This window comes from Hibiscus syriacus, unplaced genomic scaffold (genome assembly GCF_006381635.1).
Source record: "Hibiscus syriacus cultivar Baekdansim isolate YM2019G1 unplaced genomic scaffold, ASM638163v2 tig00009861_pilon, whole genome shotgun sequence".
NCBI lineage: Eukaryota > Viridiplantae > Streptophyta > Magnoliopsida > Malvales > Malvaceae > Hibiscus > Hibiscus syriacus.
In genome coordinates, this window is record NW_024062204.1 from 819 (window position 1) to 72,907 (window position 72,089).

At 34.6% G+C, this 72,089-nt stretch overlaps 2 protein-coding genes and 3 pseudogenes across 2 annotated transcripts; 2 read left to right on the plus strand and 3 right to left on the minus strand.

Annotated features, from left to right (window-relative positions):
- The first annotated feature begins 5,170 nt into the window (after nt 1-5,170).
- On the plus strand, nt 5,171-7,867 carry LOC120203371 (annotated as a pseudogene).
- A 20,936-nt stretch (nt 7,868-28,803) lies between these two features.
- On the plus strand, nt 28,804-34,371 carry LOC120203372 (protein S-acyltransferase 24-like). The gene is made up of 12 exons (XM_039203677.1): nt 28,804-29,135; nt 29,423-29,563; nt 29,853-29,965; nt 30,383-30,462; nt 30,605-30,711; nt 31,402-31,598; nt 31,968-32,196; nt 32,358-32,435; nt 32,524-32,622; nt 32,895-32,973; nt 33,077-33,214; nt 33,793-34,371. The coding sequence occupies exons 1-12, from the start codon at nt 28,839-28,841 to the stop codon at nt 34,137-34,139; spliced, it is 1,905 nt and encodes a 634-aa protein (XP_039059608.1). The 5' UTR covers nt 28,804-28,838; the 3' UTR covers nt 34,140-34,371.
- A 280-nt stretch (nt 34,372-34,651) lies between these two features.
- LOC120203370 lies at nt 34,652-37,917 on the minus strand (annotated as a pseudogene).
- Nucleotides 37,918-42,334: 4,417 nt separating this feature from the next.
- LOC120203373 (germin-like protein subfamily 1 member 17) lies at nt 42,335-43,425 on the minus strand. The gene is made up of 3 exons (XM_039203679.1): nt 43,299-43,425; nt 42,936-43,066; nt 42,335-42,520 (listed from the first exon to the last, which is right to left on the minus strand). The coding sequence occupies exons 1-3, from the start codon at nt 43,423-43,425 to the stop codon at nt 42,335-42,337; spliced, it is 444 nt and encodes a 147-aa protein (XP_039059610.1).
- Nucleotides 43,426-44,071: 646 nt separating this feature from the next.
- LOC120203368 lies at nt 44,072-46,280 on the minus strand (annotated as a pseudogene).
- Nucleotides 46,281-72,089: the final 25,809 nt, after the last annotated feature.

Consider the following 72,089-nt stretch of genomic DNA (forward strand, 5'->3'; position numbering starts at 1 on the left):
CAGATTTCAGGATGTTACAATTTCCCTAGTGCGCTGTTCATACAACTAAGATTTCGAACTCCCTAACCTCCCTCATTATTTGATTTACACAATTCGGCCCAATTAACCCAGTGTACCTTTTTTATACCATTGCCCCCTCCCATAAAAATTAGACATAATTGAATTGAGAGTCTTGAGGATTGAAGTTGGAATCTTGAACATTGACAAAAGTACGTAGGTAGTGAGCACAGAACCGATTTGATCATTATCAATCTCCCTGCTAATGAAGAGTATTGCCTTCCAACCTGCTAATTTTGAGTGAAAATTCTGCACCACCGGTTCCCAATAACTGGGGATTCTTGTTAGCACCTAGTGTAAGGCTAGATAGTTAGAGGGGAAACTTCCAACTACACAACCAATGAATCTACCCAAATTTAACCTCCTCTTGAGAAATGTTGGTTTCGAATAGTTTGTTTTTCTTGAGGTTTAGTTGAGCCCTGACATAACCTTAAATACTCTAAAACCCTCTTCCGTTCATCTGCATCTCGAAGCTCCATAAAAAAATTAGATTAACCGCAAATTACAAGTGTTAGATTAAAAGACCCTTCCTCTTTGCCATTGTCATTCCAGAAAATAATCCCTCAGAAACACCCCTTAGGATTAATAAATTCAGCAGGTCCCCTACTAGATTAAATAATAAATGAGAGTGAACAACCCTGTCGAAGACCCTTAGCCATTGCAAACTCCTCCGATGGAACCCCGTTGACTAACACCAAACCGAAGTTGTAGTAACCATCTCCTGATCCAAGTAGAACCAAAACCCATCTTTTCCATCACCTTCAATAGAATAGGCCAATCTACAGTATCATATGCTTTTTGGAAATCAACTTTAAAACACAACCCTTTAGCTCCTTCTTCCTCCTATAATCAATTCCCTCGTTAGCAATGAGGGAACAATCCAAAATTTGTCGGCCGAGTATAAAAAAATTGAGTCGAACGGATTATATCATTTATACAACTTCTAAGCCTCCTTGAAAGACACTTGGATAAATCTTGTAAACTCCTCCTACTAAGCTTATTTCTATAATCATCAAGGCTCCCAAGTTAGACCCTTAAGAATTAGGGTGATAAATGTACCATCTTTCCCCAAAGAGATTTATGAAAAAAATCCAGAATGTTTCCCTTAAGAACAGACCAAAACCTTTTAAAAATCCCAAGTTCAAACCATCGGGCCCCAGAGCTTTATTACTATCACATGACTTTAAAGTTTCCCAAACTTCCTCCTCAAAAAATTCATTCTCTAAAAGAATACTTTGTTCCAAGGAAATTCTAGTAAAAATCAACCCTATATCTTCAATATCCAAAGTAGACCGATCATGAATATTTAAAAAAATGATCTTTAATAGTGGCCTTGATAACAATTGGATCATGAGTAAATATTTCCATCAACTTTTGAAGCATTCAACACATTTGCTTTCTCTTAACTGAAGCACAAGTGTGAAAGAATTTGTGCTCTCCCCATCATTAACCCACTTCTTTCTAGAATTGTGATGCCAATCGCTCCTTAATTCTATGAAGGCTCCATAATTCTGATCGACAAACACTTAACTCATCTACTATCCCCTGATTTGAACTGTCTTGTAACTGCTGAGCATCCTCCTCTAGCTTTTGAATTCTCTTTTCTAAATCTAAAATTGCAGCTCCTGAAACTGGTTTTTCTTCCCTGCCCATTTTTTTATGGCTAATTTAGAATTCTTTAAATAATCAGGATTCCAGTTTTTTTCCTAATCTTCTTACAATATGTTATTGAATGACAAACTATTTCCTCAAAACCTTCTCCTCCAATAATTGAAACTATGAAAGGCTTTTTGCCCTAATTAATTCCCCATTTTGTAATAGAATCATGTGGTCTGAAATAGATTTCGGAATTAGTGACTGTATAATATCAGGAAAAGTAGCCAAGAATTGTCTATCCACCAAGAACCTGTCCAATCTAACAAATGTGGGAACATCTTGGTTATTACACCAAGTGAACCTGCCCCATTCAAAGGCATATTAAAACCTGAAGACTGAATAAACTGAGTGAAAATCCTCATTGAGAATCTGTTCTAAGCTCTACCTACCTTCACTCAAATAGACATTAAAATCCCTTCTCACACAAACAGGCAGATTCTGGCCAGAAATGAACACACTAAGTTCTTCAAAGAAGCTTTCTTTCTCATCCTCCACTGAATGCCCATAAACATTTATGAGAACACTTCTGAACTAATTAAATCTGAATTTTCCCATAAAAAATGAATCTTCTATTGATGCAGTGATTTTTCATCTCAAACACATTGTCATCCCAGCAACATAATAACCCCCTGAAGAACCAAGAGTTTGGTGATTCAATAACACCTTGAAAAATATTCAACCCGTTCCTTCTTATAAAAGACCTTTGTATCTTCTCGGGTTTAGTTTCTTGTAGCCAAAGAAATAAAGGATATGTGTTTGAGACTAATCTATGAACCGCTCTCTGTTTTTCTTTCTTTCCCAAACCCCTTACATTCCATGAAATTATGGCTAATTTTTCCTTCATGAATGATAATTGAAAAATCTGAATTCCCCATTATGGCTCCTCAATTGGCCATATTCAAGCCTTTCTATAAATTAATGATTTTTTCCAGAAAAGCTTCTTTCCCCTGCTTAAAAAACCCCAAAACTTGACTAACTTGCCAATAGCTACTGCTTCCTCCAAAAGGTCCGAAAAGACTGAAGATGATGTTTTGAAATATTAACTTGTTCTAAAGTTTCCCTTGTAATCTTTTTGCTCTTCTATTGTAAGGCCATAATATTAGAACAATGTCTTTCTACAACACAACCTTTAGACTCTCCATCCAAACTTCTAGCACCAGCTTTTTTGACTGAATTTGGATCCTCAATGCCTTGTAAATTAGACTCTGCTGTTATCAAAAACTATTGAACAGATGTGCAAAACTGATCTTTAACCTTTTTTTGGATCTAAAACATCCTCTCTAGTAGGAATTCCATTCTGATCATTCCCATGCCAATAATTCCTCTCATAGATCTTCTATAAACTCTTCTATAGCTGGTCATTCTCCTCCTCTCTAAAGGCTCACTTTTTAGATAGCGAGCTTCTATGCATAATCAACGATCGACCTCTTGAGGGACTCTTTGATAATTCTGAATTAGGAACTATCAGCATTAAGTTGGAATTTAGCTCAATATCTTCACTGCCAGACGAAATTGAATTATAGATGGACCCCTTATACTGCTTTTTAACACTGCCAACCTCTACTATTCACCTATTCTGAACCATTTACCAAACTTATTAATTGTATAAGCTGGCCCAGAAGGAATTATCTTAGAAACCTCCAACCCAGTCAGCTCATTTAGGTCATTATCTTCTGGTTGGGCCTGTGGCCCATCAGCCGGATTATTTGAAATTCTAATACCCAAACCTGCAAAATCACCTTCTATGATATTCCCAACGTTCTGTGAATCTGACAATCCTCTTTTAATGCTCTTCCCATGTTTAGTAAATCTTGGAAAGTGTATTTCCCCATCAGTTTCTACTGGGCCGAAAGAAACTCCCTCATCAATCCACAAGTCAACCCTCTGTCTGAATTTCTCTGCTGATTTGACTGAACTTTCCTCATATTATGACATCTCCATATCTTCACTTTCCTCAGACTTCAACTTACCAAAGTGTTCCCCAACTGCTCCGATCACCGGAGAAATTTTGAAAAAAAGGTTTTGAAGCTTCACAGACCGATCCAATTTTGATACTGACCCTGTACGATCTACCATACGATCCAATAGTAATGAATTCTGGAACATCGAAAGGGCTAGCTACTCTCATAAGAATTCTCGTAGATGTGAGATCATCCATGTTCTTAGTGGAATCATGGATTTCTACCATTTTTCCCCATCTCCCTGTAACTCGTTCCAAGAAGGATTCGTTCCAGCATAAAAGAGGAACCCCAAATAAATCAACATGGCAAAAAGCCATTGAACTCCATCTTCATTCAGTAAAGGGGCCAATCTATCAAACTAGAAGCCTATTTCATCTTTTTTCTTTGTCCATGCCTCCATCATCTCTTCATGAGATTTGAAAATGATAGCACATGAATTCCGGACATAACCCTAGCTAGCAATCTGTACTTCGTAACCTTCATTAATAAAAATCTTTTGAACTGGCTCTAAATCAAAGGAAAGCTTAATAATCCCCGTTAATGATCTTTTAACTCAACTCGAACTCTCAGAAGGAATATGCATTTCCAGAACATTCTTCCTTGCTTTCTCCCTGTGATTCTCTTAGAGTATCTCCCTATACCCCAGAGCATTATTCCTCGTGCTCTTAGTCAGTAAAGCATCTTTATACGTTCTGTCGTCCCTTAAACTCCTGTTGGAAAAATCTATCTCTTTCAACTTTAAAGTTCCATCTGTAGTCGAATATGGAGCCGTCTTTACTGGACTAATCTTTTCCGCTTTCCTTGGACGAACATCATTATATTTTGCAACTCCAACTGTAATCCTTCTCCCATCTATCAGTGAACCATCTAACATTTCAATTGCCCTTTTCAAACCATTTTCACTCTCAAACTGAACAAATGCAAAAGTGGAAAATTTATATTTTGGATTTCTACTTTCTTTTGGGATGAAAACTCTCTCCACAGATCCCTGAGACGAAAAAATTTCCCTTAACACACGTCGTGATACTCTCCTGCTGAGATTGTCTACAAAAGCCTTCCAGACCTCACCGGAATCTACCTTCCCTTTCAACTTTTCTCTCACTACTTTTCTCTCTACCATCTCTCTACTCCTCTTCTGAAAAATCTTATTTTGTAATGTTTGTTTGCAGCAAGGACTCAAAGAAAAAAATTATTAGTTTTGCGTTCTTAAAATTCAGATCTTTCGTTTCTCATTGTTTGTTTTTTAAAATGTTTGGTTGGTGAAGTTTTTTGTTTGTTGGCATAAATTTGGTTGTTTCGTGAATTGTTACGGGAGAGGAAAAAAAAAGTCTCGGAGCACTCCGTTTCTTCATGTTTTCTTATGTTGAAGTGTTACGATTTTTTAAAATAAATTGTTGGTTATTTATCTTTAAAAAAAAGCCGTGAAAATTTGCAGCACGTGCAAGCTCTCTTGATTATATGCATATGCACACGTGCATGTACATGTGTGTATGTAAATGTATGTACGTATGTATATATGTGTATCTGTATGCGTATTTGTATGCGTATGTGTATGAGTTGCCTCATTTCTTTTCACCGAGTACCAGTATGTTGGCCTTTTCATGGTTGCTTTTGCAATCTTGATTTTCCTTTTCCTTGGCTCAGTTGAGGGTTTCAGTTCAAAGAGCAGCCTTGCACGTACGACAAATCCAATATCTGCAAGGCTGCTCTTGCCACTGCTGCATTCAGCACCATATCATTCTTGCTTTCAGTTGTTTATGGATTTCTTGGGATGAAAATTGCTACCTATGCAAATGCTAGAACCACCCTTGAGGCAAGAAAGGGAGTTGGATAGGCATTTATAACCGTGTTTAAGTCTGGTGCTGTCATGGGCTTTCTTCTTGCTGCAAAGTTTTGGTGCTTTACATTACCATCAACTTGTTCATGCTCTATTACGATGATGGCTGGAGTGGTCTTTTTGAGGCAATCACCGGTTATGGGCTTGGAGGTTCATCCATGGCTCTCTTTGGCAGAGTTGGTGGAGGAATCTACACCAAAGCTGCTGATGTGGGTGCTAATCTTGTGGGCAAGGTGGAACGGAACATTCCTGAGGATGACCCTAGAAACCCGGCTGTAAGTAATATCTATGCAAATATTCTAGCATCCTGAAGTTGGAAAAGTGTGTTGTGGTGTTTCCTTTCGGATTGTGACCGAATTGTTTCCATGTTTTCAGCTGATCGCTGATAATGTTGGGGATAATGTTGGCGATATAGCTGGAATGGGATCTGATCTTTTTGGATGCTGAATCATCTTGTGCTGCACTTGTTGCTTCAACCTCTTCTTTTGGCATCAATCATGAATTGACTCCAATGTTATATCCTCTCATCATCAGTTCTGTAGGTATTGTTGGTTGTTTGATCACAACATTATTCGCAACTGATTTCTTTGAGATCAAGACTGTTAAGGAAATTGAGCCAGCATTGAAGAGGCAACTCATCATCTCCACTATTCTCATGACCATTGCAATTGGGATTGTTAGTTGGATAGCTCTTCCATTTTCCTTTACCATTTTCAATTTTGGAGACCAGAAAGCTGTCAAGAACTGGTAAGCCCTTTCTTTCTTTGAAAAGTTTCAGAAGTTTTGCCTGACTTGAATGAGTGTGTAACAATGAGTTTCTTCTGCAGGCAACTATTTTTGTGCGTTGCTGTTGGTCTTTGGGCTGGCCTAATTATTGGTTTGTAACCGAGTACTATACTAGCAATGCATACAGGTAAAAGTCTTGATAGCATTATTTTTTTTCTCCTTGATTTGTCCTTTCCCTCGTCTTTGATTTTAAACACTTTCTTTGTTTTCTTCCGCAGCCCTGTACAAGATGTGCTGATTCCTGCAGGATTGGAGCTGCAACTAATGTTATTTTTGGCCTTGCATTGGGTTACAAGTCTTGCATTATTCCCATTTTTGCTATCGCTGTCAGTATTTTCGTTAGTTTTAGCTTTGCTGCTATGTATGGCATTGCTGTTGCTGCCCTGGGAATGCTAAGCACCGTAGCTACTGGGTTGGCTATCGATGCTTATGGTCCCATCGGCGATAATGCTGGAGGCATTGCTCAGATGGCTGGCATGAGCCACAGAATTCGTGAGAGAACCGATGCCCTTGATGCTGCAGGCAACACCACTGCTGCTATAGGGAAGGTAAGCAGGACACTTGTTTCTTCTTTTACGTTGGTTTGGCATAACAAGTTCGAACACAGGTTTCGGTTGGCACTGATGTTGTCTTGGTCTAGTGAAGCAGGTCGGCCATTTTTTCCAAATTACTTTCATTTGAGCATGCTGCATTTCTTTTCAGGGTTTTGCCATTGGTTCAGCAGCCCTGGTTTCCCTTGCTCTCTTTGGTGCATTTGTGAGCTGCGCTTCCATCTCAACGGTTTATGTACGGACCCCTAAAGTTTTTATTGGTTTGTTTGTTGGGGCAATGCTTCCTTATTGGTTCTCTTCTATGACCATGAAGAGTGTGGGAGGTGCAGCTTTGAAGATGGTCGAGGAAGTGCACAGACAGTTCAACTCAATCCCTGGTCTCTGGAAGGCACTGCTAAGCCTGACTATGCTACCTGTGTAAAGATCTCAACCGACGCTTCCATCAAAGAAATGATTCCCCCAGGTGCTCTTGTTATGCTCACACCCCTTGTCGTTGGGAACTTTTTCAGCGTCGAAACTCTCTCTGGTGTCCTTTTAGGTCCTTTGTCTCTGGTGTCCAGGTAATTTTAAACTGATTATAAGACATAGCCTGAGATGTTTCCTACCGACTGTCATAACTGCCGTTCCGTCTCGGTAATGTGTGCAGATTACTATATCTGCATCCAACACCGGGGGTGCTTGGGATAACGCCAAGAAGTACATCGAGGTGTCTCCTGTTTCTTTTATTTGATTTCCTATGATCCAGTCTTATGAAAAGTAACGTTTGTATATCGATGCTCATGATTTTATGATGAAATGTAGGCTGGTGCTTCATCATATGCAAAATCCCTCGGCCCCAAAGGTTCAGATCCACACAAGGCAGCCGTTATCGGTGACACCATCGGGGATCCACTGAAGGATACCTCCGGGCCATCTCTGAACATCCTCATCAAGCTAATGGCGGTCGAATCACTCGTCTTCGCTTCCTTCTTCGCAACACACGGTGGACTGCTTTTTAAGACATTTTAAGAGGACAAACACCGGTTAATGGTCCACCTATTGCCGGTTCTTCTCTTTCAAGTTATCCTTTGGAAGTATATTTAGTTGGTACAACATTTTGCTCTTGACATGGTCTAATCGGCATTCAAATGAGTTATAAACGCCATTGTTACTATTTTTACTTTTTGTTCTATCAAATGTGTTTCTTGTCCTTTCATAAGCATAATTTCGGAATAATAATCATTAGTTAACTACATAGTAGGTCCCTAAACTATGTCTTCATTCCAAATTAGTCTTTCATCTTTAAAACATTCTATTTTGATCCTCAAGCTATTAATACCATCCAAATCGAATCATTTCATTTTTTTGGTTGAATATTGTTGATGATACATGTCTCGATCAACTGATGACACGTGCTTCAATATTTTTTTACAAAGTAATTTAAAACAAACTTAATTGCACATATTTTAAGTTGTTTCAACATGATTTTAGTTCATCAGCATCAACTTTTTTAGAACTTTTTCCTTCAGCAAAATACGAGTCTAATTAAATGATAACACATGTCTGACTGAAACAATTATCATCAACAACGTTTAATGAAAAAAATTAAAAATTAGGGATTAATTTAAAATATAGGTCATACTTTCGGGACCTATGAAATGAAGCCAACAATAGTAGATGATTAAACCTCGCAAATTGAATTGAATTAGGAGTCAAAATATTTTAAATTAGGGTAAATTACATTATTCCTTATTGAATTTTACTCTTTTTTTTACTTACTAAACTTTGAATCGCTTCTGTTTTGATTGTTCTGAATTATTTTTATTATTTTTGTATGACATAATATTTTTTTATTTTTTAATATAAAAATAATTTAAAATAAATAACAAAATAATATTTTTTAAAGTAGTCTTTTAATAGGAGAAAAGGAATAAACATTGCATCGTTAAAAAACTTCTCTAAACCTAGACGATACTCCAAAACAATACGCATAACTATAACCGAAGCCAGCCTAGGAACCAAAGAATCAAAACACCTATAAAACACCAACAACATCAGTAAACAGAAACCACGCAAAACACACATGACACTTCCATTGCCAAAGAACAAGCTCCACAAACAGTAACCCAAAAAACTCGTATGCACACCAGGCTACCTAATCGTCCAAACTATAACTATCAGCTGTGTTGAGACCAAAACCACCAACTCCAGTCGCCTCTCATTCGATTAAAGCAGAAGTTAAGTCAAGGGTCAGCTTAGTCCTCTGATCCTCGGTCAAATTACACTTACTTGATGCCGGAACCGTCTTTCGGGTAGGTCCGAAATTGGGCTTCGACTTGAATGAATGTGTTGAAGCCGTCGCCGATCATTTATTTTAAAGATAAATAGGTTGATCGGATACCTTTATTTCTTACCTGATCTGCGTCTTACCAAAGATATTTCGGATTCGGGAGTCGGTTACAGTTAAGGAAGGGTTAACACCCTTGAACTGCCCTTTCGGTACTACGTAATTTTCAGTTGCCTTTAATTAAGAAAGTTGCAAGTTAAAAAAAGGTAAAAATGATCTGAATTACTTACCTCTGATTGATTGAAAACGTACTCTTAAAAAAGTCAAAAAATAGCTAAAGTAAAATGCAGAATCAAAAAGACAATAACTATAAAAATATCACGAAATAAAAGAAAATAAATAAATAAATAATAATAAAAACTAAATAAGTTAACTAAATTACGGAAATAAATCAAATAAAATAAAGAAAAGAAAAGAAATAAACAATTAAAAAAAATAATGAAAAAAAAAAAATATATAATTATTAGGTAAAAAGAAAATAATAATAATAAGTAGGAGAGAGAAAACAATAATAAAAAAAGAAAACAATCACTTCACCGAAAAAAAAAAGTAAGTAAAAGTTTGGTGAGTAAGATGATAGGAAGAAAAAAGAGGGGGCTAGCAAATAAATGTAAGATTATATATATATATATATAATATTTAATAAATAAAGTAAATAATCAAAAAAGAAGAAAAAATTATGATACAAATATATAAGTAAAAATATTAGGTAAAAATCATAAATAATAATAAATATATATATATATATATAAAGAAACAAAAATAATATATAAGTGTATAATAAGATATAGTATTAAATAAGTAAAAATAAATAATAAAATAAATACATATAAAATAATAGGTAAAAACAAAAAAAATAAAGTAAAATATATACATATATAAACGTATAAATAAAAATTAGAAATAAATAAATAAAATAAAAAGAAATAACAAATAAATAATGAAAACCAAACAAATAAAAAATAGTACTTAAATAAAATAAAAAGAAGAAAAAATATTTTTACATATAAATAAAAATAAAATAAAAATATACATGTATATAAATAACGTTATGTAAAAATATAAAAAAGAAATAAAAAAACAATATATAAAATAATAAAAACAAACCAAGAAAAAAATTAAATATAAAAAAAGAAAAAAATAATATATATATATAATAGGGGTTAATTTGAAAGAAAAATCAAAGTTAGTGGCAAAATTAGAAGCAATTCGAGATTGAAATTGATTCAAAGGGACCAAAACATATCTTTAAAGCGTGCAAGGGACTAAATATCTGATTTACTCCATTTCTGCTCAAAAATGCGCGAATCCTAGGGTCGGATCGGGTTGCTCACGGGTCACCCACCGGGTCGACTATAAATGTCAAACACCACTAACACATTTCATTTTCAAAACCTTCCCCCAAACCAATTAAAAGGTTCCCCAAAATTTCTCTGAAAATTCTGCAAAGTGTTCTTTCTCACAAAGAACATGACCACCGTAAAAACCCAGAAATCGGTGCCACTGTCTTGCCAACCACCGTTGATCTACGCCAGCCGCCGGTTATCGACGGAAAAACATAAAAAATTTATTTTTTCCGAAAGCTTTTCCCTTCCCCATCTTGAAAAACTGAACTTTTTTTAAAAAAAATAGCTTCGGGGATGGTTAGATCTGAGTTTGAAACTCTAGAGCCTTCTTCTCCGATCATCGGCTAAAGCTTCCCCTTTTCGATTTTTAGGGCAAAAAATAACTAAAGCACGAATAATAACAACATGCAAGAGAAGGCCACTCGAGGTAAAAAAAATTACCTTTTATTCATTTCGAAATTTTTACAAAAAATGCTTTGATAATCTGCGTAATCTATGGTATTTTTCTCGGTATTTCCTGTGTAATCTATTGTGTGTCCTTGTGTTGGGTTTACATGCCTTATTTATAGTCTAAACAAAGCCTATTTTTAGTGAATTTGATTCCGAGTAAAATACTCGGTTTGTTGTTGTTGTTGTGACTTGGTTGTTTGTTGTTACCGAGGGAATCGTTGAAAAAACGAGGGAGAGGCGTGCGGCTGTGGATCTCACTTGCGGCGCAGAAGGAGAGAATAGGTGAAGCTAGGGTTTCCAAACCCTAGCTGGATCGATTCAGGTTGAGGCCGGTTCGCGGGTCTGGAAATGGGTCGCCCACTGTTTGGGTTTCTGTGGCTTGGGCTTTTGGGTTTGTAAATACTAGGTTGGGTCTGAAAAAAATAAAAGGAAATGATAAGTGTGTGTATGTGTAGTAAAACAATATGTAATTTGTATAATAATATAACATATATATGCTACGTAATATATATAACGGCATAATATATATTATATAATTATAGTACCCCACATACTATTACACGTATGATACACTTATAACATAAGGATGAAAATGTGTCTACAGTTGCCCCTCTTTGTCCTTTTTCGTGGAACGAAAAATAGGACAAAGATAAAAGGACATAAATTTTCGTTCGGTGGAGTTGAAAATTGACTCTGATATTTCAATTAAAAATAACTCTCTATCGAATTAAGTTATCAATGACTCATCCGTCACGAAGTCGAGTCCATCTTGAAATGATATGGAATTGAAGCCGTAATTCAGAATCTGAATCAGAATATAGCTTCTCTCGTTGCCAAATTGTACTCAACTTCTGTATTTTTCTCGATTTAAAGACATCGATTAGAAAAATGGTTCATTGACTCCACCATGTGGCTGATATGCCTCAAGCTGAACGAACTCAAACTCGAAAGTTTTCTTTGACAGATAACCCTTCTCGCCTTGAGTTATGTTGTGCTAAGCTAAAAGAATGCCCCAGATCTCCATCTTAACTTGGCTTCAACCATAAAGTAGTTTCTCGATGCTACCGTGTGGTTGATGTGTCATCGAGCTGAATGGAACCAAACTCGACAGTTTTTGTTGACAGATAGTTTTTCTCGACTTAAGCTATGATGTAAATTGGATATGTATTTGAGCTGAATGTAATCGAACTCGAATGTCTTTTGTTGACGGATAACCCTTCTCACCTTGAGTTATGCTGTAAATTTGATATGCATTTGAGCTGAATGTAATCGAACTCGAAGGTCTTGGTTAACAGATAACTCTTCTCTCCTTTAGTTATGCTGTAAATTGAATATGCCTTTGAACTAAGTGTAATCGAACTCGAAGGTTTTTTGTTGACAGATAGCCCTTCTCGCCTTGAATTATGCTGTAAATTTATGTGCCTTTGAGCTGAATGTAATCAAACTCGAAGGTCTTGGTTGACAGATAACCCTTATCGCCTTGAGTTATGCTGTAAATTGGATATGTCTTTGAGCTGAGTGTAATCGAACTCGAAGGTCTTTGTTGACAGATAATCCTTCTCGCCTTGAGCTATGATGTAAATTTGATGTGCCTTTGAGCTGAGTGTAATCGAACTCGAAGGTCTTGGTTGACAGATAACCCTTCTCTCATTGAGTTATACTGTAAATTTGGTATGCCTTTGAGCTGAGTGTAATCAAACTCGAAGGTCTTGGTTGACAGATAACCCTTCTTGCCTTGAGTTATGTTGTAATTTGATATGCCTTTGAGCTGAGTGTAATTGAACTCGAAGGTCTTGGTTGACAGATAACCATTCTCGCCTTGAGTTATACTATAAATCGATATGCCTTTGAGCTGAGTGTAATCGAACTCGAAGGTCCTTGTTGACAGATAACCTTTCTCGCCTTGAGTTATGTTGTAAATTGGATATTCCATTGAGCTGAGTGTAATCGAACTCGAAGGTCTTTTGTTGACAGATAGTCCTTCTCGCCTTGAGCTATGCTGTAAATTTGATGTGCCTTTGAGCTTAGTGTAATCGAACTTGAAGGTCTTTGTCGACAGATTGCCCTTCTCTCCTTGAGCTATGTTATAAATTTGATGTGCCTTTGAGCTGAGTGTAATCGAACTCGAAGGTCTTGGTTGACAGATAACCCTTCTCACCTTGAGTTATGCTGTAAATTGATATGCCTTTGAGCTGAGTGTAATCGAACTCGAAGGTCTTTGTCGACAGATAGTCCTTCTCGCCTTGAGCTATGCTGCGAATTGGATATACCTTTGAGCTGAGTGTAATCGAACTCGAAGGTTTTTTGTTGATAGATAACCCTTCTCGCCTTGAGTTATGCTGTAAATTTATATGCCTTTGAGCTGAGTGTAATCGAACTCGAAGGTCTTTATCGACAGATAGTCCTTCTCGCCTTGAGCTATGCTACGAATCAGATATGCCTTTGAGTTGAGTATAATCGAACTCGAAGGTCTTTTGTTGACAGATAGCCCTTCTCGCCTTGAGCTATGTTGCAAATAGAAAAGAAAAAAAATTGCTTCCCTTCACAGGTCTAAGCCGATCATAATTCTCAGGTGGTTCCCCTAAGCGAATCTGAACCGAGTGAGATGATCTTTGAATGACTCCCCTTTTCGGGAAAGCCCACTGATAAATTCTGTCAGCCGGATATCTTCCGTTGTGGAATTGAAATCTGGCTTGAAAATATTAACTGGAAACCTGCTATTCATTGTTGAGTTGAGCTGAACTGGATTCGTTCTGAATTGGTTTTCGAACCAATCTGAAATATATCAAGTCGGTTGAGGTGTAGCTTCTCACTGCTGAGTTACGCAACCACCATCGATCTTTAAAGGAGCTTTTGAATCGAGTATCTTTCGTCTTGAAGTTAAAACTTGACTCTAAAGCTGCAAAAATTATGTATGCGAAAAATGATAAATGCGATGCTATCAAGTATGCCTAAAATGCATGCAACATGAATTGGTTCTGTTTTATGTTCTGGATGGAGCCTCATTCTGTCGGTCTTATACTCGGAATAGACCATGCCCCATTTTCTTCTCGGGTTGTAGTCTTTCACATTTGAGATTGTCATGTTTGAAAATGTTTTTCTCCTTTCTCTTATTTTAGAAGAAAAAAAAGATATAAGAATTTTGTAAAACATTGCTCCTTAATTTAGGCTTGCAATTGAATCAAATTATAAACATGAGTTCAAAGTATATCAAAGGAATCAATAGATCTTTCATGCTTTCAGAGTTATAGCTCTTTGAAAAATATCCAAAATTGATGAGTTGATTTCAGGTTGGCTTCCTATTTTCTAAGGTTTTGGCCACCAAAATGTTATTTCTTTCTCGGCCCTTTTGAGCATCGCAACATGCCCCTATTTCTTGGCTTGGTATTTTAATCGAATGCGGAAAAAATGACACAACTAGCATAATCAATTACTAGACATGCTATTTCGGTCCTCTGAAATCTTTATTTGTTCAAGCTTCGTAGGCTTTTATAACAAAGGCATTGCATAAATATCGGTCTAAAAATGAAATTCTTGAGTTCTCGTTTGAAATTGACTATAACAGGTGTTCCTTAACTCCCTTATTTCATCTTTTATCGAAACTCCTTATTTAATTGGCCATTGTCTGGCTAGTTGGATCCATAAGTTGGGGCGTTTAACTAATTGCTCTAGAGGGACAACTCAATATCATTGTATAGATATTATAATCACCTTTATCAGGCTAACTGAATATTATCCATAAACCCGGGGCGTTTAACCAATTGCTCTAGAGGGACAACTCAAGTTTTATTATATATTATAATCACCTTTATCAGGCTAGCTGAATCTTATCCATAAAGCCGGGGCGTTTAACCAATTGCTTTAGAGGGACAACTCAAGCTTTATTGTATATATATAATATTATAATCTAGGTATACGTATCCAATTTCTTAAGTTTGTCAAGAAGAACCTGTTATAGTCTAGGTGTTGTTGAAAGTCAAGGAATCTTATTTTTAGAGTTCAATTTCCAAGCAACTGACTTAAGCTAGATTCACCTAGTCGACTATTCCATCTGTGAAGATCATTATCATCACTGAACGTCTTTAACAAAAGTATAATAATGTCATATACAAGAGATTAGCCCCATGTTGTCCGCCCCTATGTATATCAAGCCTCTTGTTCATTCCCCTATGAGATAAGAAGGCTATATCGGTTCTTTGCAAGAGAATAGTACGGTGTTTGAGCGTATTTTTTTTGGGTAAGGTCAAAGTCCTTGTTTTACCACTTTTTAATCGTGTTACTTTGTCAAAGATCTATAACTCCAATCATTTACAAAGTTTTTAATTCAATTGATATTCAAAGAATTTCAAGTCTGTAAATTTGATTCATTGCTCGTCTCCTTTAAAGTAATATAAATTTATAAATTTCCTTATAAAAACTTGAGAAAAGATGAAGAAGAAAAACAAATTCAAACAAAATGCCTCAAATGATGAAATGATCCTCCTCACTTGGATACCCCCAAGTTGTTGAAGTTGATCCAGTTCTTGTTACGCATATTATACACGATCCTCTTGAATGCGTAACAGTTCTCAATAGTGTGCCCTGAGACACCACCATGATATTCATAATGAGAATTCTCATCATACCACTTGGGGTATGGGGGCTTCATGGGTTCCACCGAATATGGTGACACTACGTGGGAGTCAAGAAGTTATTGATAAAGCTCTTTATATGTCATCAGAATAGGGTCAAAATACTTCATTTCCTTCCTAGGTTCCTTGGAATCTTGTTTAGAAGTACCTGACGGTACATCTGCAGTTAATTTTGGGCTAGAGATTGTAACACCTTTATTGACGTGTTTATGTTGTTAATCTCTCTATCCCTCTCCCTCATAAGAGGTTTTTTACTGGCATCCCTATCCTTAATTTTGCCTTGCTTTATGGCCGAATCGATCATTTCTCTGACCATAACTATGTCTAAAAAGCTTCTTGATGTGATTGCAATCAGGTGTCTAAAGTATGGAGCCTTCAAGGTCTGTACAAAAAGCTTCCGGGTTTTTTTATCCAAGGACGGATGAACTTGTACAGCCAAATCCCTCTATTTATGTGCGTATTGCCTGAAACTCTCGTTATACTTCTTTTCCATGCTTTGTAGTATAACTCGATCTGGCCTCATATCGTTGACATACTTGTATTGTTCCAGAAATAACTTGGCTAAATTCTTCCAAGTCTTGACATGGGATCTGCTTAGCTGATTATACCATCGGATGGTTGAGCTCGACAGACTCTTTTAGAAGCAGTGGATCAGGAGTTGATCATTTCCTCCATATCCTGTCATTTTTTGGCAGAACATGGTGATGTCGGCGGATGAGCAACTGTTCCCAATAAACTTCTCAAATTTCAGGGACTTAAATTTCGGAGAAATAACCAAGTCTGGGACTAGATTGAGTTCTGCGACATTGACTTCATGGTAGTCATGGTCTCCTTTAACTACCTATATTTGGTCCTCCAATTGCTTGATTTTCTCCTCTATCTTCTTTGCTTTGTCCTCTTCGTCCAAATTCGTATATGGTAATAAACCGGATTGTTTCAGGGTTAAATACAATAGTCTGTATCTTTACAGTAGATAGGGTTTTTACCTTTGTAGCAGATAGATCCCCTTGAAGTTCGGGTAAGATTCCAGGTGTGATAACCACTTTTGGGATAGGTGGTATAGTTACCCCTTCCGATGAACCTACCCCAATTGCACTCGCTTGATCTAGACCAGACAACTTGGCCACAATTTGATCGACCAAGGACTCTTGGCTTTTCATGGTTGTATCCTGAGTACTCAGACTGCTCTGGTTTATCTTATCTTCTAGCTTTCTCTGTAACTTCAACATGTTTTCTTTGAGTTAAACAATTTTTGCTTCCATCTTCTTCTTTTTCAAACGGGTATTATACGAATAGGGTGTGTCCAATGCTTGAGGTGGTGTATCCAATATTTTTTTCTTTTGATGAGAAATTCTTCTGTTAGTTAATGTGAATGCAAAGAAATGAAAATAACAAAATGCAAAAATGTCTAAATGCATGATGCATGAAATGTTCGAGGCATTGATCCGAAAATGTGTATGTTATTATAAATAATCCTTATTGGGGACAAAAGTGTTACGTCTTAAGAGACAAAAAACATTTTAAAGGTATAGACCCCAAACAACTTCTGACAGGTTGACTTATCTTCTGCATTCATCTATCACCGGTTGAATACCTCGTCGAACCGTTTCGACCTCTCTGAGTTGCTTTTTTACTTGTCCCAAGAAGTCTCGAATGGATGCATCACTGGTTTTCACTCTCTGCTGAGTTTGTTCCCTAATGGAAAAACCATTGGAGCCCTCTATCAATAGGAACCATCTGAAGTTTATCTGCTCGTTTCTTGAATTCATCAACAATGGCTTCCAGTTTCAACTATCGCTTTGTCATCTTGTTCTTGTTGCCTTTTAAGGGACTCCTCAGGTCAGTAACCTTTTCTTGTCTTGTCACTGCAACTTTTGTCAACCTGTTTTGGAAAAGTTGACTTTTGATGCGCTTGGTGTAAACTTGGTCCATTCTGAGTCTTTTCTGACCATTGTTGGACTTTTGAGCTTTTCATATCTTGTATTATAACCCCTTTGTCCATTAATACAAATTATTTACGTTTAACGAACACGTTTTAGTGGATCAATAGCCTCTTTTTATTATGCAAATGCTAAAAAAGACAAACACGAAAGCAAAAAGTTAGTAAAATAAGAATAATAATAATGAAAGTAAAAAGGTAGAAAGAAAAGCAAGCTGTATGGTTAGGGTAAAAATATATTAGGTTTTGAAATGGGGTTTTAGGGTAGTCTCTAATTCTCCATAGTCTCTCAGTTTAGGTTCTAAAAAAGGTACCCGAGTTCTCCTTGCTGGTGCCCCCTAGGCTTGCCAGACCCTTAGTCCTAAGCCCATTACAACCTTATATGGACTAAGTTAAACTCAAGAGGATACATTCTCTTATGCCCATACGGAGAATAAATTCACACGAAGGCACAAGGTATATGAATCCCGAAAGTTACTTGCTAGGCACATACGGAGAATAAATTCTCACGAGAGCGTCGGTTTCACCCCCACTTAAAACGGGTTTGGAGATCGAGTTTAGAACCTTAAGTGAAAAAGAGTTTGATAATTGAAACCATCAAAAGAAATTATCAATACAACTATTTATTTGAAAATGTAATCAAAAGTAAGTAATAAAGATCGAAAAGTTACCTTAAAATTTAAACTTACCCTTTTGATTAAAAATATAACTGGAAATTACCTTAGCCTGATTCACTTACCTGTCCCCAACTGAGTCGCCAAGCTATTGAAACCGTCTTTCGGGTGGTCCTAGAATTGGGCTTCGACTTGAATAAAATGTGTTGGTGCCACCACCGATCATTTATTTTAAAGATAAATAGGTTTATCGGATACCTTTATTTCTTACCTGATCTGCATCTTACCAAAGATATGTCAGATTCGGGAGTCGGTTACAGTCAAGGAAGGGTCATCACTCTTGAACTGCCATTTCGGTACTACGTAATTTCTAGTTGTCTTTAATTAAGAAAGTTGCAAGTTAAAAAAAGGTAAAAATTGATCTGAATTACTTACTTCTGATTGATTGAAAACGTACCCTAAAAAAAGTCAGAAAAATATTAAAATAAAATACATAATAAAAAAACAATAACTATAAAAATGTCACGAAATAAAAAGAAAATAAATAAATAAGTAAACCAATAAAAACCAAATAAGTTAACTAAATTACGGAAATAAATAAAATAAAATAAAGAAAAAAAAGAAATAAAAAGAAAAAACAATAAATAAAAAACAAAAAAAATAATAATAAAAAAATAAAAATATATAACTATTAGGTAAAAAAAAGAAAATAATAATAATAAGTAGGAGAGAGAAAAAATAATAAAAAAGAAAACAATCACATCACCGAAAGAAAGAAAAAAGTAAGTAAAAGTTTGGTGAGAGAGATGAAAGAAAAAAAGAGGGGGCCTAGCAAATAATTGTGAGGTGATATATATATAATATAGCATTTAATAAATAAATTAAATAAACAAAAAAGAAGAAAAACGTTATGATACACATATATATAAGTAAAAATATTAGGTAAAAATCATAAATATATATATATAAAGAAAACAAAAACAGTATATAAGTGTATAATAATATATAGTATTAAATAAGTAAAAATAAATAATAAAATATATACATATAAAATATTAGGTAAAAACAAAAAAAAGTAAAATATATACATATATAAACGTATAAAAAAATTAGAAAAAAATAAATAAAAAATAAGATAAATAAATAAAATTAAATAAAAATAAATAACAAAAAATAAATAATACAAATAAATAATAAAAACCAAACAAATAAAAAAATAGAACTTAAATAAAATAAAAAGAAGAAAAAAATATATATAAATATAAATAAAAATAAAAAAATACATATATATAAATAATGTTATGTAAAAAATATAAAAAATAAATAAAAAACTATATATCAAATAATAAAAACAGAACCAAGAAAAAAATTAAATATAAAAAATGGAAAAAAAATAATATATGTATATATATATACACAAATAATATGGGTTAATTTGAAAGAAAAATCAAAGTTAGTGAAAAAATTAGAAGCAATTCGAGGTTGAAATTGATTCAAAGGGACCAAAACATATTTTAAAGCGTGCAAGGGACTAAATACGTGATTCATCCCATTTCTGCTCAAAAATGCGCGGACCCTGTGGTCGGATCAAGTCACGCGCGGGTCACTCACTGGGTCGACTATAAATGTCAAACACCACTAACACATTTCATTTTCAAAACCTTCCCCAAACAGATTAAAAGGTTCCCCAAAATTTCTCTAGCGAAGAACACGACCATCTTAAAAACCCAGAAATCGATGACACCGCCTTGCCGGCCGTCGTTGATCGACGCCGGCCGCCGGTCATCGGCGGCGAAACATAAAAATTTTATTTTTCCGAAAGCTTTTCCCCTCCCATCTTGAAAAACTGAACCTTTTTTTAAAAATTAGCCCCGGGAAGGGCTAGATCTGAGTTTGAAACTCTCGAGCCCTCCCCTCCGATCATCGACTAAAACTTCCCCTTTTCGATTTTTGGGGTAAAAAACAACCAATGCACGAATAATAACAACATGCAAGAGAAGGCCACTCGAGGTAAAAAAAATTATCTTTTATTCATTTCGAAATTTTTACAAAAAATGCTTCGATAATCTGCGTAATCTTGGTATTTTTCTCGGTATTTCCTGTGTAATCTCTTGTGTGTCCTTGTGTTGGGTTTACATTCCTTATTTATAGTCTAAACAAGGCCTATTTTTAGTGAATTTGATTCCGAGTAAAATACTCGGTTTGTTGTTGTTGTTGTGACTTGGTTGTTTGTTGTTGCCGAGGGAACCGTTGGAAAAAAACGAGGGAGAGGCGTGCGGCTGTGGATCTCACTTGCGGCGCAGAAAGAGAGAATAGGTGAAGCTAGGGTTTCCAAACCCTAGTTGGACCGATTTAGATTGAGGTCGGTTCGCGGGTCTAAAAACGGGTCGCCCACTGTTTGGGTTTCTACAGCTTGGGCTTTTATGTTTGTAAACACTGGGTTGGGTCTAAAAAAATACAAGGAAATGATAAGTCTGTGTATGTGTTGTAAAACAATGTGTATAATAATATAACATATATATGGTATGTAATATATATAACGGCATAATATATATTATATAATTATAGTACCTCACATTATGAACTTGATATGAGGAAGGATTAGAAAGCCAAGTGACCACCATAACACAGTCACTCTCGATTATTAGTACCTTTTCTTTAAACTACCTTAAGTCCATGAACAACTTTATTGCAAAGTTAAAAACCAAGATTTCTACTTAGATCGAGGATCCACTCTCGATTGGGACCGAGAAGGACATTAACGAATTACCATCGTGATCTCAGAGGATCCCGCCAATCCCACCCTTTAGACCATCTACTCGCATAGCGTTGTCGACATTAAACTTTAAGGAATCCCTAGGAAGCGGAATCCAAGCCTCCCCAAATTTTATAACTTTCATTTTTATAATGGCGTCGTTCGCAAACGAAATGTCAGCAGCCAAAAGCTTCCAAACTAATGAGGGAGACAGGAAATTTAGACTTTAGCCAACACGCTACACGAAATTTAACCAGAAAAACCACCTGCAACTAGCGGTATTAAAAAAATACCCGGCCCGTTAACTTACAAACACCAATTTAAAACACGGTAATTTTTAAAAAAAAAATATTACTTGAATGAATTGGGTATCCGACCCATGATTTTTCTTGGGTAGTTCGGTCGAGTTCAATCTAAAATTTTTAATAATCGGGTACCCGATCCGACCCATTAGTTTTAATTAATATATATATATATATATATATATATATATATATAAATATATTAGTTTAAATTATATTTTTATTTTAGGTTCCTTCACTTTAAAACCAAATTAAAATCTCTAAATTTTTTTCTAAGCTTGTATTATGCACATTTAAGTTTTAATTTAAAAAAAACTTAAATAATTTGTCAATATGAGAATTGAAGGAAAAAATCACAATCGATATTAACATTTTTAATATTCTTTAGAAATAAACTCAATATATACATATATCCAAATATTTATCCTTAAAACTAATTTTACATCTTATATGGATTGTGTATTATGAACTTTTAAATTTTATGTATTTACTATGTGATTTAAAAAAAACTTAAATAAAAAAATAAAAAAATGAATCGGGTACCCATGATTCGAAAATATGGGTACTCGGATTTTAAGGGTACATGACTGTTAGGATTTTCGGAAGCTCGAATTGACAACCGGAACGGTTTGTAAAGAGGGGTCGGAACGGTTTTGTGTTTAGGGAGTAAGGAGATTGAAAGATAGAGAATTGCACAGCGATTTATAGTGGTTCGACTTTCTCAATCAAAGTCTACGTCCACTACCTTAGCTCCTCACCAAGGATTTTCCAACAAATTCACTAATTTGTTCTTTCTTTTGAGGATAAAGAGTAACCTTACAAACTCCCTAGTTTTTCCGGGCTAAACTAGAACCTTTCCCTAGCTTTTACACGGGATTAGCTAGAACCTTTCCCCTTTACAAAAGGATAAAATAAGTAAACAAGAAAACCTCTCTAAGGTAGGTGTTTACAAGATTGAGCTCACAAGAACAAAATATTTACAAGAGAAAGATGAAATAAGATTGAAAAACTCTTCTCTTGTGTTTGATTGCTTGGATAATTGTTCTCTACCTTCTTCAAGTGTCCTCAGCTTGTATTTATAGCTTGGAATGAGTTTGAAGTCGTATATAGCCGTTGGGGATGTTTTGGAGCCGTTTGGGAATGATTTTTCTACTCAAAAAGACTGCCCAGAATGGGGGGAATCGGTACCCCTTCATAGGGAATCGATACCCCTTCATAATATTCAAATATTATGACCGTTGGGCTGATGAACAGTGAGGGAATCGGTACCCCCTTGGGGGGAATCGGTTCCCCTTTTACAAACTGGAATTTTTGAGCCTCGGGTTACTGTTCAAATAGTGATTTACTGTTCAAATAGTAATTTACTGTTCAAATAGTAAATTACTATTCATAAAAACATTTTTGTGCTCAATTTTAAATTAAAAGAACTTTGAATTATTTTTGTAAATTTTGAATAAATTCAATTAAGTCCAAAAACATTTTGTAAATTCAATTCAAGTCCAAAAATCATTTTGTAAATTCAATTCAAGTCCAAAAACCATTTTGCCTTAAATTGTTATATCGAAACATAGTTCAACAATGACTATTGGGTACCCGAACTTAACAGGCCAGGTCACGGGCCAAAAACTATACTACTCGAAGAACTGGTTACTCGAAGTAAAATGCTGGTACCCTGATTTAAACATCCCTACCTGCAACACTAAAAATATTATATAAATAATAATATTATTATTATTAATTCAAAAAGACTTAAAATAATCGCCACCCATAGTTGATTATCTTCAACCACCTTTGACCTTCAAAATTATTTGTATATTAAATAATAATAAAAATATCAAGTCATACAAAAATAATAATAAAATAATTCAGAATGATTAAAATATGAGTAATTTGAAAGTTTGGTGAGTAAATTAGAAAAACTAAAAATACAATAAGTGAAATAAGAGAGAGAGTAAAACTCAAAGAGGAATGGTGTTTTTTACCCTTTAATTAAGGGTAAAATATGCATTTAGTACCTAAACTATCAATTTTGTTCCGTTTTAATACCTAAACTTTTAATTTTTTTTCAAAACCAAATGTTTAGTGTTTGTTTTATTTTAGTATCCCGTCGTTAAAAGCTTAACACATTTAGTACATAAATTATCAGTTTTGATCCGTTTTAGTACTTAAACTTTCAAGTTTTTTTTCAAAGTTTAACAATAAATTTTGAACAAGGGTACTAAAATGAAACAAAAACTAAAATTTAGGTATGATTTTGAAATAATTGAAAGTTTAGGTACTAAAATGATCAAAACTGACAGTTTAAGTACTAAATGCCTAATTTACCCTTAAGTTAAAATAAAAAGATTTAAATTTAAATATAATTATAAATAAAATACCTGTTAGTTTCTAAAATAGTAAAACATATTTCTAAATTATTTAATCAAACTCGACCTTTAATGAATCCAAACTTTGGCTGTTCTTATCACGATTACACGCTACCTCAAGTTCGTATGTTTGGCCGCCGCGCGGTTCATGAAGCATTACCAGTTGGTAGCCCACTTGCCCACGTCTGTGCTCTTGATGATCGGTGTTGTTTATGTGGATTCCGGCAGAAACGGTCTCCCATGCAGACCCGGCTATTAGAGGGAGCGCCGCCCGGAACGATTGCTCAGGACCCTCATTTTTTTCATTTTTATAATTGAAGTCCCTATTTTTATCTTTATAATTAGGTCTTTATATTTTTTGAATCTTATATTTTACTTTTATAATTGATGTCCTAATATTATACAATCTTACTTTTTATTTTTATAATTGAAGTCTCTATTTTTTCAATCCCTTTTTGTACCTTTATAATTGAGCCCCTAATTTTATAATCTCACTTTTTTACTTTATAATTGAGGCTTTTAAGTTTTTTCAATCTTACTTTCTACATTTTCAATTGAGGCACCTAAGTTTTTTAATCCAACTTTTTTAACTTTATAATTGATACCCTTAAGTTTTTTAATCTCACTTTCTAACTTTCTAATTGAGGCCCCTAAGTTTTTTCGATCTTAATTATACCTTTATAATTGAGACCTCTTGTAACATCCCAAAATCAGAGATAATGACTAAAATGTAAGTTTTGAAACTTTGAGGTATGATTTCAAAAAATTGATAAGTTTAGGGACTTAACTAGAGAATTTTGATGTTGGATTTAATAGTAAAGTGTGAAAGTAATAAGGGTATTATGGTCTTTTCTAAGAGAAGATTTTTATTTTCTCTTTTTAAGGGATATAAACAAGTGGATAATGGAAGAAAGGAAAAAAGAGAAGTCTGCAACATTGTTATCTTCTTCCTCGTTGCTGAAGAGCTCTAGTTTTAAAGGTGAGTTGGGTATAACTGTTTATTTCTTGAATCTTTAAGTTGGTTCTTGTTCTTTGAGTGTTATATAAGCTTAAGGAAAACTTATATAAGATTAAAACAACAAGACAAGAGAATTAGAAAAGAAATTGTAATAAGGGTGTAGAAGTGAATTATTGATATAATATAGTTTTTGAAGTTTTGTTGATGAATTTGACTTGTCATAAGATGGATTAAGAAGTCTAAAGTATTAGAAATGGATTTAGAACACCTTGAAAGTTTAGTAAGATTATTAGTTTCAAGAGTTATAGTGAGATATTGAAGATAATGAGGTGTTATAGTGCTAAAAGATGGTTTAAGTATCTATAGTTGATTTTAAAGGCATAAAAAAGCTAAATAAGGAAAGTTTGGGTAAAATATTGATAATTTCGGGTTAAAAGTATATTATGGGTTAGCAGTATCGATATTGGTTGAGTGAGTACTGATACTACAAGGCAAAATAGATGATAATTATGCGTAGGGTATTGATACTGCATGAACAATATCGATACCATAAGGCAAAAGTGGGATAAATATTCATGGGGTATCGATATTGAAGTGGTAGTATCAGTACCATGGGTATTGATACCAATTGGGAGGTATCGGTACCATTTCTTGCATTGTTCAGAATTCAAAATGGGTATCGATACCGTGGGATGGTATCGATACTACAAATATAGAGGTATCGGTATTGTGCTTGTAGTACCGATGCTACCTAAGTTGGAATTAAGGAATCAATGATTTGTTTATTTTATATTAGTAAGAATCTTTTCGAGTAATTCGAATCTCGATATTTATTGGATTGTACATTTGTGTAGATAAAGATAGAGAGCAAAGTCCAGACAAGTTGACCAAGTAATAGTCATCGAGAAAGAGATAAGAGATAAGTATTGACTAGTGAGACCAGGTGAGTGCATAATATTAACTATATGATAATTAATGGAAATAAGACTTGTGATAAGTCTATTTTCCATATTAGAGTATATGCATATGAGTGTATGTGTCATATGTTATTGCATGAGTTACATGTTATACTATGTATGTTAAATGAGTTATGTGAAGTGTGATATAATTGAATTATGTGATGTCATGAACCTGGAATATAAGCTATGTGGTATAGATATAAATGATTATATAAACATGAAAACTAAGCCATTTGATATGACCTATGTGATTGTATGAGAAAGGCTATGAATTATATGTGAACATGTGAATACATGTCTATGAGATAAGCCATATGACTATGAGCTATGTGATAAAAAGTTATGTGATTACATGATCACAAGATATAAGCTATGTGACATGAATTATATGATAAGAAACTATGAGATTATATGCCTATGTGATATGATTGTGTAAATATGTGACGAACATAAATGATAATGCTCATGTTATGTGATATAAGAGCTAGGGGTATAGTTGGCATAACAAGAGTCGAGGGTTATACGTGGTCCTTCGGGATATATATGTAATCCTTTGGAACATATATACGGTTCTTTGAGACACATATTTGGTCCTTTGGAATATATATGTGATCCTTAAGGAGTGGTCCTTCGGGACATATATGTGGTCCTTCGGGACATTTCTACGTTGTCCTTCGGGACAAATTCTATTTGCCCCTAGTGGGAATTTATACGAGGTGTGGTGACAACATATGTGCACAACCTCAATGTACTCATATATCTTTAGTTCTCAGAAGTATACATGGGGCTAATAAAAGAGATAATCTGAAGAAACCTTGTGTGATGTTATGTGTTTAGCTTTGTGAGACATATGATATGATGTGCATAAATGTTAAGAATAAGATCACATGATTAAAGGAATGAATGAAAATAATATTGATAATAATAAGAATGTGAATGATGATAATGATATTATGTATGTATGCAATAGTCATATGAAATGTTATATGATTTTGCATGTTATTAGTGTGTGGATTGTTAGTGCATTGTTAAATAATTAAAGTTTTCCTGTATTCATTTTATATGCCTCACTAAGTCATAGACTTAGCGTGTAAATGTTTCATATGTAGGTTTCGAGAAGATTAAGGAGCAAATAGGAGCAAGACAAGTTAGTCTCTGCTTTCCAAAGATTATATCAGAAAAGAGTTTTGAATCATATGTATTTTGGTATATTAAATGTAGTTGGCAGTACTAAGAGATAACAATTGAATATGCTCTGATATGTTTTGTAAATCCAATTGTTTTTAATTAATGTAAATTATTCGGCTTTGATTTTAAATGGGAATTTGAAATTCTTTATTTACTTTGTAAAAGCATATGTTTTGAAAAGTCAATGTGATACATCGGATTCGTATCCGGGTCGGGTATGGGTATGGGGGTGTTACACCCCTAATTTTTTAATCCCACTTTTTTAACTTTAAAATTGAGGTCCTTGCAATTTTTTAATCTCACTTTCTAACTTTTTAATTGAGGCTCATAAGTTTTTCGATCTCAATGACACTTTTATAATTGAGGCTTCTATTTTTTTAATATCGATTTCTACCTTTATAATTAAGGCCTCTAATTTTTTTCAATTTCATAAAATTCTCAATTTCTCATCTTTTTTCCATCTTTCTCGTTAATTCATTTAATTTTGAATTAAATCTAATCATATTTGTCTCTCTTTTTTACCGATCTTATTTTTCAATTTACCAAATGTTCTTTAACTCTTAGTCTTCTCCAATTTCAATCTAAAGATAACATAATATGTTATTCTTTATTTTTTAATTTATTATTCAGAATCAAACTCCATATCATAATTTATACTCACATTAAATTTTTTTATTCTCTTAATCGTATTTAAGGTGTTTTCTTAATAAAACAATGAAACTAATGTTCGAAAAAGTTTAGTAATTTTTCTACGATATTGAATTAATTGTTTAAAGTAATGAAATATATTTTCCTTCAATTAAGGATTCATGGCCTATTTTTTTTTATTTTCGCTCAGGGCACCAAAATATTTGAGACGGCTCTGCTCCCGTTGAGGGATTACTCGTTGGTTTCTCCAATCCTGATAAAGGCTGGTTTCACGAGCGCGTCGATTACAGGACTTTTTCTCTTTTGGTGCATGGCTAGAGAACATGATGCTCGACTTAACTGCTAATCGCTTCATTCAACTTTTGATTTTACTTTGGCAGCTATGGCATCGTTGGAATTTATATTTTCATGAAGGTCAGCTTTTACCAAGATGTCATTTGATCGCTTCGGCTAATGCACTACAATCAACATTCTCATTGGCAATGACTACATCATCTTCATCGTTACCCGGGTTGTACTCAAGTTTGTCTGTTCAACGATGGCAGAAACCTTCGGCCAGTACATTCAAAATTAATGTGGATGGGGCTTGTCCTCGTTCACCGGCTTCTACGGTTATAGGCGTCATCATCCGGGACAGTGACAGATTAGTCTGGTCGGGTCAAGCTCTACCAGTTTCTACGACTCGTACAGCAGGTATCATTGAAGCAATGGCGCTTACTCGAGGAATTCGGCTAGCGGTTGAATTGGCGCTTTCATCGGTTGAGGTAGAATGCGACTCCATGAACGTTGTGCATCAACTTTAGAACGCAGATACTGACCATTCTGTGCTTCGGTTCCACCTTCTTGAAGCAAGACAATTGCTAACATCTCAACTCTTTTTATCAGACGGGAAACCAACGGGACAGCACATGCACTTGCAAATTATGCAACAACATCAGCATCGCCACTTTATTTTACTACTGTAATCCCAAACTGGGTCTATTCCATTGTATCTGCTGATTCTATGTTTTCTTAATGAACGTGGGCTAATTTTAAAAAAAAAAAAACTACCTTTAAACTCAACAATTTAACATTCAATTCAGATAACCACTAATTTTTTAATAGAAAATAGAGAGTTTAAAATATATTAAATAGTGAGTGGCTATTTTATAATTTTTAATAGTTGAAAGACTCAACAAAACAATACTATATAATCAGATGATCATTTTATAAGGATCATTTGTATATTTTACTCTAAATTTAAATATAATTAAAAATGAAAATGTTTGTTAGTTTCTAAAATAGTAAAACATATTTCTAAATTTATGGAATCAAACTCGACCTTTAAACTCGTATATATTTATAGCGTCTTCAAATTCCATACTTGATCGGGAAAACTTAATCCAACCCGGAGTTGTCGACAGCTATACAAACACACCGGAGTTGTCGACATTTTGATAATCAAATTAAAATTAAGAACGTGAAAAAAAATTATTTTTAGTTATTTTTTAATCGTTGGTTTTTAAGATATGTCGTCGGAGATCGAGGTGGTGGAAGAGGTTCAGCCATTTAAACAATCGGGTGCCGTCGTGACGAATGAAATTGTATATGGGCAAGCGTATAATGGGGTTGTTGGTAATCATAATTATTACGAGAGCTTGAGGTCCGATATATATAGCGCTGCTGCTTATGGGGATTTGGAGAAGCTTCAGAGGCTGGTTGAGCACGAGGGTTGCTCTGTTTCAGTGCCTGATGCCCTTGGTTACTATGCTCTCCAGTGGGCCACTTTGAATAATAGAACCGCCGTTGCCCACTATATCATCGAGGTTTGTCTCTTCTTTTGTGATTGTTTGATGGATTTTCTGGATTGGCATTCTTTGCTAGAGTTGGAAGCTTTTCGTTTTGAATATTTGGGTGTAATGGGATTTGGTATCTGATATATATAATGTTTTTCCTTGAGTAGGTTTATTGAATTACTTTATTATGGGGATGCTGAACTGGATTTTGGGAATGCGAATTGAAAATAAATGCTATTGACGTGTTGGGTTTGAAGTTTTGATTTGGATTGAATTCAATTAAACTGAGTAGTTTCCGGGTTGTCTTGATTTGCTAGCATGGTGGAGATGTTAATGCCAAAGATTACAGCGGGCAGACGGCCTTGCATTGGAGTGCAGTACGAGGTGCAACACAAGTTGCTGAGATTTTACTCCGAGAGGGTGCTCGGGTGGATGCTGCAGACATCTATGGCTATCGGGTTAGTTTTTCTTCGATGTGGTTGAGTTTAATGCCGATGTAACTACTTTTTCTAACATGTGAAACATGAAATGTGGGGCTATCAGATTTTGAGACTCAGAGCATATTGAGCAACGACATGTGTTTTCTGCATCAAATGGGTTTCAACTTCTTAGTTTAATGCTGAAAAATATTCTTATACATTTTTGTTTGACAATATAATCATGGCTGTATTTCTTGATTTTCTTTCAACCTCCAGGTGCAAGCATTCTTATTTTTTATTTTTATTTTATTTTTGTAATTTTCTGCAGATAACACATGTTGCTACACAATATGGCCAAACTGCTTTTCTCTATTACGTTGTTTCGAAATGGAATGCTGGCCCTGATTTTCCTGATAATGAGGGAAGGAGCCCTTTGCACTGGTACATGTGGAGTTCTACATTCACCTTATACTTATTCACTTGAAATTTTGTTTTTGGTACTGAAAATTTGTTTGATGCACTTGCTGGTAAGTAAGACTGCTTTGAGTTGGTGAGTTACTGATTTTGTGATGCCTTGTGATGATGGTAATAACTAATAAGCTCCTGCGTAGTCTTGACTTTGTGAATCTGAAGTTACAATCAGAATTTAACCTACTTGTGTAATTTTTATTGTTGCTGTTTTCGTTCTGTAAGTGTCATTTTTTTCGTTTGTGTTATTTTGCCAAGTTTAACAAGTTCGCATGCACATTTTGATTACTTCATTTGTTTACCTAGAATTGGTTGATTGTACTAATGAAGTTTACAAGTGCTAGCTTTATTATTTTTATTCTCACTTCCTTTCAATATGGGCAACACTAGGGCTGCTTATAAAGGTTTTGTTGACTGCTTACGTCTTCTTTTATTTCTCGATGCACATAGAGGACGTCAAGACAAAGAGTGTAATTTTCTAAATCTCAGGTTGAAAGTGCCATTTCTAGGGAATTTCCTCTGGATAATCTATAGCCTAAACATTTTGTACATGCGGAATGTAAGATTGCATGCAAAATTTGCTTAGTTAACCATGATTTAACTTTATATCAGGTTGCACTCCTCTTCATTGGGCAGCTATTAAGGGTAACCTAGAAGGTTGCCTTAAACCTGCACAGCTTGCTTCTGAAAAGAATCACAGAAAAGTTGCATTTTTACTTGTAGGTTCAATACCATTTTAACCTGGCTATTGATTATTCTTTGATAAATGATCGTTATGTATTTTATTTTATTTTATTTTTTATTTTCGTTCTTACACAGTTTATGCTCTTTGTTGTTGGTGTTGACTCATGAGTGCCGGGGGCTGAATGAAAGGCATATCTTGCTTCGTCTTCTGCCCACATAGAGATTGAAGGGGTTTAATTACTGATAAGAACACCAAAAAGAAAGGGGGAGGGGGGGAATCCCAATCATTACATAAAGGAGAAAATTGTAGTCTCTGTCCATTTTAATTTGTTGGGAGCAGCTTGGAATGATGATGCCATACGCATATACATACTCAAAATGTTCTTCCCCTTGTTTATGCTGCAACCAGGTTTATGGAGCTGGGATTTCTCAAATAACAATTATTTTTATTGTTGGATAGCTTAATATTTACCTTCCCTTGTATAGACTTATAATGATCGCACATTTGAAAATTTTGTGCCTTCACTATGAGAACTATTTAGAGGCAATTATAATTGATTTTGACTGGTCTTGTTAATTGTCTCATAATAATCTGTAAAAATTCCCTATAGGTGGCTTAATTATTATCCTACATGTTCTCTTTTAATTGTGAAGATTATATGCTTATGAAATCAACTGAGCTATGCCCCAAACTATTTGTGTTTCTTAAACACCCAACTCTGCAGGGAAATGCTAGAAGGTTACACGAAAATCGCCATGATGGGGACCTATATTCAACCTGTCATAATGGGTGTGTCTCTCGATCTCTTCAGGACTATGTTGCTCCAACTCTTCTTCTTTATGTACCCTTTCTGACATATATTCAGACATGGTTATGGGTATTTGACCCTCCAAATAAATGGAAAATGAAAATGATCATTCTGTATTCGTACCTGAGTTTGAGTAACATATCTTCATGAGAGTTAATTGTTCTATACCATCAAGACTGTACCTGTCTCTCTTCAATACCTATTTATTTATAGGTGTAGCAGGTATATTCTTTGACGTGGACTTATTTTTTATTTTCTTTTAAAGGTCTTTTAGGTTATTATGACGCTGAATAAAGCTTTTCGGAGAGTTTCAGAGCTGGAAACGGAAACAATTGTTTTTGGAATCATTTTATGGCTGCAGTCAAAATGACTGATATATGTCTTATGGTACCTTTTAGTGTATGTGTTTTCTTCATGGACCTATTTTTCAAGTATTAGCAATCATATTCTTGGTGTTTTCCCATGCTTCTTTATGTCGGAAGAGTGGGGAGGGGTATGGGGTCGTTTACTTTGCCATGGGTAGTTGTCGCAGGAGTCAACATGTTGACTTGTATTCCAAGATTTACAAGGCCAGTACCAACGGATCAAAAAGATAATATGGGAAAAATCATAAGTGAGGTGCATTTTTGTCATTACTTTTTTTTTCTATGCAGCAAGGATCCCGATTTCATCAAGAGGAATGTCCATGACAATCAAGACATGAAAGATGATGTGCGTCCAGCTTTCCTTATTAAGCCTAACTGGTTTTTGTTTGATGTTAATCTTTTACCTTTCTGAAATTTGATTTTGTTTCTTCAAATCTTGTACATACCGTGTTTTAAATGATTAATACAGTTTATCACCATCGAACATTTTTTCTTTATTTCTGCTAGGAACCTTTACTGAAGATTGAGGTAAATAATCCAGCTTTGCTAGCTGGAAATTGGTCTCAGCTTTGTGCAACATGCAAGGTGCTTGCCAATTCTAGCATTTATTGCCTATATGTTATTCATTCGATAATTTCACTTTCTCTGTTTTGTTATTTTATTATATAGTCAGATTGTCAGGCCTCTTCGTGCCAAAAACTGCTCCATTTGTGATCGTTGTGTTGAACAATTTGACCATCATTGCCCTTGGGTAGCAAATTGTGTTGGCAAGGTGCTTTGTTTCCTCTGTTATTATTTTAATACTTTCTTTTGTTACATGTTTAACGTCCTGTACTCCAATTATACAATCAAATTAAGGGCTTGAATGCTCTTATACGTTGACTTTTATCTTCAAAGACATAGAAAATGTGGGTGAATTGCGATTGGGTGTTGGTTACAATTATGCTCATAGGTCGAATTTCCCATGAGGAAAGTGAATAGTATTTAATTATGATGAAGTCATTGTATCTGTTAATTAATTTCTTTTGGTACCTCGTGATGCAGAAAAACAAATGGGAATTTTTTGTTTTCATTGTTTTTGAAGTTTCAGCGATGTCGATTACTGGTGTAGTTGCTATGACAAGTATGCCTTCTATTCAAATTCCAAGTTCAAACTAGTTTCCAAGGTTAGCATAGTCATCTTTTTCCTCCTTGAATGTCCCACGAATGTTTCCTTTGACATACAGGAATCTTGACGGATCCAATGGCTTCATCCGCCTTTTCACCATTGCTGAACCATGCTCGTACTCGTCGTATTGGTGCATTATCATTTTTTATTGCGGATATTCTCCTCTTATTTATGGTGATCTCTAACTGTCTGTTTCTTGTAGGAATTACTTTATGTTGTTCCGACCTTGGCCTCAATTGAAAAATAGTGTGTGCTTCTTGATGTTTTTTTAGATTAGTCCGACGCTCACACTGCTGAGTTTTGGAGAGTAAATTTCTCATCGTAAACCACCATAAATCTTAATCAAACTGTAACAGGAGTTTATTAGAGATTATGGATTGAGCGAATGTCTCCGTACCTGCATCGGAAGTTTTGAGGTATGGATTAAAATGATCATGTGCCCTTTCCATCCCGATATGCATAATCAAGGCATTGTTTACCCCCAAGGGTTGAAATCTCAAGCCAACCTTCTGTCACATCATTTTTCTCCCAACATAATAGGGATTTCTGTCAGTATGCATGCTTACGCCGTTTCTTGTTTTGTTATTCCGACTATTCTTCTTTAAGTATTTATGGCCAACACGTGTCGGACATATATCTGGACATGGTAGGGGATGAAAGCATAGAGAAACTTGGAAAAAAATTAACGTACATAGGTCCAACATCTGATGTGGTACTTACTGTTTAGGTTGTAGAATATTTTGCATATCTAACTCCCTTCTGTTGAACGTGAATAATTGCTACAGATATCTCGGAATATAACAACGAGCGAAATGGCATATATCATGCGCTATAGTTACCTCAGGGGTGCTGATGGTCAGTTTAGAAATCCCTATGATCATGGATGTCGGAAAAACTGCTCCGATTTCCTGATCAACAGCTACCATGAAGACGTGCCAATTACTGAAGATTCAGTAGATTCCAAAGGAACTGGGTTGGTACAAATGTCAATGGAACCAAACTTGCAAAATGCTGATTCGCATGCTCTGGCGAACGGAAACGCCCATGTAGCTATACATGTTAATTCTAGCAACACCAATGCACATCATGGCCATGTTCATTCTTCGCACTGCAGCCATTAACAATAGCAAAGCGGAAAGCTGAGAACGAGCCTTTGGTATCAGATCTTGGTTGTGGATAGAGTAGCATTCATACTGTCGCAACTTTGCGATATTCACATCCAGATAAGTTCAAACTGATGTGCATCGGATTAAAAGCTTACATACATCCGGTTTGAGATTTTTTTGATCTATCAGTCACTCATCCTTTCTGTTTTCAGTTTATGGGTGCTGCATTTTTCCGACTTTTCGCATTTTCTCAATGGTTTTTCAGTCTGGGTGTTTGAAAGTAATCCATTTGGGGTAGATGTGAAGTATGGAACGATGTAAATAGTCTCATTGATAGTTTATTATTGTAATGATAATTATTTTTTTGATGAGATATTTTGATTAGTTTGAATGATTGATAAAGTGGAGGCGAAAGCTGAACAACAAATCAACAATCCTCAATCAATTATTCCAACAAACACTCGAATCAATCCAATACAAGAACATCTTTCTTCTAAATTTCTTAATAAGAAATAACTAAGATAAATAACAAATTGATCAATTTAAAGCAAATATCAAATCTATAAAATTATTACAAATAATGGATTCACTGTGTATGCATATTTTCTGCTTCTTTGAGGAAGGAAGCTGATGAAGGCTAAAGCAGAAACCGACTAGCAAAAATGAAATCCCTGCTGCTGCTGATGCTTCGTGTTGTCCCCGAATTTTGCATGGATAGTTTTGAACCTATTTCTTGAAAAAGGGAATCAATCAAACACCTTTAAGAACTGTAACAGTCTCTCCTTTGACTCTGAAAGTTCAAGGCTGATGCTTGATCTGAATGAAAATTGAAAGAAAAACCTGCAGGCGAGAAGACCCGAAGTTATTTCTGGCAATGAATGCTTAAAACGAATCGCATACGGTTTTCTCATAACTTGTTAATGGAGGTGAACAAACATGTAATTGAAAGTGACAGACCAATAAAAGTGCATGTGATGATTTCGGCATGCAGAAAACACATGAAGAAAATATTCATATTTTTCAGAGGTGAATTGTATCAAAATGTTCTATGGCATGATTGTGGTTTATTCTGAAGAATCAATCAGTTTACCTAAAAGAATCAGGACTATATATCTCACTTCAAGTAATATTATCCACGTGTTTTCCCGGAAACCCCACACAAAACAACATGCAGCTCATGCAAGCTCCAATGCATGATAAATTTTTGAAACTCGCCGTTGAAGTCATGGCTCTAGTCGGAATGATGAAAACTTGCTCTCCCATTTTTTAGCTTCATACATCTCATTCCATGCCTGTATTATCTCGTCAATCTTAAACCCTAAACCTGCAACGACAAAAAGATGAGTCATGCTTCTATGGTATATACAGATGTTAGATGCTGATGCAAAATTATGAATTTCAAGCAGTAAGTTACCTTCCACTGCATTGTTATTTGAACAATGGTTCTTTACCACAACAGCTATATCCGTAGGAGAAGCCCCAGCATGTTCGAATTTCTCAACAGCCACTTCCAAACATTCTTGCCAGACTGGTAGCCCTAGTTTGAATTCCATGATTGAACGTTCGTAAAGTATGGTGCCCCATAAAATGTTTATTTGAGCACACATGTTGACAGCCTGCTCAGCAGCCTCATCTGCTGATATATCTTTGAATAAACCATCCAATCCGATTTTCTGCATCTGGTTCTGTTCTTTCTTCGGTTTGGAAAACTCACGCAGGCATTGCACTTGTAACTCCTCCCACAGAAGCATGCCCTTTTCCATATTTTCCTCAGCATTGTTATAAAGTTGCAGAACTTTCTCAGAAGGCCAAGTTTCTAGATCAACATTGCTACCAATTGCATAATACCAAGAAAGTTTTGCCTGCTCAAACTGTTGTTGCCCTATAGCTAAATGAGCTTCATCGAAATCGGGTTTTGGTTCTCAGGGCTTCCTCATACCTCCTTCCTGCTTTGGTATATTCTAATTGTGCCCAATCATAGGTAGTTTTGATCTGCTGGAATACAGATTCTCTCGAGCCATCGTCCGTGGTGTACACCCTCTTCCTTGCCCTGGACATATGAACATTTCCCCAGTTGAACAATGCCAATGCCGTCAGCTCTTGAAATTTCTCAGCCGCCCTGCTGAAAAGGTCCTGGGCCTCTTCACTTGTAATTGTGTCCTCCATGGCCTCCAAATATTCCTTCATACCGAGTTCATGAAGATTCAAGTATGCATCTGAATCAAACCCAACATAGTTCTTAAACAGTTGGGCAAACTCGAGTATCCATTCCTCTATGCAACATGAATCTTTTCTTGCTTCCGTAACTGTTTTGGCATCCCCATTTTCAACTGCCTTACCTTGTTTTACGTCGAGATTGTGAACATCCTCACACTTGAATCTCTCAAAGAATGGATCCTGCTCAGAATTGACTACTACAACGTACAGCCTCGGGGAACCCCGGGATACTGCTGATATTTCGGCCAATCTCAGTTCTTCATCACTGGTGATTGTGACTAAATCGCCTTCTTCATCTCTGTATTTGATAAGAACTGCTTTCGAGCTAGGAAACCGATCATTAATAACTTCCCATAGTTGCAGAAGGCTGCAATTAAGTGTCAACCGAGTGCACCTTATATCTTCTCCGAAAATCAACTTCAAAGTCTTCTTTGGTTCTTCTTCCATTTTATTGCTGATTACCTCCTCTACAACCAGTTTATCCTCAGCCTTCTTTTCATCTGTGCTTTTGTCAACCTTCTTCTCCTGAACCTGGTCCACAGCGTTTTTTTCTTCAACTTTATAGAACTTCTTCTTGTTCTTCTTCCTGGCTTTCTCTTTGACAACTTTCAAAGCTTGCGAAGCATTTAAGTGTTCAACATCTTCTGGAGGCAATTCAATCACAGTGTCGTGCGCCCGTAACCCTTTTTTCTCAAGTGGATTTCATACTCTTTCTGAAATCTCTATTGCCAAGAAATTATTGGGCTCCATGTTGAGAACCGTACTAACATCTCTGAAAGCTAATTCGAACCGATTCAAAGCCTCGTAACACCTCGCCCTCTTCAGGAGGGCCTTGCTATTCTTAGGCATCACCTCTAAAGCCAAATTACATTGGTGGATTGCCCTGGGGTACTCGCTCAATCCCATCTGCATATAACATGCAGCCATATTGCTCCGAAGATGGCATACATCAACGTGATTCTTCGGAAGCATATTGAGGGCCTTTTCGAATTTCAACATTGCTCCTTCATGATCCCTCCTCTGAAACAGTTTGTTCCCTTCTTCCTTCAGTTCTTGAGACATGGAAACGAAAATCGCCATGTCCGAATTATGAGATTTTAAATTGATATCTCCGACTTTGCTATGCTTCACATTACTATCAACTACTTTTCCTGTTTGCTTCTTGTTCTTTACACTATTCTTCCCCATTGCAAATCGAACAATTTCTCAATTTTTTTTTTAAAAAAAAGCCCTAAACCCTTTATCTAATTACGAAGAAAAAATCATTACCCCCTTGAACTAAAGCCACACGATCTCCAGAAAATGAAAATTGGATTTTCCCTTAGATCACCCGGAAAATGAGAAAAAAATATTTATCCCCTCCAAACCCGGAATTCTCACTCCTTGAACAAAGAAATAAAAAATCCCAATTCAGAGAGAAACAAAACAATCCCAAAATCCTTAACTTCAGCTAAAAAGAAAAAACCATGATGAGGAAGAAAAGGATAAATTCAAGGCAGAGGAGATGGACTTATCTGGTAAATGAACTGAACGAGGTATGGAAATTTTCCGGGAAAACTCAAACAGAGAAAACTTTTCAATCAGAGAATCCCTTGGAGCCGAAAGAAAAACAGATCAACCAACCTTTCTCTGTTTTGTTTTGTATTAGGGGAATGCTCATTAATAATTTAATCTTGTTTTTATTTTAAAATTTCAGGAAAAATACAATGGAACCTTTTTCACTTTTTGTTTTGGGTAAAGTACACCATAGAATCAATCATTTTGGTCACTGAATTTTTTTTAAAATCATAAAATGATTATTAAATTTATCAAATAATTATAAAATAATCATTAAATTTATTAAATTATTGCAAAATAGTCATTAAATTTATCAAGTTGTTATAAAATGATCGTTAAACTCATCAAATATTTTACAAGTATTACAACATTAAAGTGATCATTTTGTAATCGTTTGAAAAACTAAATCATTGTTATGTGATTTTTAAAAGTTTAGTTATTAAAATAATAATTTGATCAAAATTTACGGACCTATATTATATTTTAACCTTTTTTTCACTGGGATTCCCAGGTTTATTGGTACGTCCAACGCAGACTCATAATAAAACCCATTTTTATACTTATTAATTGCTTTGAACTTTCAAAGTAATTAATTAATAGTTTAATAGTTTTCTTTCTCTCAGTACACATATCATGATTATCACTTTTTTAATATAAAACCAATGATTAAATACTTAAAGCTGATATTAGAAGATAACATCATCATATCGGTAAATATTTTGGAGCCAATCATGTTTAAAAATAAGTATTTGACTGAATCGAGTTAAAATTTTATATTTTTTATTAACGAGACTTGTTTTGTGATTTAAATTTTAATTAAAACTTTTTTTGAGTTGAAATAAAAAAATTTAAGTTAATCATATTAACTAGTATTTTTTATTATTTAAATTTGATATATGAAACTTTGAATCATGTCATTTATTTATTTTATTTTGACATAAATTAATCGAAAAGAAAGGAAAGCGCTTGCTTAACTTGAAAGGAAGGAACCATTTTAATTAATTTGAGGGTTGTTTATTTATTATTGAAAATTCTTATAAATCTTATTTACTAAAATTAAATCAAAATAAGATTGGATATCATTAATGGTGCGTTTGGTTCACGGAATGTAAGATTACCAGTGAGAATGTAAAATTACCAGGAAATAAGATTACTGAGAATGTTATAATTTGTGTTTGGTTGGTTTAGCAGGAATGTAAGATTACCGTGTTTGATTAAAAGAATAAAAGATTATTGGAATGTATATTTGACTAAATTGTCCTTATTATATATTTATTTTTTAACAAGTTGGAAAATATTTATATATTTTCTTTAAAAAATTTAAATTCATAAAATTTATATATATTTTTTACAAAATTGAAAATATAAAAAAGTTTAATGAAATGGTAAAATTTTATTTTAACCTCTGAACTTCGTATAAAATTTTAATTATAGATTTTTAAAAAAATATATAAAATAGTTTAAGGATAAATTTGTAATTTAACCTTCGTATAATTTTTATTATTTAATGACAGAAGAATGATATTTTTGAAAGAAAAAAAATTTAAGGACATTTTAGTCCAAAATGCCGGTAATATACCCAAAAAAATATACTATTAATAATAAAATATTACCGAGAATGAGATTCTCAACTAATCAAACATGAGAATATAAATTTCATTCTCATAAAAATCCTACATTTCTTAAACCCAAAAACCCCTAAACACAAAAAAAAAATAGAGAAGTACTACTGTCTCTATAGGAAATGTCTTCCCACAAAAGAGAGAGTGGGCCCGCACCTTCCATGTAACGATCACGCCAAGTGGTGGGTCCCAAAATAACTGCCAATCACAGTAAAATAATTAAGGTTAAATTATGTATTTAGCACTTAAACTATCAGTTTTGATCCGTTTTAGTACTTACTTTCATTTTTTGAAACCATACCTAACGTTTAGTTTTTGTTTCATCTTAATACTTTGTCGTTAAAAACTTAACGGACGGACTAACAAGACATAGCTCCTGTGGACAAATGACCAATCCAAATAATGGATCGCGAGCCATACCTAACGTTTAGTTTTTGTTTCATCTTAATACTTTGTCGTTAAAAACTTAACGGACGGACTAACAAGACATAGCTCCTGTGGACAAATGACCAATCCAAATAATGGATCGCGAGAGAACGACGAGTCCACCAACATGGTTCAGTTTTAGGCCTATCGGAAGGCTGACAACGGAGACCATATGATGAAAAGTCAAAGAATCCATTTTCGATTTGGGGAGATTGAGGCATTTTTCAATGAAACGGAGGTTGTAATCATGTTCAGGAGGTTGAAAAGGTGCGAACTAGAAAGTTTGGGCTTCATTGACCGACGGATGTGACAGCAGACAATTGCAGACGTGACGACGGTCGATGAGTCCATCCATTAAGTTTTTAACGTCGGGTACTTAAATAAAATAAAATCTAATAATTAGATATGATTTTGAAACTTTTAAAAGTTTAGATAATAAAATGGACCAAAACTAATAGTTTAGGTACTAAATGTGTAATTTATCCTAAAATAATTAAAAGGAAAACCCATAACCATTACTTGGTGATTGCAATGCGTAATGTTGGTAATTGCAATGCAAAGCCAAGACGGCTAGCTATCCTTTGTTCTAAGTATATATATTTTTTATTAAACTAAAGTGATTACAAAGTAATATCTGTTTTAATATAAGTATATTAAATGCAAGACTACTAGTTATCAAATTTGGTATGTTTAGTATTAAACTTTCATTTTTTTAAATTATATTCAAAGTTTAACTTTTGTTTTAGTACCCGTTCAAAATTTAAAGTTAAGTTTTGAAAAAAAATTGAAAGTTAAAGGTAGTAAAACGGACTGAAACTGATAGTTTAGGTGCTAAAAGCGTTAAATTTTTAACGTTGAGTACTAAAATGAAACAAAAACTAAAAGATAAATATGGTTTTGAAAAGATTAAAAGTTTATATATTAAAATAGACTAAAATTAATATTTTAGGTACTAAATATATAATTACCCAAAATGTAATTGATGTGTTTGAACCCACATCGCTCACCATATATTTAAAAAAAAAACAAATCAGATATAGGAATGGTAAAGAAAACGCTTAACAATTATATACTTGCCTTCCCAACTCAGATCGGATCGAAGCTTTTTCAGCCTTTTTTGTTTGCTTTTGGTTTTGGTGTCTTAAGATTAACGTGTCATCTTGTCTGGAAAAAACAAGTTGTAAGAAAAGATACCCTTCAAAAAACGTGACTTTCACTATTCAACCCCACCTCCCCCCGCTCCTTCCACCGTCCAAAATCTTATGGCCTCTGTTTCCACTTCTTAACCTACACGGGTAGTCACTAAATTTTTAGGGTATTTTTCATTTTGGTTATTAAATTCTTAAAACATACATTATAGTCATTAATTTTTATTCATTTTTATTACTGTCATTAAAGTTTCCTTTTTCAAAAAGCCTTAGTCGGTCAATCTCAAAGGTGAAAATGCATTTGGTTGCTCAAAAATTAAGTTTTAGTTTTGGTTCCAAGTGTTGAGCAGCAATGACAGGAAACAGGTACAGTCCATGGTGACGAGAGATTTTATGGTTTTGGAATTTGATCCAACCAAATGATGGTGCTAACAGTAACACTAGACATCCTTGTCCTTGGGCAGCCGACGTGGGATGTTTTTCTCCTGATTAGATATTATGGTGAAGTGGGCACTGAATTGTTGGGTTGCATAATCTATTTGATCTAAGAAGTAATATAAAGTTGGCTGTTTTTACTAATTTTATTCTTGACGTGTTCTTATCACTTTGGAATGGCTTGGAATCGAAGATCTAGTTCATACAGAGCGTTAAGGATAATTATATTAGTTAAATAACCATTGCAGGTGGTTGTATATGACGAGGAGGCCACTACTGCCTTCAACCAGAATCTCTCTGACATTGAAAGATCCTGGCTCAAGCCATGCTTCTCAAAGGTGTGACTTCAGTATGCCTTGAAATGATTATATTGAATAAAAATAAGAAAAATGCGAAAAGAAAAAGGACTAATAATCATACCTACAGGTATCATGCTCATCAATATTCGAATGGAACTTCATGTGATCTTACTAATCAACCCCGAGAAACTGAGGTACGAAGCAATGAAGTAGAGAAATCATTAACGGTTTTTGGTTTTGCTGTGGGAGGGAAGAAGGACCATTGTTTTTGTGTTTAGATTCATCACTTCTCTAAAGGTGTCTCTCATAGAGACCAGACTGTTCTGCTTATTACAAGCAATGCAAGCTAAGCAGTGTACTGTGATCACCCATAGAGAGCAGACCGGTCTTCTCATTACATGATACTTAGCAGAATACTATGATTTCAGGTCGGAAAATGCATGGAAACATTATTTCAAGCAAGCAAACAAACTTATAGGGTTTTGATTTAACTCTTAAAGTACTTGTTAACCCGACCAGAGCCGAGACTGAAGATATTTAACCACATCTTTATCCAACTGGAAGGCCTTGGCCAGAACATCTGGATTGATCGCCGGGTTTGAGCCGAAGACTGCCTTATCAACGGTGATAACCCCAGCATTTTGGCTGCTGAGACCAACAAATGCAACGGCCTCCGTTTTCCCTATGTTGAACTGGAAATGAATCAAACCAGTGGGGAAAATGAAAACATCTTCGGGGTTTAGGATTTTATTGAAGAGAAGAGACGGTTGTCGGGGTTCGATGTGACAAACAATCGGCCATGTACCCTCAAATAAGACTTGGTGATGCCCAGTTTCATACAAGTTTACATCTTGTCATTGTTAATTTCTTAATAAAGAATACCTGGACTTTTTTTTTTCAGGTGGTGACTTTTGTTTTGGTTATTTCAATGAAGGAAATAAATGTTCATATACTTCTGTACTATTTTTGGTGCAAATGCTCCACTGAGTCTTATGTCGAACTCAATCAATTGACACTAAATAACATGATTCATGAAGCAAAATTGTAATAAATTACGTCGTTTAATCCTCGATATCTTAAATAACTGAATGTTAATATCAGGCTTACCCTATACACAGAGAAACCAAAGTTGATGCTTCCAATGTTCATTGAACTAACCAGCAGATTAACATTGCTCAAGAAAAAACCAGTTTTCTTGCATAAACTGATCAAGCAAAAGACAAACAAGAGCAATGACACTACGCAGATAAAAAATAACAGTTCACTTCTGGTTTAGCCAGAGAGTCGTAACCGGTGATAGATTGACAATTTTGTTAAGGCCTAAGAGAATCGGAGAAGAACGGGAATCGAAGAAATAGAAATAGAGATTAAGAGAAGAAAGTTTAGAGAAGAGAGATTGAAGAAGAGAACAATTTCATTCAATTTTCGGATGATTTCTCTCCTGGTTCAGCACACGTTTTATTTACTTACAATGTGCTATGACCAATATCACCTTGACAGCTGGACAATGGCATAGCAACTTATCCTCCTTTGACAACTGAGCCATCTTCTGCTGGTCTGTTAATAAAGCTTGGGCCTGCTTCTTTAATTTCCTCATAACCCATTTGTAGCTCTTGTGACTTCTCCCCTTTTCTCTTAATTCTGTCCCAAAATCTGAAAACCCTAATTTATCGTTCTCTTTTCTCAAAATCCCTAATCCCCTTTTTCTCCTTTCCACTTCCCTTGCTTCGATCCTAATTTTTTCGCTCTGACCTTCTCCTCCGTTTGTGACACATTGATCAGTGTTGAAATGCTCTGTCTATAAGAAGAGGCAAAGCATCAAAGAGTTAAGATGATGGTGATTCCATTGAGGTCGCACCTTATCTCCCGGTCATGCTCAAGAGGTTGTACAGAGACCTGCTAGCGTGATTCAATCATGAGATTATAATGCTATTCGTAGGCTTGGCTGACTAAGTAGATATGATCAAGTGACTTGGTTTTGGCAAGTCACATTAGCCTGTCAAGAGTCATATCGATAAGTCTTTGAAATCCTTCTTCCTCCGTGTTCCGAGAATGCCATTTCAAGCTTGTTCTCCATAAATTTTCACATCCCAAGGAGATAAAACAAATTTAGTTTGCTAGGGCAGGAAAGATTATGCTTTAATGATGAGGGGTCACATTCGAATTGCAGAACAATTCAGAGTCGGAGTCAGAACAATTTATGTTCATTTCAGTTAACCATTCGAATTAATAGACAGAAATGACAAAAGAACGAAAATAAGACACATTTCTTTCATCAATATATGCTGATCTACATCCACATTTAAGCTATAATCAATCACATAAATAAAGGTTCATCAAGAAAAATATAATCTCAATATTGTAAACATAAAAGTAACGGAAATCACTTGCCGAGGAATCAAGCCTCTCGCAAAAGCGTTCCACTGCTTCAGCATTGAACCAGTTCTTTTTCATCACAATGTAAAATGGACAATTAGTACTTATAATCCACATTTGAAAAAATATGCTTCATAAATAAAACGAGAATCGTACAAAGATTTCATAGATGCTGATCTACACTCACATCAAAGCTAATCGATCACATAAAAAAATGTCATTTCTAAAGATAATGAAAATCACATGCCGGAGAATCGAGCCTCTCGCAAAAGCGTTCCACTTCTTCAGCACTGAACCAGTCCTTTTTCATCTGCAAAGTAAAATAGGCAATTAGTACCTCATCATCATACTTATAATCCACAATCGAAAAAATACACTTTTAAAACTAAACGAGAAATGTACAAAGTAAGGGTAGCCTTCAATGCTAAAGTTCTCTGGGGCGCTTTTGACAAATGACTTAATGAAATAGAGAACAAAGTTTCCACATTCTTTACCATTTCTTTGTTGTGGCACCTGAAAAGATCAAGGGTCAAACAGAGATATAACAGACTATCAAACAATATCAACATTTTGTACTGTAATCACCTTAGGGACCAAAAGAGGAATTTGATAAATTGTATGTTTATTCTCAGGCCTGCCTTCAGCTTTATAAATGTTGAACACGAACCTGCTAGCAAGAAATTCATATTGAATATTAGAAACTGTGGCAATTTTACTCGGCTAGTAACGCGAGTTATGCAAATGAGTAAATATACTTTCTTATCTCCGGTTCGAGACGCATTGGGTCCGACATCTGTAGTGAGTCCAGCAACAGCATACATGGTGTTCTGGTTTTAGATTGCAAACTTTCACCAAAATGGCACAAGATTAAGAGGCTCCAATGATCCCTAAAGAAATACAGTTTCAAATGATGAAGTCACATTTACTGACAATCGAACAAGGAGTTTGACAACCATGATAGAGAGAATACTAACCAGCAAACTATAGGAACAAGAACATATTTCTTCGAAAATATCTGCTTCTTCTTAATCCATGATAGAACCTTTTCTCGATAAGACGCTTTCCTATACCATGCAAACCATTGACAATCTAAGTACATAAACAAAGCCGCTTATCCTCAGGGAAGCGGCTCCATATGGTCCTGAAAATTTAAAAAAGCATTCAGAAAACTTCCAAAATGAAAATTGAGGGAGAGAGAAAAGAACACTTGTTACAATACCATATAGCTTACCCTAAGTAACACTCAAATGATCCAGAGTCTAGCTTGTTTTTAGTTTAGATATCGAATTCCTGCTCTTAGCTCGTCTATTTGATCTGGCACGACATGGAATACTATCTAAAAAACATGGAGCAGTTAATTTAAAGCCCCGTAATTTTTGAGAATCCTGTTTACTTATCTTCTTTCCAGTTCCCTTCAAATACCCTACAACATGAATCCAACATGAACGATGTTTCGAAATTGGATACCCATTATACGCTGCCACAACATAATGATTAGGATCAAACTTCTATTTATCAGTCAGCTCTGCTTTTCAGTTCATAATAATAATCATAATAAGTAGCAGTGAAATGCTGGCAAGGTGTAATTTAAATTCTACAATACTGCCATATAAGTAAAGCAGAAGACCAATCAAATTACTTCATTCTCATTTCTTGCCATTCATTTTTTTTTTGAAGAATTGCGACAAATGCATGGTGGGGGCTCTGACAAAAAAGAAAGAAAGAAAGGGGAGATGCAGAATTACAATATAATTAATCTTAATAGAAAATTACATTTCATATTTTCATCGGAAAGTTGCATATTTGGTGCATAATTCTTCCAAATATAGCTTCATAATCACACACATCATTTGTTTTCAATATTCTCAAAACAAAAATCAAATTAAAAAAAAAACAACCAAACAGATCTCTAATTGATAAATCAATGAACAACAGAAACAAAGGAAAGGAAAGTGGGGTGGGGGGAGAATAGAAGAAGTAAAGAATGGAATACCAGGATCCGAAGAACCAATTTCGATCGGTATTGAAGCATCATCACCATGTTTTTTCTTTCCCATCGACCGATTGCTCTACCAAACACAACCGAAAAAAGAATACAACCTTTTAAAAAAGAGCCAGAGAGACTCTCATTTAACTATAAACACAGCCAAGCAGAAATCTACAAGTAAAGGCTTTCAAAATCACATTGGTAACACAGAGTTAATGAAAGTATAATAATTTATACTGGGACAGTATAGCAACAGAAAAAAGACCGGGTTATAAAACTCCATGCAGTAATAAAAAAAATTGGCATCATCACTCTCTGGTGTATATGGACTAACAGGAATCAATTTATATTCAGAGACACTGTTACTAATCCCAAAACTGTGAGGAATCTTTCAACTCATACTTCAAACATGGTATTTAAGCAGCCTCCAAAATAGTGGGCAAAAGGGGAGATTGGAAAGCTTAGTCGTGTAAGTACATCGTGGATAATTATAAAATCGTTTAACAACAGCTACAGATTGAATATGCCAGACCAATTAAGAGAAAGAACAACGAGTGGGAAGCGTAAGGCCGACCTGGGTGTGTCGATAACGACGTGTTCCAGTCGTCAGCTGCTGAATTGTGCCTCAATTGAAGAAGAAGAATGCGTTGAACGATTTTTCAATCAAACGCAACTGCTAAAAAGAAAAAAGTAGAAACTTTTAGAAACGGAGCAATAGAATCATATAACATGAACGAAAACAGAAAACAGAACAAACCCAGATTTCATATAAAACGAAGCCAAGCAGAAATCTACAAATTTTGGGGTTAAAAAGATTACCTTAATTAATTCACCAAGAATCCTTTGTTCAGTTTGTCGAAAAAGGCTATAGGCAAGGGAGGCGTGGGTCAGTCAGTGACTGGTGTGAGGGCAGATAAAAAAAACTATTTAAAATCGAAATTCATTTAAATTTAGGGTAAACTAACTATTTAGTACATTCAACTCTTTCGTTTTTCAAATTATGTACAGCATTTCGTTTTGTTTCTATTTTGATGTCTCACTCTCATCTTCAAATCTGACTATCATGAAAGTAAAAATATGATAGAATATAACAATAATTTTAATCTTTTAAATTTGTACATTCTATGATTTTTTTAAATAAATTGATAAATTTTAGTTATTATTCAATAAAAACAGTAAATATTCTAACCTAAAATTAAAGAGATTATCCCAAATAAAAGAGGCCCACTTGAAGCATCTTGATAGATTGGTAAAGGATATGATATGCGCGAGAATTAGAAGAAGGTGCTGAATGTTGAAAGAAAATAAATATAGTAGAGTATTTGTTAGGTATTAGCTAATCGAGGGAGATTATTCTAAATTGATAAGGCAAGATAGTTAAAATTTGAAATAAATAAATATTAATTATTATACTAGATATTCTTTTATATCAAAAAAATAATTACTTGGTATACGGTAGAATTTTGTTAATTATATTAAAAATAAAAATATTTAAATTACAATAAAGATTTATAATCACAATAATATAATAAACAAATAATAAATATATTTTCCTAAACATAAGAAAACTAATCACTTTAATAACCATAAGGAAAATGCTAAAAAATCTGACCAAAACGACTCGGATAAAAGGTAGGTACGAACAAATCTGACTACAATGGTAAATGAATCACAAAAGGGGTGAAACTATTGAAAGGTCACCGACAAATCGTAAATCAGAAATTAGCGACATGAAAATACTATCCACGAACGCAAATCACATATCCGAATCTGTTTCGATGGTCCAAAGCAGGGAAGATCATCACGATAACAAATAAAACGATATTTTGATCAGTCGAAATGATGTCAAATCAAACCATAAAAAAACATAAATGAAAATAACGTCCAAAACGACCGAAAACGTACATAAAGACAAAAGAATACATGTCACAAAAATAAAATTATTAAAAATAAGAAAAAATAAAGATACCTTATAATAAATAAATAAAAACAATGAATATCAACAATCGTCAATCAACATCAAGGTTGATGTTATCATCAATTAAAAAGATGATAAAAAAGGCTAACAACGGATAAAGAAAATGAGAGAAAAATAAGGTAAACCCTATAAGAGAATAGAACTTTTAATTATTATAGAAATGTATATGAAATTATTTATAGCTTTTATTATATAACATAATAGGTATAATTGTTTGAATATTATTTAAAAACAATCTTTCATATAATTTGTTATAAGAATTATTTTTTCATGCAAATATTATATTATAAGTGAAAGATGACAGACATTCGATTGACATAGTAACTTCGCCCAAATTGCATGTATGTCCGTAAATTGATAATATTATAGTTTTGCTAAAATCATTGAACAATTGGTGTGTCTTCCTAAAATTATCATATTATTCAAATATATTTCCACGTACACTATAACATTTACATGAGATAAAAATAATTTATTTAACATTTTATGTGACAATATTTTTATTATATTATCTAACCATTTTTGTCATATATAATATAATATATTACTTATTTAATAAATAAATAAATACATAAATTATTAAACAATTTATTTTATGCAATAATTATGTCCAAACTAGAAATGTTATTTGCCGCTCGACAACGTCAGAAAGGAGAGGGACATATAACACTACACGTCAGCTTTAAGAAATACACAAAAAAAAACATCGTGAAATAAATACGACAGTGAAAAAAAAGAAAAAGAAAGCATAGGGAGAAGAGAAATCAATATTTTTAATCTCTATCTCTCTATCAGTCAATTCAATTTGGTCTTTGAGTCTCTCTCTCCCTCTATCAATTTTTTCCTTCTATTTTCTTTGAGCTAGACCTCTTTATCCCTCCTTCCTCAATCTCCAGAAAGATATATATCTCACATTTGATAGCTTCAAGTTATGTTCTTTATATGATGATTTATCCCTTTTGATCGATTAATTTGTTCTTGTGTTGGGTCTCTAATATGGATTTTTCAAGTTTTGGTTTCTAGTCTGTTTTGAAGGGTTATAATTGAATAAAGGTCGTGCCTTTTTTTTTTTGCTTTAACTTTTGGTTTGGAATTTTATAGAACCCTAAGCTTGCTTTTGGAGTGATCAAATTGGGATATAATTGAATAAGGGGATAAAGGTTTGGCTTTTTGACAAAAAAATCACCTTTAAAATAAAAATATTACCGATCAGTCACCGAGTCTAAAAATTTTCCCGATCTAATACCTGAGAGAAGGAAACGCGTTTGAGGGAACACGCATTACCAGGGAAAATAGTAAGGTGCACTCAGTGAAACGAGCCTTACCTGCGAAACAGGTTGGATTGGCTATCTCCTAGAAGATACATCCCACGGGTCGTACCTTCCAATTAATTTTCTGACAGGCGCTACCCCTAGGGCGCGCCTTCCGTCGTTCCTACTCGAATCTTTCCGCCTGAACCTTCTCACTCGATTTCTCCCGCCAAACTCCCGAACCCACTCCCTATATAAACCCCTTCCCTAAATAAAAAAATCACACCTAAATTCCATCTTCTTTCAATCTATTATATATATATAAGGTATAATTGTTTATACAATTATTTAGTTTTTAGTAATTTTTTAATTTTTAATTATTTATTTTTTATTTATTATAAAGTAATTTAATTAATTTTTTAATTGCAAGTGAAAAATAGAAGGTGCGTTGTTGCGGTTGGATGATGAACATATTTCGAGTCATTTTGCATATACGGTAAGAATACGGATGATAACTCCCTAAAAACTACTTTCAAGGCCTTTTTCACTTAAGTTATTGTGTGTTTAAGGGCTCATTTAGGTCATTTTAAACGCATGTAGATGCATATCATTGCATTTATGGTGGTTGTGTTACTTTACGTTGTTAAGGTGATGTATGAGAAGGAATGCGTAGTTTTAGTGATGTACATGAAAACAACAAACAAAGGGTGAGTCGGGTGGAATCACATGTTGCTGAAGCAAATATAAATGCCTTGATATTTCTGGCGTAGAAAATGACAAAAAGATATTGTTACAAATTGACAGTTGGCTTGACACGTGTCTAATGGTTATAACCGCTTGCTGGGGACCACTGCCACCTATAGGGATAAACATCATGCCTAAGGAGTGACTTTAAGGGTATGATGGGTATTTTGGAGTGTTAAATCCCATGAATACCCTTAGATATTTTTATTATTTAATACACCTCACATGAGAGAGGAAAGAGGTTACACACTCACACTCGATAACTTGAATTTCTTCATCTTCTCCACTATTTTCTTCCCTCCATTTTCTTGGTGGTGTTTCTCTAGTGGTGAAGCTCGAGGGTGGTGAGCTTGGCATCCGAGATGAGCTAACGAGCTAAGGTAGTTCATGGTTATCGATGGGAGATCCGACAGGCGCATTGAAGGCTTCTTCCTCCTTCCTTTTTGTTGTTATTTATCATTTAATTTGGGTTGTTGGGACGAATGATTTTTATGAATTTTTCATGGATAATTCAAACCCCATCATGAACTAACCTTATTTGTTGGGGTTGATTTTATGGATGCTTGATTTTGTTTTAATGGTAGATTGAAGTTTATCTTTTGCATTTACTTGTTTTGCTTATGAAGGCTTCATATTCTAAGTTTGTAGGAGGCATGAGAGTGTCATTACTTAGATAAAGGCTAGGTGTTCAAGAGAGACTTAGTATTAATGCTTGGAGTATTCGAGAGAAACACAAGTAAGATCCACATAAGAAATGGGTGTAGTAGTTTACTTAAGCATAAACCCGTCATAGTAGTACTATATTCTAATCTCTTAGTGCTTGAGAAAGACAAAGATAGGATTTCAACGACTAAAAGGGGTAGTTTTTATCAATAGCGTAGGCTGCCATAGTTGAGACTGAGAGGAGATGTTGTGGCATTCTATTTATTAGGTTCTTTTAACTAGAGATAGTGGGAGCACTTTCAATAAACTTCATCGAGCAAGTGAAGCTTAGTAGATTAAATCTGCTAGAGAGATAAGTTTTAGTATCCTTGAATCATTCCCATCACTCATTCTTGAAGTAGTTTCCCTTGTGAGGATTGTCAAGTCATTTCATTTATTTGCTGTTTTTACCATTTTGTGTTGCCTTGGTACTATTATTATTTTTACCTTATAATTTGCTCTGTTGCCACTAAATTTACATTCATTTTGCCTCAACATTACCATTTGCTGTCACATCATACCATCATTCCATCCCCACCAATATCTATTGCCATGTCATCCATCATTAGTGCATACCATTACTAACTATACTTAGATACAACAATGTTTTACTTTGGTTAAACTTTGTAATTTCCACCAATCCTTGTGGAAACGATACTCACTCATCACGTTATTACTTGTTTGATTGTGTATACTTGCACATATTTCATGTCTATATTTAGTATTCACAAAATGTGAACAAATTTTTGGCGTCATTGCCGGGGATTGGCAACGTGAAGTTAATTAGTTTTGTCAGAGCATTTTGTTTTTACTTCTTTATTTTTGTATAGTTTACTTGATATTTTTCTTTATCATTTTTCATGCTTATTTGGTGTATGCCTAGAAGACATTCTGAAGAGCCATTGGAGCTAATAGAACTTGAGATTGAGAAACTTTTCAGACAAAGAAGACGTGATCAAGAAAATATGTATCGAATTGGGAACCAGGGCATTGGTCAAGATGACAAAATCAAAATACCGAGGAATTACAAAATGTTAGACCTTCTGATAGGCCTTGTGTTATTCGTGATCATTTAAATTCGATGCTAGATGATCTGAATCCTCAAATTATGGCACCCGAAATTCAAGCTGTACATTTTGAGCTTAAACCAGTCATGTTTAATATGTTGAATTCCATAGGGTATTTTGGGGGCATTCCATCTGAATATGCCAAGCAACATATTCACAACTTTTTGTAGGTTTGTGATTCTTTCCGCCAAGAAGGAGCGCATGAGGATGTGATGAAATTAAAGTTGTTTCCATATTCTTAACGTGGTCGAGAAAGGGTTTGGTTGAGTGGTGTTCCATCCGGTTTGATGAAATCATGGGTCGATATTTGCAAGAGTTTCTTATTGCGATATAACCCACAAACATGAATACTCAACTAAGGAATAACATAGCATGCTTTCTCCAGGTGACGACGAATCTATGTATGAGTGTTGAGATTGTTACAAGAGTTTGCTTCGAAAGTGCTCAAATTATGGTTTTCACGATTGGACTCAAGTAGTTATTTTTTATATTGGAGTAAATGCACCCATGAGGATGATGCTTGATGTCTCGACAAATGGTATATTGTTGGATAAATCACCTACTGAGGTGTTTACTATTTTGGATAGAATTTCAATAATGACTAATTTCCTTTCTCAAGGCTTGAGAGTGAGAGGAAAGTACCTAGAGCATTCGAGTTAGATAACAAGGACTCGATGTTCGTTCAACTCTCAGCTGTTACTAATATGCTGAAAATTTTACAACACTCCACTGAGGAAAAGGAAGTGAAAGCAGCTAGCCCGGCATGTCAGTTATGCCAAGGCAATCATCACGAGAGCGAATGCCCAACTAATCATGAGTCCATCAACTTTATAGGTAATTTCAAAAGAAACAATAACAATCCATATTCTAACACTTATAATACAAGATGGCATCAGCAACCCAATTTCTCATGGGGTAATCAAGGAGCTCATAATGCTAGTCAACCTACTCGTCAGCAGAATCACAGTTAATCTCAAGGCTACCAAAACACTATACCATGGCATAATGCTAACAAAGGATCCTCATCTTCAGCGAGCATGAGTTCTTTGGAAGCTACAATTCAAGATTTCATATCTACCACGAAGACAATGTTGTAAGACCATTCGATTTTAATTAAAAATCAAGGAGCTTTGCTTCATAGTTAATGTGTTTTACTTCAAATCCATAGCTCGTCTTTGAGAGCTTTGGAAGGTCAAGTTGGTCAGATTGTCGTGGTATTACAAGAGAATCAACAATGACGTTTTCCAAGTGAAATTGAAGTCACTAAAACACATGGAAAAGAATAATACAATGTGTTGACTCTTAGGAGTGGAACGAAAATTAACCAACAAGTCAAGGTTGGGGGACACAACATGATAATTCTACCCCCATTGTTTAATAAATTGAAGCTGAATTACATGATAATATCATTGCCGAGAAGGAAAGTTATACTAGTGAGCCTATTGAAGCTCAAAATTCTGATGCCATGGTAAAAGCAATTTCTGCTACTACAGTTAATGAAGCTAGACCCCCACCACCATTCTCGCAAAGACTAAAGAAGCATAATGATGAAGTTTAGTTCAAGAAGTTTTGGACATTTTTTATCAACTCCATATCAATGTACCTTTCTTGGAAGCTATTGAACAAATGCCGACATATGCCAAATTTCTTAAGGAAATTTGCACCAAGAAAAGGAAAGTGGAGAAGTATGAGATAATTGCCAACATAATTTTGCTATTCATTGAGTAAGTTGCCACCAAAGAAAAATAATCTGGACAGCTTCATTATTCCCTGTTCTATAGGAGCTAATTTTATTGGAAATATACTATGTGATGTTGGTTCAAGTGTGAACTTAATGACGAAGTCCTTATTTTTGAAGCTTGGCATAGGAGATGCGAGACCCACCTTTGTGATTTTACAACTTTTCGACTGATCCCATATTAAACCTAAAAGGAGTCGAGGATGTCATAGTAAGGGTGGACAAATTTGTGTTTCTAGTCGACTTTCTTATTCTTGATTTTGAAGTTGATGCCAAGGCACCCATCATTCTGGGTAGACCTTTCCTAGCCACTGGTCATATTTTGATAGATTACAAAAAAGGTGAACCACATGAGAGTAGTTGATCAGTGTATGATTGTCAATGTGTTTCGTACTCTCAAGTATGCTGATGACCCTGAAAAATGCCAAGGCATGTTTGAATTAAACTCATTAATTGAAGAAGAAACTAAACACATTTTTCAGAAAATTTTATTCAGGTAGCAGACAATGAATATTCAATTGATGATGAAAGCTTAGAGGACTGTGACAAATTGCTAATTGGGGTGGAAAAAATCTAGTTTACTACTAGCTAGATCATATATAAACTTTGAAACCTTGAATTTTGATGAACTTATTCCTCCTAAGCCATCATTATTGCATGCTTCTACCCTAGAGCTTAAACCCTTGCCAGATAATCTTAAATATGTTTATTAGGGAAGCGATAATACTTTACCTGTGATTATTTCGTCTAACCTTACTACTAACCAAGAGTAAAGTTTGTTAAGTGTTTTGATGTAACATAAGAAACACTTGGTTGGACTATGGCTGATTTGAAGAAATTAGTCCCATGATTTGTATGCACAAGATTCTTCTAGAAGAATGCCATGATAACTTAATAGAACCACAACAAAGACTCAACCATGTTATGAAGAAGTGGTAATGAAAGAAATTATGAAATGGCTTGATGCTGGAGTAGTTTACCCTATATCAAATAGCTCATGGGTCAGCCTTGTCTAATGTGTACCAGAGAAAGGTGTCACAACTGTGGTTAACAATGAAGATAACGAGTTACTACCCAATCGTATTTCACTGGATGAAGGATATGTATGGATTATAGTAAGCTCAACAAAGCTACAAATAAGGACCATTTTCCTCTACCCTTCATCGACCAAATATTAGATCGATTGGCAAGCAAAGTATTCTATTGCTTTTTAGATTGATATTTTAGGTACAATCAAATTTCCATCGCACCAGAGGACCATGAGAAAACTACATTCACTTGTCTCTATGACACTTTTGCTTTTAGGAGGATACCTTTTGGACTCTGTAATGCCCTGAAAATGTTTTTCTGATATGGTTGAGGATTCCTTGAGATATTCATGGATGATTTCTCTGTTTCTGGAGACGATTTCCAGTGATGCCTCGGTAACCTGGCAAAAGTTCTCAAAAAATGTGAGGAGGTTGATTTGGTCTTAAATTGGGAGAAATGTCACTTCATGGTGACTGAAGGCATTGTAATCTCTAAGCCCTTATGCACTTTGCTTTAACAAAACCAACCCTTTATATTTGACGAGTTATGCCTTGACGCATTCATTGAGCTGAAGCAACGACTGATCTCAGTGCCCATTGTAGTTCATCCCGACTAAACATCACCATTTGAGCTGATGTGTGATGCGAGTGATTATGACGTATGAGCTATTTCGGGGTAACGCCGAGGTAAAATTTTTATGTTATATATTATGCTAGTCATACCTTGAATGAAGCTCAAATGAACTACACAGCCACTGAGAAAGAATTACTTACCGTGATATTTACTTTTGATAAATTTAGACCATACCTAATAGGCACTAAAGTTATTGTTCACACTGATCATTCAACTATAAAATATTTGGTGAACAAAAAGGATGTCAAGCCTAGACTTATTAGGTAGATCTTACTTTTGTAAGAATTTGACGTAGAGGTTGTAGATAGAAAAAGGTACTGAGAATCAGTTGCTGATCATTTATCTAGGCTAGAGAACAATTTTGAATACCATGACACTGTAGATATTCAACAGGAATTTCCTGATGAGAAAATCTTATATGCCACAGCAATCCTGTGGTACGCTGACCTTGTTAATTTCCTTATTAGTGGAATACTACCTTTTGATTTGAACACCAAGGTAAGAAAAAATTCAAGTAGGATGCAAGGTTCTATTTTTGGGATGAGCCATATTTATTCAAGCATTGTGCTGATAAACTCATTAGATGATGTGTACCTGAAGAGGAGCAACGAGACATTTTATACCATTGTAACACGACTCCTAGGGGAGGCCATTTTGGAGGAGCAAATACTACTGAAAAAGTTCTACAGTCAAGTTTTTATTGGCCAACTCTGTTCAAAGATGCTCATGCATTTTACAAGTCATGCGATTGATGTCAACGCATTGAAAACATATCCTAGTGACATGAAATATGCTGCAAGGCATTTTGGAAATTGAGATGTTTGATGTTTGGGGTATTGATTTCATGGGACAGTTCCCATCTTATGGAGGTGATATATACATCTTACTTGATGTGGATTATGTATCCAAGTGGATGGAGGCAATTGCGACATCAAAGAATGATTCCAAAACCGTGCTCAAGTTTTTGCACAAGAATATCTTTACTCAGTTTGGAGTCCCTAGAGCCATTATTAGTGATGAGGGAACCCACTTCGATAACAAGTTGATTGCTAAGTAATTAATGAGGTATGGAGTCTGTCACAAGATTACCACGACATATCATCCACAAACAAATGGTCAAGCTTAAATATCCAATCGCGAAATAAAGCATATTTTAGAGAAAAAAAGTGGTGAATTCAAGGCGGAAAGAGTGTTCACCTAAGTTAGATGAATAACTTTGGGAATATAGAACAGTGTTCAAGACTCCTCTAGGCATGTCACCATTCAAGTTGGTGAATAGGAAGGCATATCACCTTCCTGTTGAGCTTGAACATAAGGTATATTGGGCTATTAAAAGATTGAATTTTGATGCTCAGTTAGTTGGGGAACAGAGATTACTAGAACTTAATGAGTTGTGAGAGTTTACGTCATAGACATATGAGAATGCGAGGACATACAAGGAAAAGAAAAAGAAGTGGCATGACCAAAAACTGATGCCACAACATTTTGATGTTGGCCAACATGTATTGCTTTATAATTCCAGAGTGAAATTTTTTACTGAGAAGCTCAAATATCGATGTTCAAGACCATTTGAGGTGCATTATGTCTATCCTCATGGAGTAGTTGACATCAAGAACATGGATGATGGGACGATCTTCAATGTCAATGGCCAACGTCTGAAAATTTCTAAGGGAGCTCAACCTGTGTGCGACAAGTCGGTGCTTTATTTGAACGACGCTTGAGTGTGCCTGCTCGAAAACCAATTTTCAATGCCACAACATTGAATTCTGTTGATTGTGCATAAATAATGAATTTATTTTTTTATTTTCATTTTCCTTTTTCCTGAATAATTACAATTTGTTTTGTACTGCAAGGACCCACTAGTACTGATGTTGTACAAAGGAGCGGTTATCAAAGGAGGAAAAGACAAAAACAATTTAAGGGGAAAATATTCTTTTTACTTTATTCATTTCTTTTATTTTATTTCCTTTTTTTACTTCTCTCTCTCAATTGTCCTTTCACATCACATTAATTTTACAGTTACTTTTTCTTTTTCCCACATACCCATTTACCCCCATACACTTATTTTCTCTTAACCGTCCACTCACTCAATCTCTCCTATTATTGCTTTTAACTTATTCTTTTTTCATCTCTTTCTTTTCTCATTTTTCCTCATAACCGACGCCATTAAAGCCAAATAAATCTTTTAAACTTTTCTTCATTTCACTCTTAAACCGACAAGACAAGACATTGTCTGCCATTAATAGGTATTTTCATTAGTAGGGTGTTTCTTTGAGTTGGGGTTCATTTTCACTGATGAACAAGACAAGATAGAGGTTTCAGACCAAACATAATGGATATAGTCCTACAAGTGGGATAAGTTTGCGAGGCACCTCAGTTATGTGAATGCATCGTTGGTGAAAGAGTTTTAAGCGAATATTTCCAAATCAGATCACCATACAGTTTACGTTCAAGGTAAATACATTGATTAACACTGTCTGCCATTAATATGTATTTTCATTTGTAGGGTGTTGAAGATCAACATGCAAAGTTTGAGAAAGACGCCGACAGTGCCACATACGATGGAGTCTTGGAGGAATTATGTTTTTCAAACACGACTTGGAACGACCGACAGACCAGCTATTATTCTATAAATCACGTACGTGTCCAACCATGTGCAAAGCTTTGGAACCATTTCATGAAGTATAAGCTCATGCCAACTGCCCACAACATAATGATATCCCTCTCCCGATTAATGCTTTTACATTCTATTATGAACACACATTCTATTGATGTGGGTAAAATTATTGTTGAGCAAGTGCAAGAATAATTGAGTAAGAAAGCTAGTGATTTGGTTTTTCCAAATCTTATTATTGCTTTCTGTCGAAAGAAAAAAAGTTTGTGACAGTTCTTTTGACGAAGTTTTGTCTGGTGTTTCTGGTATAACTAGGGCTAGATTGCCATTACTGTTGGGTTTGGAGAACCCAAAGTCTAAGGCTACTACTAATGAAGAGTTTATGGATAATAGACCATCCAATGCTGAGGCAATAATGCTTGCGCTATCCAGTAGACACAGGCTCATTTACATGTTTTACATGGTGATATAGGAAATTTCTTTGGTTATGTTAAGCACAGGGATGTTGTGCTGGAAGCCATATTTCAAGAAATGTTTCCTCACATTGAACAAAATTTTCCAGGGTTCCCCGGTGAAATTTTGCCAGCATTTAATGCCGAGGCATCTCTTGAGCCCAATGATGTTAATCCTTCTGTACAGTCTTCGACTCCGACTCTCCGGTAATACTAGCTGATAAAACCCCCAGTTCTATTCCGGTACCTTAACCTTCTCTGCTCGCCAAAACAACTGTCGTATAAAACCTGGCCGAACGTGTTAATATCACCCATTATTATTCAACTTCTTCTGATTCTAGTCCTGCACCACTCTACAAGAGGACAATACATGGAGCTACTAGCACCTCCACTGCAACACCACCACCAGAAAAATGAGGTACCTCCATTTGCATTCATTTTGTGTAACACCCAATTCCCGTATACGTTTTCGTATAGAAGTCATAGATGTCACATAACTTTTAAAAGTTTTCGCTTTTGAAAAACCAATAATTTTTTTAATCATAAAACATTTTAATTTAATAAAAATAAAACGTTTATTAACTTATAATTATGAAAAAAAATCTTAAAGTTGAACATATTAAATTTTACATCATCATAAGTCAAATACTTTTCAAAGCATTATCATAAATCTATTACATGCCAGCTAACAACATCAAAAGTAGACATAGTTGTCGTACAATTACTGATGAGGCAGTCCTTGGTTGGCAATGTCAGATGCACTCCTTACTCCGTTCGTAATAATACCTACGCGTGAAATCAACACACACTAAGTAATCACTTAGTAAGGCATAATAATAATGATGTGAATTTTAAACATAAATATTTCATCATCTATCCACATACAAATTGAATATTTCAACTCATTATAAACTCCATAGTTTTAGACACGTAGTGCTAATACAATAATTCACAAACTCATTATAGATTACATGGGGTTGTACACATAGTGCCAATACTGTGTGACAACTTAAGAAGTTCATAATAAGTTTATGAATTTCGTATTGGCACTGTGTGTACAACTTAAGAAGTTTATATTAAGTTTATGAATTTCCATATTGGCACTGTGTGTACAACTTAAGAAGTTCATAATAAGTTTATGAATTTTAGTATTGGCACTATGTGTTCAACCTAAGAAATTCATAATAAGTTTATAAATTTCTATATTGGCACTATGTGTGCAACCCCACGTAATCCATAATGAGTTTGTGAATTATTGTATCGGCACTACATGTCTAAAACCATGGAATTTATAATGAGTTAAAATATTCAATTTGTATATGGATAGATGATGATATATTTATGTTTAAAATTCACCTCATTATTATTATACCTCACTAAGTGATTACTTAGTGTGTGTTGATTTGACTCGTAGGTATTGTTACGAGTGGAGTAACGAGTGCATCTGACATTGCCAATCAAGGATCGCCTCATCAGTAACTATACAACAACTATGTCTACTTTTGATATTGTTAGCTGGCATGTAATAGATTTATGGTAATGCTTTGAAAAGTATTTGACTTATGATGATGTAAAATTTAATATGTTCGAACTTTAAGATTTGTTTTCATAATTATAAGTTAATGAATGTTTTTTTTAAATTAAAATGTTTTATGATTGGAAAAAAATTACTAGTTTTTCAAAAGCGGAAACTTTTAAAAGTTATGTGACATCTATGACTTGTGTACGGAAACGTATACGAGAATTGGGTTTTACATTTTGCATTTCATAGAATGGCATTTAGTTTTATTTCTTAATTAGTTCTCTTTAAGCACTGAGAACAATGCTTCCTTTAAGTTTGGGAGAAGTATTATTCTTTGTAGAACATTTGCATGATAGTATTAGCATAATTATATGCCATGTCATCAATAAATGGTAAGATAGTTAGATGAAATGTTTTAGTTATACCCAATGATGATGAACTTTTAGGCTAGAAATTGAATGTAAATGACTATTGAGAATGAAAGAACTGACTTTAGAGCTTGATGCTTTGTGAATTATTTGTACACAATTTGTATGCTCTCTATACTTAAGAAATTTAAGAAACTTTTATGAAGGAACTTTGGTTAGCCTTGGATTGAAATTTGGTATTGTGTTGTAGTGATAAATCAATGAGAACTCCCTTATATATGAAATTGTGAATAAATGCTTCGATATAGCTGTACAGGGACACCTCTTTGTTGTGGCAGTGCCTGGAACTTTCTTTAATAAATGGCAGCCATGTGCATATGAGTGAATGAAAGTAGTCACTGGATGACTCTACATGACTAGCTTAGAGGTGGAAGATATGCTCCATTTCACCTAGAGTATGGGATGGTATGTGCGATGAGCTCTCCCTCTCTTTCCCTCTCTCTCTATATATATGTATAAAGTAAAAAGGGAGTATAAATGTGCTAAATGAATAAGTGATGCTAGAGCAAAACTAGGGAACTCAATTAGAAATTGCTTAAATTTGTTAAGTATAGATTGAATATAATTACGCACACAGACACCCACAAAGAATCTTGACGTAGGGATTAATAATTGAATTTTTAATATGTCTAGTATGTTGGAGCCTAATTGTTTTGAGGGTTGAAATTTGATTTTTGTCTTGACTGTCTTGCTATTAGAAATTGCCATGACATTATGTTTGTATTAATTGTTATCCATTGCTTGAGGACAAGCAATAACTTAAGTTTGTGGGTGTGATACCTCCCTAAAAAGGCTACTTTCAAGCCTTTTTCACTTAAGTTATTGTTTGTTTAAGGGCTCATTTAGGTCATTTTAGATGAACATAGATGCATATCATTGCATTCGTGGTGGTTATGTTACATTATGTTGTTAAGTACTGTATGAGGAGGAACGGTGTGGTCTTTAGTGATATGCAGGAAATAACAAGCAAAGGGCTAGCTAGGAATGAATGTCGTGGCATCACATGTTGCTGAAGCAGATAGAAATATCCTGGCATTTCTGGCACAGAAAAGGACAAAAAGATATTTTTGCAAATTGACAGAGTACTTGGCAGGTGTCTGATGGTTATAATCGCTTGCTGGGGACCACTGCCACCTGTGAGGATATACATCATGCATAAGGAGTGAATTTAGGGGTATGATGGGTATTTTGTAGTACTAAATCCCATGAATACCCTTAGATATTTTATTATTTAATACACCTCACATGAGAGAGGAGAGAGGTTCACACTCATACTCGGCAACTTGAATTTCTATATCTTCTCCACAATTTTCTTCCATCTATTTTCTTGGTGGTGTTCCTCCATTGGTGAAACTCGAGGAAGTGGCAAGCTAGGTGTCCGAGAGGAGCTAGAGAGCTAAGGCAGTTCGTGGTGGCCGAGGGGAGCTTCGACAGTGTGTGTCGAAGGCTTCTTCCTCATTCCCTTTTGCTGTTATTTATCATTTGATTTGGGTTGTTGGAAAGAATGCTTTTATGAATTTTTTCATGGATAATTTTAACCCCATCATGAACTAACCTTATTTGTTGGGGTTGATTTTATGGATGCTTGATTTTGTTTTAATGGTAGATTGAAGTTTATCTTTTTCATTTACTTGTTTTTCTTATGAAGACTTCATCTTCAAAGTTTGTAGGAGGCATGAGAGTGTCCATTACTTAGATGAAGGCTAGGTGTTTGAGATAAACTTAGTCATTAATGCTTGGAGTATTCGAGAGAAACACAAGTAAGATCCATACAAACAATGGGGTGTTATAGTTTACCTAAGCTTAAACCCGAGATAGTAGTACTATATCCTAATACCTTAGTGCTTGAGAGAGACTAAGATAGGATTTCAAAGACTAAAAGGGGTTGTTTTTATCAATAGCATAGGTTGCCATAGTTGAGACTGAGAGGGGATGTCGTGGCATTCTATTCTATTAGGTTTCTTTGACTAAAGATAGCGTGAACACTTTCAACAATCTCCATCAAGCAAGTGACGCTTAGATAGATTAAATCTATTAGAGATATAAGTTTTAGCATCCTTAAATCCTTCCCTATCACTCATACCTGAAGTAGTTTCCTTTTGATGATTATAAAGTCATTTCATTTATTTGTTGGTTTTACCATTTTTTGTTACCTTGGTACTGTTATTATTTTTACCTTATAATTTACTCTGTTGCCACTACATTTACATCCATTTTGCCTCAACATTACCATTAGCTGCCAATCATACCATCATTCCTTCCCCACCAATATCTATTGCCTTGACATTCATCATTAGTGCATACCATTACTAACTATACTTAAATAGAGTAGTGTTTTGCTTTGATTGAACCTTTTAATTTCCACCAATCCCTGTGGAGACGATACTCACCCATCACTTTATTACTTGTTTGATTGTGTATACTTGCACATATTTCACGTCCATATTTAGTACTCACAAAACATGAACAACAAAACTATATTGTTTTTAAATTTATGAATATTATGGAATCAATTATATATGATTTAAATTGTTAGAATTTATTTGAAGAACACATAAATATTAGTTCAAATTTTAATGCTCAAAATTTATTTATTAGGAAAATGATCGTATATTAGAAGTTTTTATTTATAATCAGAATATAACTGAGGCGTATCTGGTCATATTTGTCTATGGCTAGATTCATTTACTTAGCAAAAGTTGAAGGAGGTTGTAAACTTGAACACACCGTGATTTTGTACTCATTGAGAGATGGAGGCCAGAGATACATATGTTTCATCTACCATGTGGGGAGTGCACGATTACACTATAGGATGTTTCAATGCAACTCGAGCTATCGGTAGATGGAACCGGTATATGTGGTGTTGCAGATAATGATTGGGGGGTCTATGCATGGAGTATCTTAGTAAGACGTCGCCCACTTTCAACGGAGGTCGAATAAGATTACCGTGGATGAAAAGTAAATTTAAAAAGTTGCCCAAAAATTATTGGAGAACTAAGGAAAATCACTTTGTCAGGCATATATTCTAAAACTCATTGGAGGGATATTGATGCCCGAAAAATCTCGGAATCATGTGCATTATATGTGGTTGTGCCATTTGGTTTATTTTGAAGAAGTTGACACATTGAGTTGAGGGTCTGCAGTGTTGCATTTTATTTAAAGAAATGTGTCAGTCGACAAAATATAGTAAAACTGCTATTGGAGGGTGTTTCATGCTTCTCCAATCATGGGCATCGTATCGCATACCTTTTTTGTGCTCAGTCGTGAATAACTCATATGTCTTTCAATTACTGTCCATGTATCAAGATTAAATTAATTTTTAAATAATATTTTTTTATTATTATAGAATGACATTTATATATTTTTATATAAATTAGGTTGTTAAATAAAAGGAAAAATCATCGTGATATCCCATAAGAATTAGAAGTATCTGATTATTGATTGACCAGAAAGCTAGTGGAGAGGTACGTTTTTATTATCATTTTTGATTTAATTGATTGATATAATTTGAATCTCATTTTAATTTTGATAAGAAATCTATATTTTTTGTTTTAGTTTAAATGGTTGTCGTATTTGGACAATGAATTAAGGGTTTGCATCCCACCTAACTTGAGTGGGCTGTTGGATATATGGATGACGGTCGTGCCCCTTATTTGTTATGGTATTGTTGAGTGACATTCGATTGATTGAATGCTTCATCAAATTGGTTTTACACAATACATTCCTAAAGCACCAAGAAACATGGGCAACATGCATAACGTTGATGGACGGGGAAAGAAAGAGGTGAATTGGTTGGTGAATCATAGAGACTAGTTGGTGATGTGGGAGATTCGACATCAATGCTTGCCCCCATCGATAATATATATCAGAAACTGGTTACATGGTTTCACCTGGCTATATAGAATGGTTCAACGTAAACGAGAAACCATTCTTACTTTTATAAGAAACACGAGGGGGTTAATTTATTGTTGGCAAACAAGACGTCTAATATCGCAACATCATCGTCCCCCCACTACTGGACGAAGAGAAAGCTTTTGGGTCGTCTGCATCTATACCACCGGGACCATCACACCAACTGCCAACGACACCAGTATACATCCCTAGCCCTATATCTTACATGGGGACACAACCTTAGTTTCAGACACCCTCATTGCGGGTTCATATACCATATCCACCAGTTGAGATTCTAAATCTGTCGGTTCATATACCACAACCGTATGGCTCGCTTTCGGGTCGTCTGCATCTATACTTATGGATCCGACATTAAATTCCACGTGAGTTATCTTGCGGGTGGTCCTCCACCAGAAACACTACGCCCATAATATGCGTCACATACATCGATTTCTAGTTTTCCACATTTTTCGTAATTCTCAGGGAGGTGTGATAGTCAGTCAAACACCTCTAGGATCTTTATTCTATCGAGGTGATACATCGGCATTCACTCCTTACCGAGTTAATATTGTTGAGACCGATGATGACGATGAAGACAACGAGGATAATGATGATGATGAGGAGGAGGAGAGTGGAGAAGAGCAATAATAGATAAGAAGAAACCCATCTCGAACTAGACCACCACCTTGCGGAACACATTCTAGAAGATATCGATAGATATAATAAAATTGTAATATTTTTATTAATTATTTCTTTATTATGTATTTGAATCTTATTTTGTTTTTTTATGTATTTTTTATCAAGTTGTTATGTTTCTTTTTATATATTTATTATTTCTTTTTATGTTTTTGTCACTTATTTGGTTTTTCCATCTTGTATTTCTCTTTATTCATTATTCAGTATTTATATAAAGTATGTTTTTGAATGATGTTTAATGTTTTTTTATGAAAAAGGACAAAGAGGATACAGTAAATTGGGTAGCTCGTTTTATAGGACGCACTTTCTAAGGGCTATATATATGTGCGATGTAAAAGCTAATTTTCATTTATCCTGGAAAAAGCTTGAGTTGTTTATCTAGGATAACTATTACTAAGGCAAAAAAATTATTGCAAAAATTTAAGCATGTCTTTCAACAAAAAACTTTCACTTGAGAAGTTGAAGCGTAAAATAGAAAGAAAGGTAAAACTCAGGAGGAAAAGAAGAATATCTTTGTTATATTGTAGATTGTCTGTTTCATTTAAGGGGTTTCTTCTAAGTGATCATGTCAACCTTTGTAGAATCATTGAAACATGCTACTCTCTTTCTGTATCTCATGTGGATTTGTTTGTAGAGTTTGATGATGATGATAATGATGCTTCGAGTTCGACTACCGAACATATAAAACTGAATAAGTTCGGGAACATGGAGATAGATGATGAAGACCTAGAAGCATGGTTCAAACGGAAATAGGCATCATAACAACATTAAAAAAAGTATATTTTAGGACGCGCGTGTATGCTTATATTTACTGTTTAAGGTGTATTACTATGGTTTTATTTATTGTTTAAGGTGTGTGAAGATGTGTATTATTTCTAACTCATTGGTTTGGTATTGTTAATTTCATGATTAATAGTTTATTGTTTAATGTAATGCCTATGGTTTGTTGTTTTTATAGTCCAAATCTATAACAAATGTCGTATTGAATTTAATTAGTCATACTAATAACAAAATTAATTACAATATTGCTTACACGATTCTAGAAACAATAAAAACAACCTCTAAGTGTGTCATCACATGCGCAATATATTTGTGGAATCTTTTTGATGTAAGAAACTGAGAATATTTTGGCAATAGTTGACATTGTCATGCTTCTGCAATGGAGAAGCTCTTTTTTCTTTATCTGTAAATGGATTGGGTTTAGGTAGGACAATACTTGATATTATTCTTCCAGCCTCTCTTTTATGTGAAGCAATCAAATGCCTAAAGAATAAGTTGCTTCGATGACACCCATGGTAGAAGCTTTCTTCAAGATATGACAACCAAGTTCAACATTGACACAATATTTGAAAAAACACTCCACTATACCTTCCCTAAACAATGCATCTAGATTTATGGAAACATAAGTCTTTCATATGAACATCGACTCGCAATGATCCAAAGGTTTTAAGGCATATTGATGAAGTCGAACATTTGTAAATATGATTCTGTAAATGGATGCCAATCAAAAGTCCCATTAAGTTAAACGAAGGTGGAGAAAATCCTCAATAGAATTGGAAGCAGAACAACGTAAAATCTCAGCTAATATATCATTTGGGAGATAAGATAATGAACATTTAGATGCCATTGAAAACGATGGAAAAATCTATGAAACTGATATATAATATACTAATAAAGAAACACAAAAGGTAAAATACTGAGGACCATTTGCTTCATCTTTCATATATAGTGTCTAACGTTGGATAAGATACAATATGAAGAAAAAGAAAGGCGTGTTTCAATCAAAGTGTTCCCATCATGCCAACAGATAAAACTCCAGTCCACTAATATTCTAAGACAAAATCTGCCGACAAGGAAAGACACGTTCTGGGGGATACATTTTTCAATTATTATTAAGAGAATCTCTATATTATAATAGTGATCATCCCATCTGAAATGAAATGTGTGTTACAGGGAAGCTTTTTTCCATTATTATTAAGAGAATATATTAATTATAATAGTGATTCATCCCATCGAAATGAAAGACACGTTTGGGGAAAATCATTTTCCATTATTATTCAGAGAATCTATGCCATGTCAGAGTGTTCCATCCCATCCGAAACGAAAGGCACGTTTCGGGGAAAACATTTTTTTCATTATTATTCAGAGAATCTCTACCATGTCAGAGTGTTCCATTCCATCTGAAACGAAAGGCGCATTTCGGGTAAAGTGTTTTGCATTATTATTTAGAGAATCTCTGTCATCAGAGTGTTCCATCCCATCTGAAATGAAAGGCGCATTTCGGGGAAAGCTTTTTTTTCATTATTATTCAGAGAATCTCTACCATATCATAGTGTCTTATCCCATCCAAAATGAAAGGTATGGTTGGGAAAGTGTTTTCCATTATTATTCAGAGAATCTCTACCACTTGACATAATTGACATGAATTGTTACCCGACCCTAAACATCTTAAACTCTTAAATTCTAAAACCCAGTAACTTTGAACTCTCAAACATTCAAAACTTCAAACCTTGAAACTCTCAAACTACGAAAATGTCTCATATTTCAGCTATTGTTTACTACGATGGAGAAATCGGGGAAGATCAATACGGGGTTGTTTTCCGATCAGATCATTATATTCATTTATCCTTCAGAAGAAATATCACTCTTCACTATTTAATCACAAAAATCTCAAGGAAGACTCGTGTTGGAAATAGTAGAAGATTAGTTATACTTCAGTACAGATTTATGACTGAAATTTTTCTGCTAATATATACATCGTTCAATTTCTTAAACGATGACGATGTTACTATGAAGGTTGATGCTTCCAATCAAAATTCAAACTTTATTATAGAAATGTATGTCATTTTTGTTGATGTGTATGCAGTTCGGGGTATATTTCTCATCTCACTATGGATTGCATGAACCTGTTGATCAAGTTGATAGTCCAACTCAAGCAATATATAATAATTTCACGTCATTAATGGCTAACCCACATCCTCTTAACATTTCATCAAGTTCTAGGGGAATACATTAAATTGTCATTTTTTCCGACCTTAATATAGAGATGCCTTCCAGTTCAAGGGGAAAACATTCAACTGTCAGCACCTTCAACCTCGATATAACCATGCCTTCAACACAACACTCAATTCATAACCCATATGATGACATCCCTTCAAGTTTCAGAGGAAGTCATTCATCTATGAACTTTTTCGAACAAAATATCAGAGTCACAGAAGAACCATCATCTCCTCTAGAAGAACATCTTCGTGAGCCAAGAGCAGATGATACTGAAATTGGATTATTCGTTAAACCTGAGTCACCACCATTCAACATGGACTAAGATTTGACCTAAGAAAAAGATTTAACCCCTGATGGAAACTGTGGTTGTGAATAGACATTTATTATCGATGTAGGTTCCTACATGAAACAATCATAATCTAAATATCAACTGAATTCTAAAAGCTTAAAAACATATCACTTGTAAATCTAATCCAAAACCTTTAATAGCTTCAAGAGGAGTCTTGAAGCCCAGACCGGTACTCTTCCAAAATTTGTTTCCTCCCTTTCCTAGATTTCTTGGAACTGAAAACGATGATAAAAAATCAATAAAACCTAAATAGAAAAGTTAAAAGTATATGGAAATCTTTCAATGTTTTCAGATTGAATATTATCTTAAAAACACTTTTGGCTGCTTCAGAAAATCTTTTTCGGTATGCAAACGAAAGAAAAACGCAGAGAAGATAAACAAAGAAAAAAGAGTAAGAGAGAGAGAGATACAATGGATCTGATATAAACCAGTTCGGCCATGGTTGACGAGCTCTCTCTCAAGTATGGTGTAACTGCAGTCAAGCACGGTGAAAATGAGATAGTTCTGGTACCAAAAACCCTAACTAAAATCTAACAACTTGGATTACGTGTAGGATCTTCTTTTAAAGTTTTCGTGTTGGGCCTACAACATTTAATTTAGGTTCTACAGCAAATTGAACAGTGCCCATGGAACTCGTCACGCAATATAATTTTTTAGTGGGCCCCATACCCAATTTCTATAAAAAATTTTTGTAATTTTTTAAAAGAAAATTAAAAAATAATATTTTATTCCAACAGAACTGTCACGCCGGAGTGACGAGTTCCAACGGGTATAATTTTCAAATTTTTTACCATTGGATTGACAGTTGTTAAACGTTCGCATTTTTGTTAAAAAATTAGTCTTCCCTTTAAGTTGTGCACATCATCTTCAATCTCTTAATTTAGACACTACTTTCATCTTAAATCTCCTACGCAAAAAAAACTCATTTCATTTAACCAAAAACATTTTCAACAATGAGCAACAAATTCTTCACGATTGTCCATTATAATAGAGAAATTCTATATACTGATGTTGGTGTTGTGTTTAAGTTAAACAGGCCAATCAATATGATGTTCCCTGTAGATGTATCACATCAGCAAATGAAGCAAAAAATTGAGAGAAAAGTTGGAGCTTTTATTTCATGTTTAAGTTACCGGTACCTGATCTCCTCAAATCCAATGACTTATGGAAAAGTTCAGCTTGATGATGACGACGACGATGTTGCTGTTTTGGTTGGACTTCATCAATCATCAGATAATAATATGGTGGAGATGTACGTCGAAATGAAGAATGTAACTGATATTATGGTGATGAGAACCTTGTTGGACGGTGAAAGCCTTGCTGAATTTAGCGAGGATAATTAAGACATTGTTTCATTGGTAGATGAAGACGACACAACATTAGTTGATGGTTTGATATTGTTGAGGCTGCTTCAGAGGGACAATATTTGGATGTTGAGGCGAATATATGGGAGGCAGATGTTTCACGATGTAAAAGAATGCAGAATGCTCCAAATGTTTGGGCAAGGGCAAAAATTGAACCTGAATTCAATCATTAGGATTTACCTCGGTATCATCATGCAGTTTCAATGCATGACATTAACAACGATGCTATGCGGAATCCTGAAATATTTGATATACCAGAGTTATGTGTTGCCCACAGGGGTTCTTCAGATGAGCGATCATCTGAGTTGGCTATTGGGCCTTGTTTGAAACAAAAAAAGAGGCACAACTAGCAATTAAGGAGTATTGTATCAAAGTTCATCTGAATTTTTGGTGGATTGTTATGGGCGTTTAACCCAACTATCGAAGGGTTTAGATTTTGCAAACAAATGATTCAATTTGATGGCACTTTTCTGTATAGGCTCTACAAACACGTCTTGATAATAATCGTTGCACAAGATGGAGACAAAAATATTTTCCCCATTGCTTTTTCCATTGTTAAAAATGAATCTGAGGAAACTTGGAATTTTTTTCTCTCCAACTTGCGTTCTCATATTGTCACTGAAGAAGGGGTTTGCATGATCTCAGATTGATCGCCTGGGTTGTTAAGCACAATTGGTAGAGCCAAAACTAGATGGACTCCACCTCACGCATATCTTGCATATTGTATATGTCATATCGCGTCGAATGCAATGACGAGGTTTAAGCAGAAAAAGATCAAAAAGAAGATTATCAATATGGGTAAGTACCTTAGCATTTGTCATTAATTATTTATGCTTCATTAATTTTTTTAGTAACATTTAAGTTACTATTTTTTAGGGTATGGTTTACTCCAACCAAACTTCCATGCATGACTTGAAAATTTGAGAAGATACGGAGATGATGTGTGTGAGTTCGTAGCTAAAATACTAAGGGAGAGATGGTCACAAGCATATGATGTTGAGGGTAGACGTTACGACCATATGACTACCAATCTTGCAGAATGTATCAACTCAGTACTGAAAGTAATTCAACATCTCCCGATGACAAGTATTGTTAGGGAGTCTTACTTTAGGTTGGGTAAATCATGGCAGACAAAAGTGCATAAATTGATGCCATGATTAACGATGGGAGAAATTGGGCTTCAGATTTAGAGAAGACAATGCAAAAGAATCAAACACATGAGACATCAATGTTTGTCCACAATTTTGCCAGACTTGATTCTGATTTCATTGTCCAAGCTCTAGTTCAACCACATGAGGAAGGTAATTCTACAATATACACTGGTAATCTGAATAGAAGATGGTGTGATTGTGGTCGATTTCAAGCTTTTAGGTTCCCATGCGCTCACGCTGTTACTGCATGTATGCACATCAATGTTGACCCATACTTATATACTGATGACTATTATAGCCTGCACACTACGCGCAACATTTACAATTATGACTTCAAGTACCTCCCAAATGAAGCATATTGGCCTACATGTATAATTTCTGAGGAATGGTTGCCAAATCCTCAATTGCATATGAAGTTACGGGGTTCGACCTGAATCTAGCCAAATTTATACCGATATGGATGATCATCAAAGAAATCCAAGTAAACCAAAACTTTGTGGCCACTGCAGACGTGAGGGTCATAACAGAAAACATTATCCACATCTTCCAAAATATCATGTTGGACGCTAAAATAAGCGTTACGAAATATTGAACTATATTTTGATATAACAATTAAGGAATAATTCTTTTGGACTTGAATTGAATTTGTTCAAGAGTTTTCAAAGTTTTAAAAAATAATTCAAAGTTCATTTTACTTGGAATTGAGCACAAAATAAGTTTTTGTACACGTAGTATCGATATTGTTCATTTAATACCCCAAATATCAAGTCAATGACTATATTGAAAAGATTTGAAATTTGAATATTTATTTGAATAAATGGTAAAAGATGAGAAATGATTTGGAATAGTGTTTTGAACTAAATTGTATCAATAGATGAATTAAGAGGGCATTTTGGTCCTTTAAGGGAAAATGAATTTTTAAATTCATTTTTATAAGGTATTAAAGTAAAAGGGGGAAGGGGAAAATAGGTTACCAAAAGTCATATCTCTTTTCTTCTTTCCCATGGAAATAACTCTCCTCTATAGCAAAGGTAAAGTTTTAATTCGTTAGTGTTTCTTTTCGATTCTGGTTGGTTCTTGCAAATTTAAGTGAGATGGAGGAAATATTTTAGATTTAAGAAAATGGGTTTTGAAATGATATGTTAAGTTATGAATGTTTATTGATGTTTACTAGTAGATTTGACTTGTCAAAGAAATAAATGAGAAATTATAAGCATTAGATGAATTTAAAAACAGGTTAGAAAATGTGGTGTGATTCTTAGATTCAAATGATCTTGAGAGATTTTATAT

Bases quoted from the DNA above. Each gene is read 5' to 3' on its own strand.
- LOC120203372 (XM_039203677.1), top strand. From the start codon at position 28,839: ATGTCGTCGGAGATCGAGGTGGTGGAAGAGGTTCAGCCATTTAAACAA. The intron at 32,436-32,523 runs GTGCTTGCCAAT...TTATATAGTCAG, and splicing joins AGCTTTGTGCAACATGCAAG to ATTGTCAGGCCTCTTCGTGC. The intron at 32,974-33,076 runs GTATGCCTTCTA...TTTGACATACAG, and splicing joins TGGTGTAGTTGCTATGACAA to GAATCTTGACGGATCCAATG.
- LOC120203373 (XM_039203679.1), bottom strand. From the start codon at position 43,425: ATGAGGAAATTAAAGAAGCAGGCCCAAGCTTTATTAACAGACCAGCAG. The intron at 43,067-43,298 runs GTAAGTAAATAA...TTATCTGCGTAG, and splicing joins GATATTGGTCATAGCACATT to TGTCATTGCTCTTGTTTGTC. The intron at 42,521-42,935 runs GTAAGCCTGATA...ATTCATTTCCAG, and splicing joins TTGGTTTCTCTGTGTATAGG to TTCAACATAGGGAAAACGGA.